Raw genomic sequence first — 70,734 nt, forward strand, 5'->3', positions numbered from 1 at the left:
GGAGCAGGAGATAAAGCTGACAACAAAAAAGATAACGCTGTCAATGTTGCTTTTGGAAACAAATTTTGTATTCCACTTGACTTTGAACTCATAAATTCACATCCTCCCTTCTATCAAGGAGCATTGCGTGACAGGCTGTCATACGACCTGACTTTCAATAGTTATGATCGTGTTATGCTTTCACAAGACCCGGAAGCAAAGTATAAGGTGTCTGGAATTTCTTTAGAGTTTGATGTTGTAAACCATCCTGAACTGGCTAGACTTATAGAAAATCAGTACAGTTCTAAGCTGCCTATCTATTATGAAAGAGTGTTGAATCACAGTACACTTTCAAAAAGCCAGGCTGATCCAATCTGGAACATTAACTTGAATACACCAGCTAGGTCAATGAAGGGAATACTTATGTTGTTTGAGGAACCAAAAGATTCATATGAAAGGCAAATAGAAAAGTTTTACAATCCACTAATCAATAGAGTATATTGCACAATTGAAGGGCAGCCAAACCAAATATTTGCATCTGGCATGCTGCCATACCAACACTATGATGAAGCAAGAAAGTACTTTACTGGAGGAAGATTGAAAGACCCAACATCTGATCTTGTGGCTAAAGATCTACATTTACACGGTGTTGGCGTAGAAGATTTCTTGACAAATAAATATGCGTTATGGCTGGATCTCAGAACAACTGACGACAACAAACTGCATGGAAGTGGAAGGCGAATTAAAAACGGATCAGAAGGAATCACAATACAAATTGAAAAGGAAGTAGGGAGTAGTAGTAAATCAGTTAAGATCTACGTGTTTGTTGTGTCAGATGCGCAGTTAAACATCTCTGAAAGCAGATTACAGGATATTGTTTATTGAACGTGTTAAAATGAAGTATCTAGATTTTCTTCCAAAAGATCCACACTGTTCTTTGATTTGTGGGGCAACAGGTTGCGGCAAAACAAGATATGTTTTGGATTTATTACAGACTGTTTACATAAATCACTTTGAACACATAGTCATATTCTGTCCAACCATAAAGCATAACAGAACATACAAGGAGAGAAAATTCATATGGTCTGATCAAAATATATTTATTGTAAATCCTTCTGATCGTCTAAATGTTTGCTTGGAGCATTATTTCGATCTTTTTCAGAACACGCCAACACTGTTTATTATTGATGACTGTGCAGCAGAACGTGACATTGTTAGAAAGAAAAGTGCACTAGCAAAGCTTGCATTCAGTGGACGACATGCATTAATATCAGTTTGGATATTAACACAAAAATACAATGCAGTTCTGAAAGACTTTAGAGAGCAACTCAAAACAATAACATTGTTCTATTCAAAGGACCGTGACAGTTTTGAAGAGTGTCTTCGAGAAAATGATGTCATTGAAAACAAACATGAGAGAGAAAGAATAAAGAATAATCTGAAATCTTCTAAGCACTCGAAACTGGTTTTAAAAACTGATCAACCAGTTCAGTATGTATGTTTGTAGAAATCCTTGCTAAGTTCTTGTTAAGTTTTTACTCAAGTTCTTGACAAGTTCTTACTCAAGTTCTTGTCAAGTTCTTACTCAAGTTCTTACTAAGTTCTTGTCAAGTTCTTGTCAAGTTCTTACTAAGTTCCTACCTAAGTTCTTACTCAAGTTCCTACCTAAGTTCTTGTTAAGTTCCTACCTAAGTTCTTACTCAAGTTTAATTTCTAGATTTTAATTTTATTCTGCATCAAAATAAAATGAACTGTGATGAATTGCTGATGCAGACTGCTACAGATATTGAAATCTGTGACAGTAGGACTATACCTGATAAAAAAGAAAGATTGTATTCACTTGCTGTTTGTGGAAAAACAAAACACTACCTTGGGCAGCAGTTAACTGTGGAAGAAGTACAACATCTTTCCTCAGAAGATATAGAAAAGTATCATGGACGGTATGAATCAGTGCTTGGTTCTAAGATGGTTAGAAGTATTGGACAGACTGTTATAGGTTTGTACACAAAGATTTTTGGACATTTTACACCTCTCGACTCGGAGGAAGACTTAACACATGATCTAACTCATGACCCTGTTGTTTCCAAGTCCCTCGAATCTCTTGCCTGTGGCCTGTATTATCGATTTGGTGCTTTATTAGTACCATTTGTTGCTGGATTAATTACTTTCAAACACATTAATTTTCAGAATAAAAAAGATGACGGATCAGTTGAAGCAGACAGTGGAGCAGACGAAAATACCAGAAGTGAACACAGTGACAAAGAAACCTGGTAGAGTAGAAGCAGGAAAAAAACTAGCCGAATGGAACAGACAAAAAAAGTTAAATCAAAAGGCAAAGCAGAACATTATGTCTGAGGTTGAGCAGACACCAAACATTCCTGAAGTGACTAAGGTCACACAAACTGATCAAGAATTAAAATCTTCATTTCTATCATACAGAAAAGTAGCTGTAGCAGCTGTTGTTGGAGGAGGTGGATACTTGCTTTGCAAACTTTGGCAAGGCAAATATAAAGTGTCAGAAACACCAAAATCAGAAACACCAAAATCAGAAACACCAAAACCAACAAACAAAGCAGTACAAACAATAACAAAGCCCACAGTAGTACCTGCAGTGGATTCATTTCATATGGAATAATTTTAATATTTTAATTTTGATAACATAAAAATGAGTTCTGAAAAGACAATAGTTAATCTAGTTTATCACGCTGCAGTGATTGGAGGCTTGAGTGTAGGTTACACAATGCTGGGTAAAAGTCTCCTCAGAATGAAACCAGCCGACTTGGGAAAGTTAGACTTCGAAGACGGTGCTAAACTAATTGGTGTTGTGACAGCTTCCTTTGCAACAAAAGACTTTTTGGTGAAGCAAGGAATTATTCCAGAAAATATAAACATGTAAGACAATAAAATGGCTAGCTTGGTTATGATGGTGGGAGGTGCGATTGTAAATGCGCTTGCATTTTCTGGCAGCAACTATTTGTTTTCTAAACTGCAAAATGGTGAAGAGAGGGAAAGGCACAACAAAGCCATGGAACAACTGGCGAAAGCACAGGATGAATACGAGAAGAAACGAATTGCGCAGTTAGACTTTATGAATGATAAACTCAGGCAGCAAGGACATGCAAACAAAACCTTTGCCAATGTTGATGCAGCCATTCAAGAATACTATCTTGTAACTGGAAAGAAAATGAAGACAAGTGCTCCTCCAAAACTGGGTGACTTTTATCAGCCTTCAGAAGAGCAGAAGGTGGGCGAGATTGTTTTCATTGTTATTGGTATGGCTGTTGTTTACTTTATTGCGCGTGCTGTCAAATCTTAATATTCTGTCATTTAAAAAACCATGAGTGATGCTTTGTTATCTAAAATATATTATTCCCCAAAAGGATACTGGAAAGGAAGAACTGCTATTGACAAGCTCAGTGACGCAGCAGGTGTTTCTCAAGATATAGCAAAGAAATGGTTGTCAAAGCAGGCAGTTTGGCAGATCTATTTACCTGCACCAAGAAAAATTACACGACCACACTTTGTTAACATTAAACCGAATGACACTCATCAAATAGACCTGCTGTATTTACCGCATGACACAGTCAGAAGGAAGAAATATAAGTATGCACTGACTGTAGTTGATGTTGCAACAAGATACAAAGATGCTGAACCGTTGACAGAGAAAAGTGCTATAGCTACAGCTGTTGCCCTGCAAGAAATTTACAGACGTGGACCACTAAAGTATCCCAGAATGATTCAGTGCGATGATGGTAAGGAGTTTAAAGGAGCTGTCAACCAGCTTCTGTTAAAACATCATGTTACAGTGAAGAGAGGTATTCCAGGAAACCACAGGTCACAGGCTATTGTTGAGAGCTTTAACAAACAGTTGGCAGAAAAACTGTTTTCATATCAGTACCATCAGGAATTTTTGGACACAGAAAGTAAATTGCGTAACACTGAATGGGTCAAAAGATTACCATCAGTACTTAGAGCAATGAATCTGGAGGTATTTAAAGCTACAGGGTTAAGACCAGTTGATGCAATCAAACAGAAAACAATACCTGTTGCTCCAAAGTCAACAACACCAGTGGCATTACTACCTTTCAATCAGAAAGTCAGATATTTATATGCACCCGGTGAAGCTGAGGGTGACAGCAGGAAGCGTGCAACGGATCCAATCTGGAGTATTGACATTCATGAAATCAAGAGAGTAGTAGAGACAAATCCACCTATATATTACTTGAGAGAACCAGCACCGCAAAGAGCCTTTGTAAAAGAGGAATTACAATTAGTTCCACGTGGTACAAATGTTAAATGATTTTTTTAATTTCAGATTTTATAGTGTTAACAAAAATGGAAGCTCTGAGAAAGAATTCTAAGCAACTTCATTTTTTTAATTTATATTTTTATTTTGAGTTATAAAATCAAACTCACAGCGATGGAAGACTCTGTATTAGAATCTTTATCGACAGTATTTGACACCGTTGAATTACAAGTAACGGATCCTCAAAATGTGCAGTCCAGTGTGCAAGACGCCATTGAACAAATTCCAAACAATTTGTTGATTGAACCTCCAGTAAAAGTGCAGATAGTCAGTTTAATAAAATACAAAACAGTCAGTGATGAGGTGCTAGAAGTTCATGTTTCAACCAGACAACTAGCACTTAATTCTATGGCAGAATTGAATGGAAACTGGGCAGATGAAATGATGAAACGGTTTGAGCAAGCTGCAGAGGATGCAAAGATGAAAGGATCCGGATGGTCAGAAGGTGAAATTCTAAAAATAGAATTGAAGCTAAGTAAATTTGCCCCCATCAGAGGTAGAAGTTACATACCTTTACCTCCTGCTCTTGTCAAAAAACGTGCTGTGCTGAACATAAAGAATGATGATGACAAATGTTTTATGTGGTGTGTTCTGGCAAGACTGTACAGTGTAAAGAAAAATGCAGAAAGAGTGTCTAACTATCATGCATACAGAAATAAACTAAACTTTACTGGTATTGAATTTCCTGTCAGCATTACAAGCATTGACAAATTTGAACAGCAAAACAAACCCATCACCGTAAATGTTTACACGTGGGATGAGGAAGATGAACTGAAACCAGTCAGAATATCAAAGAACTCACCAACGATTGGTGATTGTGATACTAACCATGTTGACATGTTACTAATGACTGATGGTGTAAAATATCATTACACTTTGATTCGTACAATGAGTAGACTGATGGCGAGCACAAGCAATCACAATAGTAAACAAGACTTTTGTAGGCGATGTCTCTTGCGTATTCCATCAATTCATGCAGCACTTATACACAAGCAACATTGTAAGAGCGTTGATGATGCGGTTGTGAAGTTAACAACACCACCGCCAGACAGCAAAGTGTATTTTAAGAATGTATGCAAACTACAGAAAAGTCCTTATGTTGTTTATGCTGACTTTGAATCTATCATTGTGCCATATGAAGGACCTTTACCAAAAGACCTACCTAAAACAGTAACTCTAAGTAATCATCAAGTCTGTTCATATGCATTTATTGTTGTTAGTTCAGATGGTAAACATTCTAAACCGCAATTGTACAGAGGACCTAATGCAGCAAAGAACTTCTTACAGCAAATGAACCAAGTGCGAAATGACTGCTCCAAACAACTGAATCTTTCAGACATTGTTATGAAACCTGAAGACCAAGAACAGTTTAACTCTACCACACAGTGTTGGATATGCGAACAAAGTCTAACACCAAACACAGACAATCCAATAGTAAGAGATCATGATCATGTAAGTGGGCAGTTCCGAGGAGCAGCACACAGCAAATGTAATCTACAATTAAAGTTTGATCCTAAGACTTGGAAGCTTCCAATCTTCTTCCATAACTTGCGCGGTTATGATTCACATCTGATCATGCAGGCAGTAACTGATGAATACAAAGCAAGATGCATTGCGCAGTCTTCAGAAAAGTACATGGCCTTTACTCTGAATAGTTTATACTTCTACGATTCTGCTCAACATCTGATGGGAACACTTGAGTCTTTATCTTCATCACTAACTGCTTTCCCAATCACATGTAAGTACTTTGACAGTGACTTAGTTAGAAAGGGAGTCTATCCATATGAATACATGGATTCGTGGGAGAGGTTTGATGAAGATGAGTTACCGCCAAAGGATGCTTACTTCTCACGGCTGAAGGGTAAGGGTATAAGTGACGAAGACTATGAACACGCTAAGACTGCATGGAATAAATTAGGATGTAATACAATGGGTGATTATCATGATCAATATTTGTTGGCTGATGTTTGTTTACTTGCAGATATATTTGAGAATTACAGAAGAACATGTATGAAGCACTACAATCTAGATCCTTCACATTACATATCTGCACCAGGCATGAGCTGGGATGCATTTCTTAGATTTACAGGAGTAAAGATTGACTTGCTATCAGATCTACCTACACTTCAGATGATTGAAAATGGACTACGTGGAGGAATCAGTATGGCTTCACACAATTACTGCAAAGCCAACAACAAATACTTGGACGACTTTGATCCTATGAAACCTTCTAATTACATCATGTATCTAGATGCAAACAATTTGTATGGTTGGGCAATGTGTCAGACGCTTCCACTTCGGAACTTTAAGATCTATTCAGGGCCATTTTCACAATGTGTTGTGCTGACAATATTAAAAGCAGGCCCAGACAGTCGAAAGGGATGGATACTAGAAGTTGACTTAGACTATCCACTATCACTTCATGATCTACATAATGATTATCCTTTAGCGGCTGAGAGGTTAAAAGTAAACCCAAGAGAACCTCCAAAGCTGGTGCCCAATCTGTTTCACAAAAAGAAGTATGTGTGTCACTACAGACTGTTACAGTTTTACATTAGACATGGATTAATTTTGAAGGCTGTTCATCGTATAATTTTATTTGATCAAGAACAGTTTATGAAACCTTACATCATGAAAAACACAGAACTGAGAACCAAAGCCGCTGATGCATCAGAGAAAGACTTTTTTAAACTGATGAACAACAGTTGCTTTGGTAAGACAATGGAAAACCCACACAAGAGAAAGGATGTTAGACTTGTTACAAGAGAAAATGAGGCCATCAAGCTGACATCCAAACCACAGTATCAAGACTTTAAATACTTTCATGAACAGCTGTATGGTATCTTAATGAAAAAACTTGTAGTCAAGCTTGACAAACCAGTATTCATAGGCTTTACTGTGCTAGAGTTGTCAAAACTGTTGATGCTTGAGTTTTTGTATGATTATTTGAAACCAAGATATCCCAAATCGAGAGTACTTTACACAGACACAGATTCATTCTTACTTGACATTCCAGCGGATGACATTTACAAAGATCTAGAAGCTGAAAGTCCTGCAGTAAAAGGAAAAGATTCTTTTTATGACACTTGCGACTACCCTAAAGAATCACCATTGCACTCAAATGTTAACAAGAAGGTTATTGGAAAGATGAAAGATGAAATGAATGGGAAGATAATTAAGGAGTATGTTGGATTGCGTGCAAAGATGTACAGTGTTGCAAGTGAGAAAGGGGTGGTTAAAAAAGCAAAGGGTGTAAGCAAACAGGTTGTAAAGTCGAGCATATCGCATGATAACTACAAGGAAGCACTGTTTCAGAAGCGAGTGTTTCACCATGACAACCCTAAGATCAGTTCCGCGCTTCATCAGATCAACACAACTATTGTAAACAAGAAATCTTTAGATGCTAATGACACAAAGCGCGTTTATTCATCACCAGAATATTCTTATGCAATTGGGCACTGGAGAACAAATAGTCTGAGTGTGTAATAAGAATTTTTGTCAATCGGGAAAACCCGCTATGACGGGGAAGTGTTTGTGAAAGGGGAGTAGGCTTTGTTGAGTTTCAAAGCAGCCACCAAGTACACTTTTCAAAGCTTGATTCAATAAACAAGTTTTAATATTCATGAACCACGTGATACACCAGAACCAATCGTGGTGGAACAATATTACACAAGTCATTTGCATAAAGTGCACTCGGTGGCCTCCTGAAAAGGCAGCCTAAATATTGAAGCGTAGTGAAGCGAAGCGTTGGAACAGAGTGACCCAAGCCGCCGGTTTACCAGCAAGACCGACCGTTCACGCGTGAACGGTACTATTTTTAGAATCCTAGAATTCTTGAGAATTTCGGAGCTGGCTTGTTTCTGGTACACATACAGGCAAAATTGGTCATCACTGAGTTTGTGTAACACAGGAAGTTGTGAAATACGTCACCCTATGGGAGGGGGAGACGGCAAAATTGTTACCAAAAACATCATAGATCGTAGTGTGCAGGGTCAACTGCAACAAACTCAAACCGAGCCATTCATTCCTTCTTGTATTTGAGCGACTTATATACCAACATTTTTATGTCTTATTTTCAGCACAGGTGTAGGAAAAATCATATACCAAAGTCTTATTTATTTTCTAATTTAACATTTTTTTTACAAATATGACCATGGTCTTTTAAACATACAGTGACATTAAACATTGTTATGTTAAAAAAAAGAAAAAAGAAAGAAAACTTTTGCGCACAAATCAGAAATACAGGCCAAACCGTGAGTTTCTGTGGCAAAGCGCGACAGAGGAAATTGCACTGGTTTTATTTTTAGATCAGTGGGAAATTTTCAAGAACAGACGCTTGCATTTGGATGTGTCCAATGATAGTAGGTTTGGTTGTGATCAATCAGAATAATGTAGGCAGGGATGTCGTTAGGCGTCGGACATCGGACATATAACGATGAAAATCCCCAAATGTCCGATTCACATTGCCGCATGTCAGTCAGATGTCCTATCGTTTTAGCCTGAGCGTGGTCATTGTCCGATATGTACTCCATTCCTTCGGACAGCGCGATATTCGTTAATTTTCATTTCAAGATACAAATCTTCTAAAAGACCGAACGCTCTCGTGTTCAGCTGACACTGAAGTTGCCAGTGCCGTATTGATCTTTTCTTTTGTTGGGAATTCCCGAACCGTCTGGTGCAGCCACAGAGATCTGCAGCGCACTGATCTAAACTGAATAGTGCATGCTACAGGAGTACGGGAGACAACTCCAACTGACTAAATTTGTCGTCTGCTTTTGTTTTCGATACGAGACGAAGCACTGACGGGAAGAAAAAGTAAAAATAGAATCACTTGTAAAGAGTTAACTATTCGTTTAGACAGTCACATTGCATGTATCAGATATAATTCTAACAGTGAAAGAACATATGAAGTAAAGTTTGTAAATGAGAGAGCGTATTGAGCTTAAGAATGTTGCATAAGAGAAAGGGAGAATGTACGTTCTGGGTTACTGATTCCGACAGACCCGGCATTGGTTCAAAACAACCTTACTTTACTGTATTTTTTTTGTATGGATTTATGCAGTATTTTTCTGATTTTGTCGCATGTTTCATTTTAGTAAAAGTTTAGTCCAGAAGCCTATTTTGCGTTAATATTTAGGGTCTGTCGGAATCGGTGAGCCAGAACGTACATTCTCCCTTTCTCTGTGCATGTAGTAGTATGGTACAGTAGTGCATGTAGTAGTATGGTACAGTAGTGCATGTAGTAGTATGGTACGGTAGTGCATGTAGTAGTATGGTACGGTAGTGCATGTAGTAGTATGGTACAGTAGTGCATGTAGTAGTATGGTACAGTAGTGCATGTAGTAGTATGGTACAGTAGTGCATGTAGTAGTATGGTACAGTAGTGCATGTAGTAGTATGGTACAGTAGTGCATGTAGTAGTATGGTACAGTAGTGCATGTAGTAGTATGGTACAGTAGTGCATGTAGTAGTATGGTACAGTAGTGCATGTAGTAGTATGGTACAGTAGTGCATGTAGTAGTATGGTACAGTAGTGCATGTAGTAGTATGGTACAGTAGTGCATGTAGTAGTATGGTACAGTAGTGCATGTAGTAGTATGGTACAGTAGTGCATGTAGTAGTATGGTACAGTAGTGCATGTAGTAGTATGGTACAGTAGTGCATGTAGTAGTATGGTACAGTAGTGCATGTAGTAGTATGGTACAGTAGTGCATGTAGTAGTATGGTACAGTAGTGCATGTAGTAGTATGGTACAGTAGTGCATGTAGTAGTATGGTACAGTAGTGCATGTAGTAGTATGGTACAGTAGTGCAAGATCAAAACAGACTGGTCATTTAGCCACACGGCGTGCTGGACTGTATGATGATGGTACAAATTCTGTCAGTCCTCAGTGTTTCGAACTCACACGGCAGAAATTAATATGTAATGCGCTTAGAGAACGTCAAGCGCTTTATAAATCTCCCCATACAATACAATAAAGTCACGATAGTGCAACGTAAAGGCTTTTCGTGTGTGTGTGTGTGTGTGTTACGTTTGCGTGATCGCATGTCACTGAGAAATGCCAATTATTCTTGTTACCACCTTCTGTGTAAACAGAATAATTTTTGTTCCAAAATTGAGTAAGCGCAACCTATAAATTTGCCATGCGGCATAATCCAAAAATTATGGTATTTCAGTGCGAGATCTCATGACAAGAGAGTTGATGGACATTCTTGCTGTTTTGAAAATGTCAGATTTTAGTTTTAAGCAGCTTGGTAGCCAAGAAAAAAATGTGTTTGTGATCATTATTCGACTCACTGATCGAGTGATCAATTGATTTCTTAACAGTTTCATCATCATTGGAGTTTTACTTTTAGAAACCACTTAAACTTGTGTTTATGCGTGCAACACAAGCACCTTACACACAGTGACACACACACACACACACACACACACACACACACACACTGACAGACACACAAGCAGGCTGTTGCCAAGCTTTTCATTTATTTGGCAAAGAAATTAAAAAGCAAAGCAACTGTACTCTTTAAAAGTACATACAGTATGCCATTTTTAACGATTTATGCCTGTATACAGAGGTATTTCATCAAACATAGTCATGTACAATGTACTGATATTTCGTCAAATCCATGTGCACAATTGTGTCTGTGCTGATTCTATGTATATGTACAAATTGCCATTTTGGTTGTTGATGCAAATAGTGTGAATGATCATCGCCACACAACTCACATTATAAACATCCTTAATATCTTCAACAAAATCGTAATGCAGTCAAAAGAAAAATACAATAAAGGACACTCGGTAACCTCTCTCTCACACATACACACGCATACTGATTAAAAACATCACAACTACCAATGCTCATGACATACAAATGGATGAGCTTATGTTCCTCAATGGATAATATCTTTTGATACCATGACCGAATCACCTGAATAACTATGTTATTCACAGAAAAAAAGGGAAAATAAGAATGGGGTAGAGATTTGATTCCAAAAATAAATCAAAATCAAACATAACAAGAAGAGCAAACGCTCGATCGAGTCACTTTCGCAGTTCTGAATATTATATGAGGCATCAGATGGACAGGAAGAAATTGCTATTCACAACACAATGAGTCACGTTCACATAAAATTTGAGCCCGGTCACTTTTATAGTTTCCGAGAAAAGCCCAACGTTAAGTTGTGTGTTGCCGAACAGAAAAGGCTAGTTATCTCCCTTGTTTTTCTGATAACGTTCGTAAAAGGCTACAGATGTAAATACTTTGATGTAAAGAATAATCCTACAAAGTTTCAATCACATCCGATGAACTTTGTCAAAGATATAAAATGTCTAATTTTTCCTTTGACGCTGACCTGTGACCTTGAAAAAGGTCAAAGGTCAACGAAACCATCGTTAAAGTGTAGAGGTCATTGGAGGTCACGACTAAACAAAATATGAGCCCGATCGCTTTGATAGTTTCCGAGAAAAGTCCAACGTTAAGGTGGTGTCTACGGCCGGCCGGCCGGCCGGCCGGCCGGCCGGACAGACTAACACTGACCGATTACATAGTCACTTTTTCTCAAGTGACTCAAAAATGTTAGGGGAATTAACACAAGCAAAACTAAATTCAAGCGAAATAGAAAAATAAAATAGAAGTGTTAATAAAAACTGGAAACAAAAACGAACACATCCATTGCTATAAAAATATATATCATTTTAGATTACAGAACACTCCTGTATGATTAAATATTGGAACATGCAGCAAACAAAGAAAACAAACAAGACAAAAATTGCTTTCTTTCTTTCTTTATTTGGTGTTTAACGTCGTTTTCAACCATTCAAGGTTATATCACGACGGGGAAAGGGGGGAGATGGGATAGGGGAAAGGGGGGAGATGGGATAGAGCCACTTGTTAATTGTTTCTTGTTCACAAAAGCACTAATCAAAAAATTGCTCCAGGGGCTTGCAACGTAGTACATTATATGACCTTACTGGGAGAATGCAAGTTTCCAGTACAAAGGACTTTACATTTCTTACATACTGCTTGATTAAAATATTTACAAACATTGACTATATTCTATTCAAGAAACACTTAACAAGGGTAAAAGGAGAAACAGAACCGTTAGTCGCCTCTTACGACATGCTGGGTAGCATCGGGTAAATTCTTTCTCGTCCCAACCAATATGGGACTCCCCCTAACCCGCGGGGGGTACAAAAATTGCTGTAAAAGTCAATCACTTACAAATATGCGACATACTTGCTAAAAATATTTGCTTGCGAAGCAAAACAAAAAAACAACAAAAGTACTGCACATCCTTTGCGTCGGCTTTTAAAAATTAACAGAAAAAGTTGTGACCAATACCTGGCAAAACGTTACATAGCAAAGTGCAAAAACACAACTATGATTGGACTAGCAGTTCGAAGTTTCAACAGCACGTTATAAAGCATCAAACATACCCTGTGAACAAGACTATATGTTTGGAATCTTCAGATGATGTTTCACATTTCAAGACTTTCACTCAGATACATTCTTATGCACTCATCTCACTCAATACATGTATCCGGGCTATGTCAAGAACTATGTAGCTGTGGATCCACTAAAGCATGTATTCCATAACTTTCCCCTCCACAAAACCTTTCCGTCATCCTATCTGCTACTTGTCTTTCCTGCGGAGCTACAGTTACAACCACCCAAAGGACCAACCAAAAGACAGGTAGTCACCTTGAAAAGGTGAACTATATATAACTTTTTATAAGGGAAAAAACCCAACCTCAATGAGGATGGTAGTATTTATAAGAAGGTAGTCATTATGGAGAGGCGGTTTCCAGGGCAGGTTTAACTGTACATGGGTGCCCCAAGTAACCAAACTTTCATCATCAAAGTTATAGCAACAGTGCTCGGTTTGGGTGATTAGCATCCTTTATCACACACACACACACACACACACACACACACACACACACACACACACACACACACACACTGAATATGAAAAGGAAATTCTACAGATAATAATCTGTCTTAAAATGGCACCTTAATACAAGCTTCTGTCAAAACTGATTTGTCAGACTTACTGTGTCATTTGTATGGCTGTCATTTGTATTTCCAGGCTGTGTCACTTATGGAATATTTGCATTTGCAAGTTGGCCTTGATTTGCATTTACCAGCTTCTTTTGGAACAATATACACCTGATGTATGACAGCTTCTACTTTAAAAATTAATAATACCATTAAACATGATCATCATACTGCTTCAAAATTAATGCAAGCTTTCTGTATGGCAATGATAATAACTTTATGCACAATGCCATGATACAACAGTGAGGATTGTAAGTTTTCTAAAGAACTGACATTTTTTGGCAGAACTTTTCGCTGAGGAAAAAACAAAAACAAAAATTAACTATTTATGAGCATCTGTTGGATATACTGTACTGTACGTGCAGTATTCTTTTGTGCACAATCTTTCAAATGCTTGAGTAAATAACCGTACAAACGACTGAATAAAAAGGACAACATTTAACTTGTCCTGTTATTGTGTACAGAAGTTAAAAGTATCTAACTTCACAAGTAATCTTTCACAGAAGTTAAACATACCATAATGTAATATCAGGCAATTAATTTGTAAGATTTATTCTTCATCAAATATTTGGAAACAAACACAGCAGTATCTTCTTTGAAAACTGCAGAAATGCTGTAGTTGTTGCTATTTTGACTCGCATCAAAGGTAAACTTACAAAATCATAAATGTATTTGCCAAGGTACATGATTCAATGTACCAGCTGAAAACCACCAACCACAATCCTTGTGCTTGTATCAAATTTGAGCTTCACAAATGAGTCACAAAAGATTGACGCATCATAACAGCTCAATAATAAATTATGATGAATTAAACAAAAAACCAGCTTAAAATCAAATGTCAGCATCAGGAGGCGAGCCTACTTCGTTCGTAACTTTCCTCCTTCATATTTCACATACGAATGCAGTGTCCTCTGCCATTTCAGCAGCTGCACTTTGTCTTCAGGAGTATGATGATTAATAAGGTATATTTGTAGAGCAGTCCGATCTGCATGTATGTAGACACAACCATACAGTACAGGACACCAGTTTTTCAGTCCACAAAGCTCAACAGCTCTCAAATATCAGATCACAGTTTTTCTGATCTTCTCCTTGCATCTTGCAGATCCTTCATTTTTTTTTGATCTGGATGCAGAAGCAGTATAACTGAGCAAAGATCAGCTACAGTATGTTGGCAAAAGATGGTATGGAAGCACTGGACACATTCACAGAAAGAACTTGTTGTTGCGGATGTAGCAGAACAGCACAATGGCGGCCACCATGCCCAGAATCTGAAAACAGAGAAAAGTCATGAGTGACAGTATTCTTCAATTGACAATGTGACAGATCATTAGCTTGCATATCCGTACAGTGTGTGTGTGTGTGTGTGTGTGTGTTTGCGTGTGTGTGGAGTGCTGATAATGTGTGTGTGTGTGTTTGTGTGTGAGCATGTGTGGTGTGCTGATAATGTGTATGTGTGTGTGAGTGATCGTGCATGCGTACGTGTGTGTGTGTGTGCAAAACTAGCCGCACTGGGATGTACAGTGTGCTGTGTGTGTGTGTGTGTGTGCAAAGCTAACAGCCCTTACCTGCACAACCGCCACAGTAATTCCAACAACCCCTAGGATGTACATGTTCTTCACAAACCAGTAGTCTATCTCTCCCATGCAGCCCTGAAAAGAACAATAACATATGTCTTAATCCAGTGGTCTATCTCTGGAACACATTTTTACACACAAAATGCACGTTATGTTTTTCTGGTACCAGCAGTCAACTGTAAATTGCAGTGCTCATAATTGTGAAACAACAGAATAAGCTCCCGTCCAGGTAACTCATTTTTTCAATTATTGCATGCCATCTTATTGACAATGGAGAAGACACACCCATTTTTATCAATTCTAATACCTCGCCCCCCCCCCCCCCCCAAAACAACACACAAAAAAACAAAACAAAAAACCAAACCCAAACCAACACAAGTTACGCGAAGCGATGTCATAACAGAAAATCCCAGATGCTCTTGTACAGTACAGTAAAGTACTGAACATAACATTGCATCCTCTATCCTGAGTAAAATGCACCACGTGAAGAACAAGTCGCCCTACTCAGACTCCGCACTGGACATAACAGACTAAACCATCATATGGCCACAAAGCTGAAGCTAGTTCCCTCCCCCCTATGTCCGTGTGGCAAGAATCAGACAGCAGACCACATCCTGCAGGCTTGTCCATACACCACCTGGACACCACCTGGCCAGAGGAGACAGCGCAACAAAAGAAGCAATACGGCCCCAAAGAGGACTTGGAGAGGACAGCACGTTTCGCCCTGCAGTCCGGACTGACGATCTAACAGCGAACGACAAGAAGAAGAAGACCTCCCCAAATCTGAGAAAATCCGGTCTTAAAAAGGGGGGGGGGGGGGGGGGGGGTGGGGGGGGGGGGGGGGGGTGGTTCTTACAATGGGGGTACATTTACAGAGGTTATGAACACAAAATCTGAGAAAATAGGGTCTTTAAAGGGAGGGAGTCTTAAAAGGGGGGTTCCACTGTATCACTGCTGTGCAGGCCTTGTAAATGAAAAGCATTACGCACGGCTCATTTGTCTGCTAGGATTTCTAATTCTGAGAAGAAAAAAAATGCAAAATTTACCCTATCGAACCAAAATCTAGGTTCCAGCTTGCCGCAACCGTCCTCTGGATGCCTGCAACAAGAGTCAGGAACACGGCGCTCGGACGGCCACGCTCCGATGTTGAACCAGTCGCTGTAGTTGTTCACCCCACAACACTGCAGCTGCAAAACACAAAGGGGTATTCAGATATTATATCATCCTGTGACCCTAATGGAAATTCAAGCCGCTTTCTCACTGGGGAAAGCAAGCTGCCATTTCCAGTAAGGTGCTACAAAATTTTTGTTTTATTTTCTGCATGTGTGTATTCATCAGGGCCTAGCATTAGAAAAAGTGAGTTCAGCTTACAAAGGCGGGGGTCCTCCGAATTTGAAGATTTTTTGGGATATTTTTTGACCTAAAATGACCCCCTCCCCCCCCCAAAGAAGATTGAGCAACTAAATTATGCCTTCACCAACAAGCAAAACACAGACAGTGGCCTGTGATAGCAGCGAAGCCCTTGTTTGCGTAACCTATTTCTTTCTGGCACAACTGACAGTATGCTTTGCCAGAAATAGCAACCTTTCGGAGCCATAGTCCGTATCGGCACATTACTTCTTCTGTCTTGCCTTCCGCCTTCGGAACAAAATCCAGCCATTCCCACTTCCAGGAATACCTGGATTCTTTGTCACTGAATGGCTGACCACGTTCAACAATGTCGCTTCGAGACATTATTTCAAGTCTAGAGCCACAAAACACCGGCACAAAGCATGCTCGCGCGATGCCAGAGGAAGTGCGTGCTCAAGCAAACTGTCAAACCGATTGAGAATTGAACCGAACGGCGCACAAAACAAAAGCTGGGACTGTTTGGGTTTACCGTTTGGGAATAACAGGTTTTTGCATTTCGGCGTACACCAAATCGAGTTCCGCGTACTGGAGATGTTATTTCGGCGTAAAGTACGCCGAACGGCTTACAATGCTAGGCCCTGATTCATGTTTCCAAGCCCTGAGACTTCTGCTGTGTACTTGGGATCATTAACATGCGCATGCATGCAGTTGGGCGAGTTCAGACATATACTGGAATTCCCCCAAAGACAGAATACGGCTACCGGGGTTTATATTTATATTTTCTACAAATGTGTTTTAGCTTAGTACTCACCTCTACCTGCAGCGAGTCCATGACCAGCCACCACTCCTCGGGGTCACGTGACCTGCTTGGTGACCGCTGATTGGACGGCCCCGAGGGATGCGATACTGTTTTGTAGTCCTGCTGGATGCTCGTGAGCAAGTCTTTCTCAATGACCGACCGCAGCTGGAACAAACAGTAACACATGAAGTGCTTATCAACCAAGGGGAACAAGAGAACACTGCATGTATTACTACTCACAACTCCATAATGTCAGGATCGTTTGCTCTTATACTATGGGTTTTGTTGGACTGTTTTCAACCCAATATTTCCTACCCAACAGGGCAGTGCGAGATAAACAAAAAATATGCTCTCTGTGAGGATGATATTTTTTATGTAGTCCTGTGAGGTTACCCTCTTGGAAATTTAGGTAGCTTTCTCTCTGAGGAAAGCGAGATGGCAACAGTTTGGCGCTATCCATTCTTTCCCCTTTCTTTTTCCTGCATGCCTGTATTCATGTTTTCAAGATCTGAGACTTTCGCTGTGAACTTGGATCCTTTACTATGCGCATGCATGCACACGGGGTTGTTCAGACACCCAGAAGAGTCTGCACAAAGTTGACTCAAACCCACACGGATAGCGACAACTGGTTTTGAAGCCGGCGCTTCTACCAACTGAGCTATTTCCCTGCCTGCTATTATTAATTGATCATCCAACTTACCTCATCCTTATGTAGGAATCCTAACGCACCAGCAGTTATCTCCAAAGTGAAGATGAGCAAAACCATGATGAAGTACTGAAACAAAGTTCACAAGTCTTGAAATAAGTCGCACATCTCAAAACTAGAAAATGATTGACAACATATTATGATGCAGTGAGGGCATGTAAAATAATTCTTATACAGTGTGTATGAGAAGTTAGACTCAAGACGTAATATTCAACAGTTTATGTAAAAATGGTGAAAAAGAATGGTGGGTCTTTTATTTTAATTTTATAATTATCCCTTTCAACCCTTTGCTATTCAAAACAAAATTCTTCTCTGCGAATTCTTCGACAGCAAGCAAAATCAAATCTACAAACTCACCCCGATCAGCATGCACTGATTCTCGTAGAAGGCGCCACAACAGCCCAGAAAGCCCACCAATAGGATGATGGCCCCAGCAGTGATGCAGAGTGCAGATGCACTGAGAAAGGCATGTGTTGGCAGGATGGAGATGTGGGGGCTACGGTTAATCTGGAGCCACACTCCTAGCGACAGGACGCCACAACCCAGCAACTGAAAGAATAAAGCATGCATCAATTGTTGAGTGCACAGAGATACTTGTGTGTAGGCAAGTTGGGGACTATGGTTAATTTGGAAACACACTCCTAGCGACAGGACGCCACAACCCAGCAACTGAAAGAATAAACCATTCAAAGGATGCATAAACTGTTGAGTGCGCTGAGAAACATGTGTGTAGACAAGTTGGAAGTGGGGACTTCGGTTAATCTGTAGCCACACTCCTAGCAACAGCACTCCACAACCCAGCAACTGAAAGAATAAACCATTCAAAAGATGCATAAACTGTCTAGGTACGTGGTATCAAACTAGTTTGCCATGGACCTAACTTTCCGCTGCTCATGATGACAAAGCCACCGAGACAAACGTCATTCTAGGAACACTGTTGCGCTTGGTGTTTCCCCTGGAAGAATTTTGACAACTAATATACAAATGAGGGTAGTTGCCCTGTACAGGGATTTCCTCAAGAAATTAAGAAGAAGAAGAACTTACACATCACACTATACTTTCTAGAGTAACGTCTTTCTTGCCATATATATACCAACTACCATCCATTGCAAGACTTATCCCCATATTTCAGGGGAGCCGCTGATGACCTGTGAACGACAGCAACCTTTGTCGTCTCCAATCAATCAATCAATATGAGGCTTATATCGCGCGTATTCCGTGGGTACCGTTCTAAGCGCAGGGATTTATTTTTTATTTTTATTTTTATGCAATTTATTTATGCCGTGTGAGATGGAATTTTTTTTACACAATACATCACGCATTCACATCGGCCAGCAGATCGCAGCCATTTTGGCGCATATCCTACTTTTCACGGCCTATTATTCCAAGTCACACGGGTATTTTGGTGGACATTTTTATCTATGCCTGTACAATTTTGCCAGGAAAGACCCTTTTGTCAATCGTGGGATCTTTAACGTGCACACCCCAATGTAGTGCACCGAAATGGCTGCGATCTGCTGGCCGATGTGAATGCGTGATGTATTGTGTAAAAAAATTCCATCTCACACGGCATAAATAAATCCCTGCGCCTTGAATATGTGCGCGATATAAATTGCATAAAAAAATAAAATTAAAATTTTTTTTTTAAAAATCCCTGCGCTTAGAACTGTACCCACGGAATACGCGCGATATAAGCCTCATATTGATTGATTGATTGATGCTTTTTTAAACTCAACCAAGTGACTGCCGTAATGTTTCATTTTGTCTGTGCAATTGTTCCACAAACTAACCGCTCTTGTTTTTTAATTTTGAAAGGTTAGCAGTCTATCTGTTTCAGATTTCAAGAGACTGCACTGCAATAACAATTTAACACATAATTGCAATGTACACAAGTAAGACTTACCCAGATGAAGACGTTGAAGCCAAAGAAGATGTATTTCACACAGCTGAAGCTTATCTTTTCTCCCATGTTGGCTGGTTTGATGGGATGTCTCGTACAGCTGCACATCACAAATACACACAAAGGTCAATGAAACGTGAAGTATATTTCATTTACTAATATTTTTTTTTAATAATGTTTGTCCCTGAGTCAGCAATGCAGTACTATTACTTGTTTATTTGCTGGGCAAAAGTAAGCAGTTTTTGTCTTGCATCCCCATGACTGATCATGCATGATCAGCAGTGATCTTACATGATCATGTATTTTCGTCGTTACCTCCTCACATAGCCGGTCCAGGATAACCAGGATGCTTCATTTGAAAATCCTCAGAAGATGAAGTATTGCTGCCTACATGGCTGGTTGATCGATTTTAAGAAAAACGGCTGTAAATGTACCTCTAATCTTCCCATTTTGATCACAGATCTGATTCACCTTCCCTGTAAGTTTTAAGTGTTGGTGCACTCAACAACAACAGGAACATACTTGAAATTGCTTGCACAAAAACTACAGATAATTATGCTTTATTTCTGGAACACACCTGCAGACAGACAGAAGCACAGAGCGACCGACAGACACACCGGCAAACAAATGATTTTCATTCCTGTATCTATGCCAGTAAATACATTAGCCTGTATTTCTGTAAAAAAGAGTACTTTTCTTAGACACAGATTTACATCCCCCCCTCTGACTCAACATGACAAACAATGACTCTCATAACAAGTAATATTACCAACAGCTATCATAACATTTCTCATGCATCATGCAGGCATGAGAGAGAGATCTGATGATTCCTTTCCAACATGTGACAATTTAGGTAAAGAACACAGGACCTATTTTAAATATGTAATGGTTAAAGAGCTTACTTCCACCATGAATCAAACTGGAAAAAAACTACATGTACTAAGCAATATATCACAGCTAGTAGATTGACCAACATTTGGAAAAGAAAAAAAAGAGAACAACCAAACAAAACACTTGATTTTTACATTACAAAGAAAAACGTTCAGAACACCATTTACCTGTGAGTTTTCATATTGGACATGCTGCATAAATGATCCATGATTGCAGAATAGTTTTGTTTCTGCACGGTCTTTGCACAGATTTATCAGAAACAAACTAGAGAATTGCTGGTTCTAAAACTCTCAGTCTCACTGACAGGTGCAGAGCTGTGAGTCCGTCAGAGAATGTATGCTTTTGCACTGCTCAATTCAGCCCCAAGTTCCAATATATATACACAATACAATGAACTTCAGTCAATACTGTTTTTAGAGTTTTAGACTGCTAAAATAGTAGTGATGGCACTGGCAGATACTAGTTAAAAGAACAATGAAAAATGTGATGAAAAAATCACAATTGAATGTTATTGCTGTTTTGTAATCTGGGACAAAACACTGCAGGAAAGATTAAATTTAAAAACAATCTTCTTTTCAATTTTGGTTCACAACGCAGTCCATTTTAGTTGCTTGATCATTCAAAAGATCTGAAAAGTAGCAGCCAGGCATTGTGCTGGGAACAGGTTCTCTGTCAAATACAAATGATCTCTTCAGTTCTCTCTCACAATTAGTGAATTGCAACACCTATGAGCTACAACGATAAAGCTCCCCGATGCTTGTCAGATACTGTCAATTTTCACGTCCTTGTCCCGAACTAAGTCCTGCACAAGCCTCCAGCAGAATGCAAAATACAACCTTCTCCGGGAGAGACATTCACTCGACTGGTCAAATCTCTCTCGCTAATCCGCTAAAGTAGTCATCATGGCGTCACTTCATCTCCCGTGTCCACTAAACAATGCTGTCCAAAAACAGTCCACAGCCACGTGCTCACACTGCCCACAGCAAACTCATAAAAAACAGCAGCGACTAATTACTCTGCGTAAATTATGAGACGAATTTGGCATGCTATGTGGCACGATGGTGCCTGATGTGAGTTGATGCAAAGAGCAAACAAACAGTCCGAACAGAGACGGCCTTGTCTACCCTGTGTCCAGTTTAGAACTGTTCCCCATGTCCAGTTTGGGACTGCCCAGTGCATGGCCAGCTCTGACCGGTCAACACCACCTGCTTGACCAGCTTAAACAAGCTGTGGACCGTACCTGAGCAGGTCCGACGGGGAAAAAAGAGGGCAGCGCAGAGTGTGATCAAACTGGTCAATGTTTAACCATTAGCCCTTTTTCTGAGAACGTTTCAATATTTTGTGGATGAACAAATAGATCCCGTCCGTGTGACTCTTTACTTCATAATGATAAAATGATGGCAATGAACGTTTTTGAAACTGTTTATTATGAAATAATTGCATGCCTTGACCTTGTTTGTTCCAAGGTGGGAGGCTATTTTCAAACTGCAAATGAAACCCCTCTTGCTGTGTTTTTCATTGTGAAACTTTAAAAGGTTTTGCCTGCATAAAAACACACACACTCAGGTTCGAACTTAAACTGCAGACACATGGGAATATTTTAAGTTGGATTCGTTTGGTTTGAGGTATTTTTAGCTGATTTTATGTTACAGTATACTAATTTTAGTGACGACAACGACGACAACAACGACAACAACAACTGATGTTTCAAACAGCATGTAAATAGAGAATACTACATGGCTTGCTGTGTCGTACCAGATTTACACAAGTTGTTTTTAAAAATATTGAACTGCGAGCGAAAGCGAGCTGTTCACTATTTGTAAAAGGAACGAGTGTAAATCTGGTACGAAACAGCAAGCCATGTAGTATTCTGTTTATCCTACATACTGTACTTTATACGTGTATTTTACTGAAAATGTCCTGCAGTCTTGGCAGCTTAATTGAAGACGCTTGTTTTGGAACCTCGATCTCTTCTAAAGCCTCGTGCAATCTATTACGTCAAAGCAAATTAACGTCACTCTGAAAGTGCGGTGTGACAAAAAGATTCATCGAGGGTAATTAGCGAGCGCAATTTTTTTTCTACAATGACGTTTGTCTCGGTGACTTTGGCATCATAAGCCGTGGAAAAACAGGTCCCTGCCAGACTTGCTTGACATGACCTCATTTACATGATATACACACATGTGATTTGAACGATTATTTTCTCACGAGTGTCTCTCTCACGTATGTATAATGTAGGATAAAGCCATGTTTCAAACAAGAAATATGTTGCTGCAACTTAAACCACACAATTTCCTACTTTTCCCACTCTGTCACACATAATGATAAACTAGCAACATATGACACAGTCATATATATGGCAGTTTAGAAAGCATGACCACATAAGAGACTACCAGGACCAGAAATGCACAGAGAGAGAGAGAGAGAGAGAGAGAGAGAGAGAGAGAGAGAGAGAGAGAGAGAGAGAGAGAGAGAGAGAGAGAGAGAGAGAGAGAGAGAGAGAGAGAGAGAGAGAGAGAGAGAGAGAGAGAGAAAGAGAGAGAGAGAGAGAGATGCTTTCTTTATTTGGTGTTTAACGTCGTTTTCAACCACGAAGGTTATATCGCGACTGAGAGAGAGAGATGATGATGATGATGATGGAACTTTATTTTTCAAGGATAGAGGTTTAAGGCGACGCTTTTCTTACAACCGGTCCTTACTTCTAATACAAATGTCTAATAAATGATAAACAAGTAAAGCAACATGACAAATAAACAAATTAAACGAACGACCCAGCAAACAATCGACAAGTAAGCACAAAATGACAAAGTAAGCAACATACAAATCAAAAGCGAAACATGCAACATGTTAATTGAGGTGATCGACGGTAAAATTCACACAATACCAACGTTTACACTAATGCTTACAATGATTATATGGTGTAAATGATGATGATGAAGATGATAATGATGATGATGATGATGATGATGATGATGATAATGATGATGTTGATGGAAAATCGCAACATAAATTCCACATAATACATGTAATAAAGAACATATTTTTGAAATTCATAAAGCTTTGCCAATTGTTGACAGCTACTTGCACATGTTATAGCCATCTAGGTAGACATATAATGATTATGCAGAGCTTGTTTAAAACTCTTTAGTGAGGTTAATGATCTTATTACAGACGGAAGAGAGAGAGAGAGAGAGAGAGAGAGAGAGAGAGAGAGAGAGAGAGAGAGAGAGAGAGAGAGAGAGAGAGAGAGAGATTAGCAGACAGACAGGTAAAAAAAAGAGACATACGCAGAAACTTGCTTGAACTGCTGAAAATACTCCAAAGGCACTGGCACTTCATATCCATTTCCCACTCGTCCATTCTCCGACATTATATTCAAGTAAAACAACCTGAGCTTCTGTGACACGGACAGTTTATGAGTATGACTCGTATTGAGGTAACTTAATACCACTTCACTTAACTTTAATTCCTAACAGATTCACAGCTATAGTAGTACTGCTATTTATATTAGATGAGTAGTCTCTGACTGACTGACCACCAACTTGTACAATGTAATAAGACATTGTGAAAGATCAGGATCCTATATGATCATCACACATTTCCCTGTTAGATCTGATGGAAAATTCCCTTCGAGCTCAACACCATTCACCGGTCACAAAAGTTTACAGTAGTCACAGTTTCCATTACGAGCTATCTAGGTCAGAAATCTAATTGAATTTTTCTTAAACAATGGAAGGAAGCTCCATCCAAAACCACCATATAGACAGGTTTTCCAGAACATTATTAGTGTATTACTATTACTTTTCCACAGCTAGACTAACAAACAACAGGATACACGATTTTAAAAGAACCACGTAGTAAGAGGGAGTGTTAGTCATTTGTTTCCCGTATGCCTCAGTGCGTGGGATTGCCAACCACCCCCACCCCCCCTTCCCTCCTCACACACAGAGACACACTTCCCTAATTCTCGTCTGCAATGTAGGAAATGTGGATGTGTGCTGAGTCTTACACTCCACGGTTGCTACTGCTTCAACTAGAAATGTGACGTTTTGATTGTAAGCATGTGTGCTGCGAACAAGCCAACATTGTTGTTCCAAAAAGGCACTGAATAAAGAGCATACGATCTTCGGCGACAAAAAATACACAGAAACTGAGAAAGGCCGAAAAACAATAACTAAGTGTTGGCAGACGTGTATTTCGAGGAAAGAAACAGCAGCAAGTGAACGTTTACCTCTCTACCTGCACAGGACAGATAAACAGAGAAAAGAAACCTGGTGTGCTTTGTATGCATCTTATGAAACTTACCAAATATCTCCAAGACTGCCGATAAATTATGCTTGTTGACAAATTTCGTCTGCCATCTTGAATTACAGGAAGATAAGCATTGCAAGGGAAGTAACCCTCTCCGCAAAGAAAGCGAATTTGCTTACTGATTACCTTTCTTGCTCTTGATTTTTAGTTGCAAACTTGTGCAATTTCAGTACCCGTTGTTCTGCTGAAACCCAGACTGCCTTTATTTTCCTAAGTGTGGGAAATATTCCGGGCAGAAGAATAACTACAACAAAGCCCCACCATAAGCTGTGCTGGTAAAGCAAGAGATAATGAACGAAGTTTTGCCCAGGGAGGATAACCACTGAAACAATATCACCATGCAATCACTCCAAAAGCAAAATAATATTTCCATTTTTTTTTTTAAAGCTAGCGGTCTACTAACAACCCAAAAAAGAACAGCACGCACGAGTTGTTAGAGTTAAAAGCTGACAATAATTCGACCTGCAAACTTCTTCTAAGAAGTAGGCTAGAACTTCCGAAATAACTGACTCGCCACTTTTACTGATGATTCGTTCCCCAACGATAAAGGCACTTCCACAGTAAAAGCCGCGGCACTGAATGTCAATACTATATGACAAACAACAAAAAGGAAGCAACAAAAGGAGGAATATATATTTTGTGTCTAATGAAATCGATCTCAGTATTGCAAATCTTGCGACTCGATTGAAGTTCCTCAATTTTCAGATTTTCTTTTTCTTTTGCAGAGAAGGCTGAATTGTCTGAAAACAAACGAACGAAACAAAGCTAACACAGAAAAATGTAATTTGAGACAGGATATGAGAGTTGCTCAATGTCTTACGAAAAATGTGATGAGGTGTGTAAGTACCTCAAGAGAACTTCCGAAACAGAAAAGTTTCACCCAAAACAAACTTCAAGAACTTTTCAGCTGAGTGGCCGTGATTTCCTCCGACAGCACTGCTGTCGGATCGCAAAGCTTGACCCTAAACAGAACACACCCCGTGTTAATCCAAAGGAACACGTACCTTGTCTAACAAAAGTTTAAACTATTTATTATTAAACCCGTCTTTGTAAATTTTAGCCAAACTAAAGCTGGACTTCCAATTAATGACCCATGGCAAAAACTTACGACGGATCATGGCACCGGTGGTCGGCCATCTTGAACCGCTCTGTTTTTCTTGCAGACTGTGAAGACAGCTCTGGAACCAGCCGGCCAGAGAGCACATTCACGCTGCGATGGTCGGAGAAGGCCTGCCATCAACAGCTGCTACGGAAGGGGGCGTGTTCACAGGCGTATGAACTCATGAGGGTTCATCAAAGTTCATGAACTCGAAGACAAACAAAGGCGCCCGAAATAAAATCTTTTCTGGTGTCTTTCTGGCATTAGAGACTCTTAGCCATTGTTTTTTTTTCTCATGTCGTAATTCAAAACGTCTACACTGTACAAACAACAACAACAACAACAACGACAACAACAACTGAATTTAGATTTATCATTGCGCTGGGAGCGGATTGCATTACAGTGGCGCTTCCCACAGACATGACAGACATAGAAAGAATACTCTTTCTATGCCTGTGGGCCCCCCCCCCCTCCCCCCTACCCCCTCTCAGTTTGAGTCTTACATTTTTAAGACCTTGCCCCCCTCCCCCCCCCTCACCCAGGTGAAGATTTGTGAAAGGGTGAGGGGGGGGGGAGGGGGGGTACTCTGTAACTGGACACACGGCCCGGGTAAAATCATCAGTGTTCGCCTCCAAAAATAATGCTATAGAGGTACATTTGTTATTGTGTGTCGTTTCTTTTTGCTTTGCCGGCAATGGGAAATTGTCATTGCGGGTTGACTCGCACCAAATCATAGTGTGAACCTACTGCAGACACATAATGACTATATTTAAATTATCTTTGTTTATCATTTCAGTGTTCCTCCCAGGGCGTCAGCTATTACAGTTATCCGTTGCGGCTGCCTTACATAATTGACTCAAAAATGGAGCGAGCGAAGGAGAAACAAGTCGCGTAAGGCGAAAATACAACATTTAGTCAAGTAGCTGTCGAACTCACAGAATGAAACTGAACGCAATGCAACGCAGCAAGACCGCATACTCGTAGCATCGTCAGTCACCCGCTCACGGCAAAGACAGTGAAATTGACAAGAAGAGCGGGGTGGTAGTTGCGCTGGGAAGGATAGCACGCTTTTCTGTACCTCTCTTCGTTTTAACTTTCTGAGCGTGTTTTTAATCCAAACATATCATATCTATATGTTTTTGGAATCAGGAACCGACAAGGAATAAGATGAAAGTGTTTTAAAATTGATTTGGAAAATTTAATTTTGATAATAATTTTTATATATTTAATTTTCAGAGCTTGTTTTTAATCCGAATATAACATATTTATATGTTTTTGGAATCGGCAAATGATGGAGAATAAGATAAACGTAAATTTGGATCGTTTTATAAATTTTTATTTTTTTTTTACAATTTTCAGATTTTTAATGACCAAAGTCATTGATTAATTTTTAAGCCACCACGCTGAAATGCAGTACCGAAGTCCGGGCTTCGTCAAACATTACCCGACCAAAATTTCAACCAATTTGGTTGAAAAATGAGGGCGTGACAGTGCCACCTCAACTTTCACGAAAAGCCGGATATGACGTCATCAAAGACATTTATCAAAAAAATGAAAAAAACGTCTGAGGATATCATACCCATGAACTCTCATGTCAAATTTCATAAAGATCGGTCCAGTAGTTTAGTCTGAATCGATCTACACACACACACACACAGACAGACAGACAGATACACACACACACACACACACACTCGCACATACACCACGACCCTCGTCTCGATTCCCCCCTCTACGTTAAAACATTTAGTCAAAACTTGACTAAATGTAAAAATGTGAAACAACTTCACAAAAAAGCCGGCCCGCGAAGAAAAAGAAACAAGTCGCGTAAGGCGAAAATACAACATTTAGTCAAGTAGCTGTCGAACTCACAGAATGAAACTGAACGCAATGCAACGCAGCAAGACCGTATACTCGTAGCATCGTCAGTCCACCGCGCACGGCAAAGGCAGTGAAATTGACAAGAAGAGCGGGGTAGTACTTGCGCTGAGAAGGATAGCACGCTTTTCTGTACCTCTCTTCGGTTTAACTTTCTGAGCGTGTTTTTAATCCAAACATATCATATCTATATGTTTTTGGAATCAGGAACCGACAAGGAATAAGATGAAAGTGTTTTTAAATTGATTTCGACAATTTAATTTTGATAATAATTTTTTTATATTTAATTTTCAGAGCTTGTTTTAATCCAAATATAACATATTTATATGTTCTTGGAATCAGCAAATGATGGAGAATAAGATGAACGTAAATTTGAATCGTTTTATAAAATTTTTTTTTTTTTTTAATTTTCAGATTTTTAATGACCAAAGTCATTAATTAATTTTTAAGCCACCAAGCTGAAATGCAATACCGAAGTCCGGGCTTCGTCGAAGATTACTTGACCAAAATTTCAACCAATTTGGTTGAAAAATGAGAGCGTGACAGTGCCGCCTCAACTTTCACGAAAAGCCGGATATGACGTCATCAAAGACATTTATCCAAAAAAAGAAAAAAACGTTCGGGGATATCAATCCCAGGAACTCTCATGTCAACTTTCATAAAGATCGGTCCAGTAGTTTGGTCTGAATCGCTCTACACACACGCACGCACACACACACATACACCACACCCTCGTCTCGATTCCCCCCTCTACGTTAAAACATTTAGTCAAAACTTGACTAAATGTAAAAACAAGTCGCGTTAGGAGAAATTACTACATTTAGTCAAGCTGTGGAACTCACAGAATGAAACTGAACGTAGTCCGCCGCTAGTGCAAAAGGCAGTGAAAGTGACGAGCCTGTTTGGCGCGGTAGCGATTGCGCTGTGCTTCATAGCACGCTTTACTGTACCTCTCTTTGTTTTAACTTTCTGAGCGTGTTTTTAATCCAAACATATCATATCTATATGTTTTTGGAATCAGGAACCGACAAGGAATAAGATGAAATAGTTTTTAAAACGATTTCGGAAATTTAATTTTGATCATAATTTTTATATTTTTAATTTTCAGAGCTTGTTTTTAATCCAAATATAACATATGTATGTGTTTTTGGAATCAGAAAATGACGAAGAATAAGATGAAGTTGTTTTGGGATCGTTTAATAAAAACATAATTTTAATTACAAGTTTCCGATTTTTAATGACCAAACTCACTCATTAGTTTTTAAGCCACCGAGCTGAAATGCAATACCAAACCCCGGCCTTCGTCGAAGATTGCTTGGCCAAAATTTCAATCAATTTAATTGAAAAATGAGGGTGTGACAGTGCCGCCTCAACTTTAACAAAAAGCCGGATATGACGTCATCAAAGGTATTTATCGAAAAAATGAAAAAAACGTCCGGGGATATCATACCCAGAAACTTTCATGTCAAATTTCATAAAGATCGGCCTAGTAGTTTAGTCTGAATCGCTCTACACAGACAGACAGACAGCATATGAACCTCTGCTGCTATAAGAGGTACCACTAGAGTTTTCCCTCGTCTGTTGTAGGTCTGGTATGGCACCTGTCAAATGTGACGAGCAACCATAGCAGCAAGCCGTATTGTTTACAATAGCGCAGAGCGACTGGCTGTCCCAGCGGCTTTACTAAGGGAAAGAAGGGAGAGATCCTAAACGTTGCGGCCTTAGCCGATGTAGGTGACCTACATATGTACAGTTTTAACCTACTTAGTAGTCAACAAATCTTTTGCGCGTTAACTGGGCAACAAAACCAAAACTGACAACCAACTGTTGAGCCTGTATGGTTTGCAGAACAATAAAACTCCAGGACCCGAAACTGAAAGATTTTGAGTTGTGTTTTTATATTTAGCGCCAGTTTGTATCAGTGGACACTGACCTAGAGCTTATATTTAGTTGTAAGCACCGGTTGCGTATTTTGTTGTACAATCACACGTATTTAAAGCAAAATAAACATATGCAGATTCCTGGTTTTTTTTTTAAACCTGCTATACAAACTGCTGCAGTATTTGGTTACTCGCAAGGCAAATAAGTTATGTATACGCAACTAGCTCGAGTTGACTCAGTTGATTCACTGTTTTCCGGTTGAACCGAAAGTCCCAACAACACGTGACGCCGACACAACCGCCGAGCTGAGCTGTTATTTTTGTGGCATTCAACATATCTGCCAGAGTAATGCCCACCACAATCACCCCCCCCCCCCCCCCCCCCCCTCCGCTGTCCGCCTCCTTGTGAGAATGAAATAGACGATAAATAAAGCCAGGCCGCGCGGCGCTAATATCAGTATCATAAGCTTTTTCATCATAGTTCAGTTGTACACCTTTTTAATGCCTTTTCTCACTGAATACTTTTCGTCCAAAAAGGTTAGAAATGTCTTTTCGGCCCGGCAATATTTTGATCGTAGTTCAATAATTAAAACAGTATTAAAGTGACTGAAAAGGGAAAAAGCGGTATCCATCACACGTCAGTCCTAGTTTCGCTTTCATTTTCCAGCTCATCAGTTTTCTTCCTTTTTTTTTTTAATTCGATGTACTAGAGAGTAAAAAAAGTGCAAGAAAAAACTAACAATGTTATTTAAAAGTATTAATTACTGCTCTAAATAAAACTTAAAAAGCTCACATCCCTTCGAGATTTAAGTTGCTAGGGGAAACGCAAAATGGCGGCGTCCCGTTTCGACATTGAGATGCGAAGCCGCGTACAAAACGGAGGAAAAAGTTAAAACTGCAGCTATCCTGGCCCTTCCCGACTTAAAAATAGTTTGTACAAACGACCTGGTTGCTCCAGCAAAGCAAAACGCTGCGGTGTTTTCATGAGCAAGCGGGCTAGCGATGAGAGCGAGCGTAAACAGCCTGTCAATCATCCCGCTGCGGGCGGTGGAGTCCTAGTTCAGTTTGGAGATCATATGGACAGACAGACAGACAGACAGACACACACACACACACACACACACACACACACACATACACCACGACCCTCGTCTCGATTCCACCCTCTATGTTAAAACATTTAGTCAAAACTTGACTAAATGTAAAAAGTGGTCACTGTTGGTGTACCGCTGATAGTGTCAGGTGAGTGTGTGTGTGTTTGTGTGTGTGTGTGTGTGTGTGTTTGTGTGTGTGCGTGCGTGCGTGTGTGTGTGTGCCACGGTGTGTGTGTGTGCCACTTTGTGTGTGTGTGTGTGTGTGTGTGTGTGTTCGTGCGTGCGTGCGTGCGTGTGCATGCGTGGGCGTGCGTGCGTGCGTGTGCCGCGTCACGTGCGGGGGTGCGTGCGTGCGTGCCGCGCGGGTGTGTGTGTGTGTGTGTGTGAGTCACACGGTCACTGTGGCCAAGGCGGGGGTTGGTGGGGGGGGGGGGGGGGGGGGGGGGGGGAGTAAAGAGTACATTTTGGAGACAAGAGCAAAGACACTGAGAAGAACGCACACAGAGGCCAAAAGCCTGTTGTTTCAGTAGAGATTATACTGACAACAAAGGGGGGCTAACATTTGTGTAAGTCAGTTTTGTCACACCGAAAGAGTCCTCCGTCCTTCCCTGAGTCAGTTTTGTCATTTTGTTTGCCGGATGCATGTTCAGGTGACTCGCCGGCCGTGAACATCTCAGTGTGGTTGCATGTTCAGTATCTGTGGTTGCATGTTCGGTCGAGTGATTATTTTCAGTGTTGAGTCGAGTGTTGGGGGGAAACTGCACTGACAGAATAAAGGAAAAACGTCATCGTCAGTCGGCAGAGATTTTGGTTGTCACTGACCCAGGATCTCAGACACTGTAAGTACAAGTATTTTTGACTGGCAATTTCTTTCGAAAAATTGATATTTAGATTTTCTGTTCATAGCCACTGCATATTTAATACAAGACATAACTTGCATAACGCTTTGTAATGAATTAAGCAGTGTTTTTGTGACAATTAATACCCATATGCCCCAATTTCAAATTTCAGTTAATTTTAAAAAATCGCACGTACGTTATCCATTGTTTAGTTTTTTCTTTTCTTCTGGACTCAGCACTTACTGAACCTTACGAAAACTTCAGTTTAATAATAATAATAATAAATGAGCATTTATATAGCGCAACATCATAACTTTACAATTATGCTCTTTGCGCTTGACACATTTAATATTAAAACACAGTTATACAAGCATTTACATCTACATTCATAGTCAACAACGCTTAATTAAAAGCATACACCATCAAACATACATTACACAAAATTCTTCCACTAACTAAGTAATAAAAACATGAATAAAATAGGTAGTGAAAACAAGGAAATACCAGCTGAATACCCTTAATCAAACAGAACATGTTATCAACAATACTGAAAACTTTAAAGAACATTCTTATCGCTTTTAAAAGGGGTTGACGGCTTCAGCCTTAAAACCTTATTTAAAAAAATATATATTGTGTATACACCCACTTGCAAACGGAATGTGCTTGTTTCCTAGGATCACTGCCTCTGTTATAGCGGGGTGGGAATTCTGTCATATCTAGAACAATCGTGCACTTGGTGAAGAGTTTTTGAAATTTGGCATGGAGTTAGGTATGGTCATAAGGTTTTCAAAAACCATCGCAAACAAATTCAATCTTACGTTTTGTTGCCTGTTTGCGCAAAATTCAATATGGCCGCCGACGGAAGCAGTAAATGTCATATAGCAGCTCCCATTATTACTATAACCTTGTCAAATGTCGGCTATCCCATGTTTTCTAGTGCAAGGAATCCAAATATGAGATCTCTGGTGTTTCACCGCTATTTTCAGAGTCAAAGGTCATTTTTCAAGGTCATTTCAGTTAACAAAGACGATAACTTTGGAATTTATTAACTTCAAAAGATGAAATTGGGTTGTACACCCATGCGTGAGCCCTGTGAGCTCACGGTTCAAGTTCTTGAACTCACGACTAACTATTTAGTTAAACACGAATTATGCTGCTCAGAATTGTCGATGTTATAGATATGGTCGACTGGTCGTAAGTTCTGGACTTAGTCACTGGCACTGTTTGCGCAGCCTTCTTCACACTTGCACAGTGGACCACAGCGAAGACCAGCGCGATGACACTTGCATTTTCCTTTGCAAGCAACCAAGCAGCCACAGTGGAGCAACAGTGAGCACCCTGTGCTGGCGTCAGGCATGCCTTGGTTCTCTCGTTCCATTCCCATCCCCATTCACTTGGGTTTGGGATGTTGGAGGTTTTGGACAGAGACTGTTTCCAGATGAAAGCTGCGATGAGCAATGCTCGCTTTGTGTGCTGGAACAACACATGCTGGGCTGGTGGGTTGGATTCCAGAGGTTTGAGACCAACAGTAAACATCAGCTTTCTTGCTTCCTTGACAGACGTTGATCTACAGTTTTTGCTGTACATCAGCACAGTGACAACGCTCCAGACGTTGCATGTGCAGTGAGTCGAGTGTGAGGATGGTTGGGTCCTGGGTGATGGCGATGAAGGTGTCAGTGACCTCAGGAAAAGTGGCCCATGCATTCCATGCTGTCTTTTTGCCAATTCCGAACATGGCCGATGTTACATCACATCCTGTGTAGGAATGAAAGAAGGGAAGTGCCTGGCAGCGTTGAGGTCCCAGCTGTTGAGCAATGTAATGGACTGGAATGTCTCTGAATGTCTTTCCTGACCCAAATCCAATCCACAGCTCTGACAGTTTCAGCTGATCAAAGTGATGGATGGCAAGAACCACCACATCTGTGTCCACTGTCCTGAGGTAGGCCTTAGTGTGTCCCTGCTCAGCAGTATGGCAGAGGTGAAGCATCATCCGTGTGTCAGCTTCTTCTTGGTGGCAAGGAGATAAGGCTGATATATCTGTTGGTCTGTTAGTGAGCACAAGGTCAACCTTCGTAGTCAGGAGATGATATCTTGCATCAGTGGTATGTCGCACTAGTTGCTCACTGAGGAACTGGAACAGCTCATCCTTGTTGCCAGACTCATTGAGGAACTTCTGCCAGTCAGCTCCCTTTGGAGTAGGTATCTTTGTTGAAACTCTAGTTCGCCTTCCTTCACTTTCACCCCGCTTGGCACGAGTCTGTGATTTGAGACTTGCATCCTGATATGTGTCCCAAACAGCATCCACTCTTGTGGTGTTGTTGGTCATCTGGCTCTGTAAGAAGGGTAGCAAATGCATAAGTGTGTATTCTTCTAACACAGTGACACGCTGGGGCTTGACAATATGGATGATGGCTGGCATATCCAGTACGATCACAGAGGCTTCTTTTGCTGCAGGAGAGCGTCCAGGATCAGGCATTCCAGGCAGGCAGCCAAGAAGAGCAGACTTTGTACCTGACATCAGTCTTCCACGATCACACAAGGAAGGAGGCTCACGCTGAATCTCATGTCTGAAAAAGTTGTCCATTTCACCATCAGGTCGTCCTAGCAAGGATAGAAACAACTTGGTGATGAGCGCCGCATTTTCCCTTGCTGATCCCAACTTGTTAGCACCCTTCTTCAGGTCCACAGGTGGCCGGTTGCTGAAAGTGTACAAATTGGCCCTTGGGATAACATCAAACAATGGTTTGAAGCAAGTTTCAAGTCTATCTCTCACAAACTCTGTAAACATGGCCTTGCCGATGTTTGGAGCTTCCCTCAAGCAGTTGACAATTACTGGGTCCTTCACTTCACCGGTGTCCAGTGTGACGAGCTGGGAGCCTGTCTCTTTGAATGGGTTGACCACTGTTCCCCCTTTTACAAGATAGAGCAGTGCTTTGAGATGTTTCAGGAACTTGTTTTGTTCAGCAACAGAAGACTCTGGGTGCTCTAAATTGACTTCTCTGTTTGAAGCTGAAAGACTTTCATTTTCAAATTTATCAATGACTCTCAGGACCTCTGGTTTTGAGAGTTCAATAACCTCTTTTTTTCTGGCTGACCGTAGAGTCCTTTTGCTCCACTGTCCTCCTTCGGGAATTTGATGCTGTGCTCCTGGCTCTGGTCAAGCGCCATGAGGGAGAACTTCTTGTCACTGCGCTGCACAACGAACTTCCCTTCCTCAAAGGCTTCATGGACACTTGGATGGGTCTCTGGCAGACAAGCCATGTCCTTCGGGAAGACAGGCATCCAGCGGGCATAGTTTGTGTGCCCAAAAGCAAAAAAAAACATGGGCTATGAAGGGGGCCATTTTGAATGGCATATATACCTTTTCAGCTTAACTGGTGAGACTGACATATTCAAGGAGTTCAGAAATAGACTCCCAGTGGTCGAAAACATGGGTATAGAGACTAATTGTTTCTTTTTAAGTTGAGTAGGTTCAGAGTTATTACACTCTGAAATGAAATGACCTTGAAAATGACATATGAATGACCTTTGACGTTAAAATGACCTCCAAACGTCAAATCCATCTTGGATATGGGTTGCTTGCACTAAAACACATGTGAAAAGTTGTATTTCTCAATGTTGTAGTGGTAACAATGGGTGTAATTTAGCAGTCCTTTTTCCGGGTGGCGGCCATATTGGATTTTGCGCAAACAGACCAATCGAGGTCGAGCTCAATTTGTTTGCGATGGTTTTTGAAAACCTTGTGTCCATACCTACCACCATGCCAAATTTCAAAGACTCTTCACAAAGTGCACGATCATTCTGAATTCCTTCTCAGCTATTAGTACAAATAGAGGTTTGCCTTATTTGCCTTATTTGCCTTATTCAGTTTTCAAAATTTGAAAAATAAAATAAAATAAAAGTGAGGTAGATGCACACTTCTGAACTATTCGGAGCATGTTTAGGATCACTGACACACACCGGCACGGTTGGCCTTTTGGTAAGGCGTCCGCCCCGTGATCGGGAGGTCGTGGGTTCGAACCCCGGCCGGGTCATACCTAAGACCTTAAAATTGGCAATCTAGTGGCTGCTCCGCCTGGCGTCTGGCATTATGGGGTTAGTGCTAGGACTGGTTGGTCCGGTGTCAGAATAATGTGACTGGGTGAGACATGAAGCCTGTGCTGCGACTTCTGTCTTGTGCGCAGTGTGGCGCACGTTAAATGTCAAAGCAGCACCGCCCTGATATGGCCCTTTGTGGTCGGCTGGGCGTTAAGCAAACAAACAAACAAAAACAAAAAATCACTGACACAGTACAACTACGATTTTGACTGCCATCTGTTTGCTAAGTTTTGAAATGAAATAAAATGTAATGACACAGATGTATGGCCTGAAAACGACGGTAATACGACTGTCGCCTTTAAGAGACACGGTATTGATTAAAAAACAAACAAAAAAACCAAGACGTCTCTTTACTCTCTCTCGAAGTATATAATTATATCTGCTGAACAAAGTTAAAAAAAAAAAAAAAAAAGACGCCAGAGTGTGAATAATTGCGTTACATAAAAAAAAAACTTTTCTGCATGACATTGTGTCTCAGAAATTACAGAAGTGACAAAGAATTCCGAGAACGGCGTAAGTTTGTCTTGGTGACTTCAGCACACTCGTCACCGCCAGAGGCTGTGCATGTATCGGTATCGTATACCATTAAATTAAGGCTATTGTGGGAGAGAAGAAAAGGTCATGTACATAACAGCTGTGTGGACTTGTCAAAAAATCAAGCGAAAGTTGGAGTAGCCACTTGTGTAAGCCCCACGAACACAAAATAGATAAAGGAGGAAATGGATGTAAACTTGAAAAAGAAGAAAGCGAAAAAAAAAGAAAAAAGGAAGGGAAGGGGGTCTGGGGGTTGGGTGGCGGGGGAGGCGGGGGGGGGGGGGGGGGGGTCTGGAGAGGGAGAGTGAGACTAAAAAATGACGACTGAAGATGACACACTTAGTGCTGTTTGCACCGACGATCGCTGACACTACAACACGGGTGTAATTAAACACTAGTGGTGTTTGCCACACAGACATACTACACACACAGACACATACACGCACGCACGCACGCCCCCACGCACGCACGCACGCACGCAAGCACTGGCCGCACACACGCATACACGCACGCACTCACCGGCGCACACACACACACCCTGATCCCCACACAGTGACACTTGTGTCTACCCCCATCCCATCTAACCCACATACATACACACGGCAAGGGCCTATGACGGCACTCCAAGATCACAATCAACATTTTCACAAGGAGGTCGCCTAACAGCTTCACTCAGAGATCGTCACTTCAAAGGCATTGCTGAACCTTTTCTGTGGCGGAGGGTCCAGCTGCTGTATGCTGAGCTGCGGTGTCCTCACACCCCACAGTGACACCGTGTCCGGCTTTGTCATCCTCCTCATCAACTGTGGACAGATCGTTAAAGGAATATTCGTGCCAAAATAAAATTTTAAAAATTGCGTGAAGCGATATTAACACTTTCAGTCAATCTGCTGACCTTACACTGAACCATAGACACTGAAAATCTGTCATCACCAAGACTACAAGTAGAATGGCTTGGTTAGTCCAAACCCGAAGACCGAGGCGGATTGTGCTGTCTCGGCGATTCATGCGAACCTAGTTCCCAATTTGCATGACTCGGAGAGAGAGAGAGAGAGAGAGAGAGAGAGAGAGAGAGAGAGAGAGAGAGAGAGAGAGAGAGAGAGAGAGAAAGAGAGAGAGAGAGAGAGAGAGAGAGAGAGAGAGAGAGAGAGAGAGAGAGAGAGAGAGAGAGAGAGAGAGAGAGAGAGAGAGTTGAATTGAATCGAATTGAATTGAAATTTATTTTTCGAGGGTGACAGAATAAGAAATGAAGCCTACACATGCTTTTTTTCATCCGGCCCCCGCCCATTGAGGGTTAACACAATAACAAGAAGAAATAGAGAGTCGAGACTGATTCGCGATTTCTTTCTGAATTTGTGCTGATGTTTGACTAAGGAACATTGAATTATGAAAGTTTACATGTACATGAGTGCAGTATATGTATATTCCTTCAAGAGAGTGTCAGTTGAAGCCTTGAGCATGACATCTTCAAACTCAGTGAAAACTGCAGTAGTAAATACACCACTTACGTTTGAAAATAAAACGTAAAATGTAGAGAAGATTGTCCCCATTGTTTGTTTGGCTGTGAAAAAATGGTAATTAAAATTACTTAGTGCTCTCTAGCTCTGTGCAAAGTGAAAATGTTTCGATGAACTAATTTCATTCATTGAACCTTCCACTCAAATCATCAAGCAGTCAGGGCATTGATTGTTGGTATGTGACCAAGTGGAGGGATGGTCTTATTCCATGGCCCGACTTGAAATGATACGGTAAGAGGAGTGTGCCTTTAAAGGTACTGAACTTGTCAAATCCAGGTGCACGGAGCCCCTGGGGCTTTTAGTCATACCTCAGGCAGCTATCCGTTAGAAGAACTACCAAGTTTCATTGACTTGCACCCAAAGAGTCAAGAACTGCGATTTTTTTACGAATTAATTTCGTACTCGGACCCGGCTGGTCTTGACCTATTTTTGGATCTAAATTTAGATCAGGTAGATCACCACATCATGCACAAAAAGACACGTCACTAGCAAACTATGTCAGACGTCATCATGAGTTTGTGTAAAACAAAATGGAGGCCGGAATCACTCAGTTGAATCGAACTCCGACCAAACACCACGTAATAACTAGGTTAATTTATGCACTCGCGTGAACAAGAGACTGTCGAGCTTCACAGATGTGTCGTCGTTGGGTAGTTTTGGGTTTGTTTTACTACCATAGGAGGATTTTTGAACTGTAAATGCACTCAGCTGCAACTGTGACAAAAGCGCAAAACGAAGGCTGTGAGCTGCATGCACTGCCTTTAAACGGCTTCTAAGGATAGACGGGGGATCAGGTGCCCCCCCCCCCCCCACCTCCGTGGCTGCAACGCACGCTGTGATTGTCGAATTAAACTGTTTGTTTTTGACCCGCGACTATTTGTTGCTGCGTGGCTGGACGAGAGAAACATACACCGTTGTTGATCTTTGGTTTCCTGTTTGGCATGTCGTCGGGAGCGGTATTTGGACCCGCTCATACACAAAAATTTTTTTGTTCGAAACAAAATACATAATTACATAGAAGGTAAATGAATAAGAAAACTACAACCCCACACAACCCATGCTCATTTTATACTGCAAGGTTACCGTGCCCAGGGACCGCGGAACGAACTTGAACGAGGGGGGTGGGGTGAGGGGCTAACCCACGGGGGATAACCGGTCAAATGCCGAACAGAAGCCGAATGCCGCTCATGACACGTGTGAAGGCAAGTTTTGTCTGTTTTCTAGGTATTGTTTGATTTATGTCGGGATTTAAGGTAAGCTACTGATTCAGCGATGACTAAATGTGTTTCTCGATGCATAAAAAGTCAGGGAGCGATTGATATTTGCCCGTAAATATCCTTCAAAGCTGAAAATGTCCGCGATCGAGCACCGGAAATGGCTGCTCGATGGGTTTTGCAAGTAGAAATGTGCTTTATTTCACCAAATCAGCTCGTATTTGGTATGGGTACGGGATTCTAGAGGACGAAGGAGTCATAAGAGGTGCAAAGAAGTGCTATTTGGGAGTAGAATAAATCTTCCGAGACAGTAGACAAGAGAAGGTCATATTTGAGAGAGGAGCGCGTAGGCCGATTGTCTTTCCGACAAGCGAATGATACAGCAGATTAATCATTCGTTTTGACCAGAAACCTAGTCTCTAGTTTTTATGAATGAGTTTTTTAATTAAAACAATCACGAGAACTCTCTCGCTTAGCCTAATGGCTGTTCGATGGGTTTCGCAAGTAGAAATGTGCTTTATTTCACCAAATCAGCTCGTATTTGACATCGGTTTGGTATATATATATATTTTTTTTTTCTAATCCTACCGCGAACTGGATAGCAGACGCGGCACGACTGTTGCACCACACTTTGAAGTAATCCCACACTTTGAAGTAAATTACTTCAAAGTGTGGGGATGTGCCCCACACTTTGAAGTAAACCCATTTTTTACTTCAAAGTGTGGGGGGATCTTCCCACACGTTGAAGTAAACTCAGTTTTTACTTCAAAGTGTGGGGGGATCTTCCCACACTTTGAAGTAACTTACTTCAAAGCGTGGGACTTTTGCATTGCCTGTTTGAGCCTGATGATTTTGTCAAAAAAATGGCAGTCTTTTGGATGAGTGAACAGAAAAAGTGAGCGAGCCAAGAAACATAGTGATGTTTGTTATCAGGCTTTAAAGGCATATGTACGCGCTCCCGTGTTTACAAAGTGTAGTTTGCCCATAATCGATGTCAAACGCACCATAAGACCATGTAATGACGATATGTCGCCATGCGCGGACCATATTCATGCATTACAGCTTGTTCTAGCCTCTGAAAAAGTGAGGATGTCAACAAAGACGCGGAGTTATTTCCCTTGCGTCAACGCTACCTCTGTTGGCAAATCTATAAATAGGACGATCTAGATCAAAATAAAAATTCAAATATCTCAACATTTAAGGGGTCCTAGACCACAATATCTTGCAGGGAACTTAATTTAGCATGTCTCCAGCTGTGGGTAAAGCAATTAGCGTGTATAGTCATCGAGTACATATGGCTTTAAGCAATGTCCCATTGTTGAGTGTGACGAAAACTCGTGGTGACGATTATAAAACATGTTGGGTCACGCATGGTCCAATCTTACATGGTCCAACCTTACATGGTCCAACATTACATGGTCCAACCTTACATGGTCCAATCTTACATGGTCCATATATATTATTGGACCATGTAAGATTGGACCATGTAAGATTGGACCATGTAAGATTGGACCATGTAAGGTTGGACCATGTAAGGTTGCACCATGTAAGGTTGGACCATGTAAGGTTGGACCATGTAATATTGGACCATGTAAGATTGGACCATGTAAGGTTGGACCATGTAAGATTGGACCATGTAAGGTTGGACATGGTAAGGTTAGACCATGTAAGGTTGGACCATGTAAGGTTGTCCATGTAAGGTTGGACCATGCAAGGTTGGACCATGCAAGGTTGGACCATGTAAGATTGGACCATGTAAGGTTGGACCATGTAAGATTGGACCATGTAAGATTGGACCATGCAAGGTTGGACCATGCAAGGTTGGACCATGTAAGATTGGACCATGTAAGGTTGGACCATGTAAGATTGGACCATGTAAGATTGGACCATGCACGATTGGACCATGTAAGGTTGGACCATGTAAGATTGGACCATGTAAGGTTGGACCATGTAAGGTTGGACCATGTAAGGTTGGACCATGTAAGGTTGGACCATGCGTGACCCAACATGTTTTAAAATCGTCACCACGAGTTTTCGTCATACTCAACAATGGGACATTGCTTAAAGCCTGATAACAAACATCCCTATGTTTCTTGGCTCGCTCACTTTTTCTGTTCACTCATCCAAAAGACTTTGCCATTTTTTTTGACAAAATCATCAGGCTCAAACAGGCGATGCAAAAGTCCCACGCTTTGAAGTAAGTTACTTCAAAGTGTGGGAAGATCCCCCCACACTTTGAAGTAAAAACTGAGTTTACTTCAAAGTGTGGGAAGATCCCCCCACACTTTGAAGTAAAAAATGGGTTTACTTCAAAGTGTGGGGCACATCCCCACACTTTGAAGTAATTTACTTCAAAGTGTGGGATTACTTCAATCAATCAATCAATGAGGCTTATATCGCGCATATTCCGTGGGTACAGTTCTAGGCGCTCTGCAGTGATGCCGTGTGAGATGAAATTTTATACGGCCTGTAATTGCAGCCATTTTGGCGCATATTTACCTTTCACGGCCTATTATTCCAAGTCACACGGGTATAGGTAGACAATTATTAACTGTGCCTAAGCAATTTTTGCCAGGAAAGACCCTTTTGTCAATCGTGGGATCTTTAACGTGCACACCCAATGTAGTGTACACGGGGGGGGGGGGGGGGGGGGGAAGTTCGGACACCGAAGAGAGTCTGCACACAAATTTGACTCTGAAATAAATTTCCGCCGAACCTGGGATCGAACTCACGCTGACAGCGGCCAACTGAATACAAATCCAGCGCGCTACCAACTGAGCTATATCCCCTTCAAAGTGTGGTGCAACAGTCGTGCCGCGTCTGCTATCCAGTTCGCGGTAGGATTAGAAAATATATATATATATACCAAACCGATGTCAAATACGAGCTGATTTGGTGAAATAAAGCACATTTCTACTTGCGAAACCCATCGAACAGCCATTAGGCTAAGCGAGAGAGTTCTCGTGATTGTTTTAATTAAAAAACTCATTCATAAAAACTAGAGACTAGGTTTCTGGTCAAAACGAATGATTAATCTGCTGTATCATTCGCTTGTCGGAAAGACAATCGGCCTACGCGCTCCTCTCTCAAATATGACCTTCTCTTGTCTACTGTCTCGGAAGATTTATTCTACTCCCAAATAGCACTTCTTAGCACCTCTTATGACTCCTTCGTCCTCTAGAATCCCGTACCCACACCAAATACGAGCTGATTTGGTGAAATAAAGCACATTTCTACTTGCAAAACCCATCGAACAGCCATTTCCGGTGCTCGATCGCGGACATTTTCAGCTTTGAAGGATATTTACGGGCAAATATCAATCGCTCCCTGACTTTTTATGCATCGAGAAACAAATTTAGTCATCGCTGAATCAGTAGCTTACCTTAAATCCCGACATAAATCAAACAATACCTAGAAAACAGACAAAACTTGCCTTCACACGTGTCATGAGCGGCATTCGGCTTCTGTTCGGCATTTGACCGGTTATCCCCCGTGTAACCGCTAAAGTAGAAATGCAGAGAGAGAGAGAGAGAGAGAGAGAGAGAGAGAGAGAGAGAGAGGGACAAGACAAGACAAGACAAGACAAGACAAAATCTTTATTATCGAGGGTAATAGATAAGCAAGAATATAAGAGAGAGAGAGACGACTACATCAAAACGGACAAACAAACAATCGAACAAACAAACAACAACCGTAGAAGATTGATTTTCTAAATCAGTATATAATCTGCTGTCCGGCTCATCATGTTTACCGGCGGCTCATCCTTGAACTGTTTCTCAAGACAGTTCTTTTGTTTCACTGCTTGAGTAACTGTTTGATCACTTTTCCTGATCCCAGTATCTGTTTAACTACTTCCCCTAAGATCACCAGTCTCCATGATAGCCGGGTTCCCACGTCAGACCTCGTCAGTGAGTTCAGTCATTGGTTTTATGAAGATGCCTAGAAGAAGCGAACGAGAAGAAGAATAATAAGAAGAAGATGCCTTTGGTTTTTAGTCAGACTGCTTGATAACAGTTTGTTTTTTTCTCACAGGAGCATTGCACTGTTTTCGGGAGGAAACACACACACACACACACACACACACACACACACACACACACACACACGCGCGCGCGCGCGCACCCACACACATAATAGGCATTCAGTCAGTGTCACACGGACGGCCAGGCTCAGAGAATAGGCCTACTCTCTCGTGCGGCCCTCTCGGCAGCGACTTGCACACATTTGCCTACGAACTGAATGTGTTGTAGAACTTGACTCAGCTGTAATTAACCAACAGACAGACCAAGTAGGCAAACAAACATCCCTTTGCATCTTCCTTCTCCTTTGACTTTAGCAGCCGAAACATTCCACATATTAATTGGCGAAGGACGCGAAACTGAAAGTAGCTTGGGAAGGTCACCCAAGAACGATAATACAGGCACTAACATTTTGCGAAGCGTCCTGAGTGACGTCCCTTCAGTGCTAATCTTCATTTGTCGGCTGCTGCGAAGCCCAAACAATGAAAAATCTTCAGGACCAACAGCATAATGTCTTTTTATCCGCACTGTGAACGATGCAGCCATAATCTACACGGAGAAATATGTGACAGGTATTGAGGCAGATACACTCGCTTTCAATTGATACCGGGTTTGTCAATATTTGCTCGGGGCTAAGAGCAGAGCGACTTGAAAACGTGTAGGGAGTAGAGCCCCACACTGACACACTTGCAAACTTTGTCGAAAGAGGAGGAGGCGACGGTTGCGAGCAAAGTTGTCGTGTTGTGTGCTGAATTAGAAAGTGACTAGTGCAAAGTTTGTGTGTTTGCTGTGCAGTGGTGTCGAAATAAGGAGTGTGAAAGGGCTCGAGTACCACCAAAAAGACGTGGCGGTCACCATTTTATTCAGTGGGTGATATCTTAGGTCTTTAGAACATGAATTCTTGTATCAATCAGTGAGTCCCATTCAGTGTCAAATAGTTTGTGCAAAGATATCGATTTTCTACTTTGTTTTCTCTATCGTGAAATGTTTACTTTTAATTTTATTGAGTTTATAAGTTCTGCATGATGGCTCCATAAATTGCAGCTGTTTCCATGCCAGTGAGTGATTGTCATCTATCTATCTATATATACGACTTGTGTCTGTCTGTCTGTGTGTGTGTGTGTGTGTGTGTGTGTGTGTGTGTGTGTGTGTGTGTGTGTGTGTTCGCGATGCACGGCCAAAGATCTCGATGGATCTGCTTCAAATTTGGTGGGCATATTCAGGGGAACCCCCCTCTTAAGACCTAAAGAAATTTGAGAAAATCAGGTCTCAAAAAGGAGGGAGTCTTAAAATAGAGGTAAATTTATAGAGGTAAGGAATAGAAAGTCTAAGAAAACAGGGTATTTAAAGAGAAGGAGTCTTAAAGTGGGGGATCTTAAAAGTGTGTGTGTGTGTGTGGGGGGGGTGTCTATGTAAAGAAGTGTATAACATCATGGCTGGTTGAAAGTGCACATGTTTTAGAATCCTTAATTTTGTTTGCTAATGTATTGTAGAGAACCAGGAGGCTCACAGACATATAACCTAACGGCATGTGTAAGTTGCAGAACATTACAAATCATAAAAACTATGATTGAAAGGCGAATTTGTTTATATGAATAAAACACACACAAAAGGTTAGTTATAGAGGAAGATTTAATCTTAGACAAATGGAAAAATTGAGTTTGATAGTGAACATAGTACGTTTTGTCTATGATCAATGTTTCAGTAACTTTCCGTTATTTGTTTACACTCGATTTTGGGACGTTGGGAGTCAATCGCTAATGGATTAATTCCTTTACACTTTTACAGTATATAATCTTCGATCATTACAGCAATTCTTGAAAAAAGTGGACTAAAATTAAGCAAAGAAATAGGATAAAAAAGAAAGAAAAGACTCATCACCTGACAACAGTAATGCACACATAACACACAGGCACAGAGAGAGACAAGACAAATAAAAGAGAGAGAAGGATAGAGAGAAGAATTTTTATTTATTTATTTATTTGTGAGTATTTCTACGCACATACCCTCCCAGAGGGAGGCTCATGGCGTTTACAATATGCCGTGTGAGATGGAATTTTTTACACAATATATCACGCATTCACATCGGCCAGTAAATCTCAAGCGTGTTAGGCGAGTATATACTTTCACGGCCTATTATTCCAAGTCACACGGGTATTTGGTGGACATTTTTATATATGTCTATACAATTTTGCCAGGAAAGACCCTCTTGTCAATCGTGGGATCTTTAACGTGCACACCCCAATGTAGTGTACACGGGACCTCGGTTTTTCGTCTCATCCGAAAGACTAGCACTTGAACCCACCACCTAGGTTAGGAAAGGGGGGAGAAAATAGCGGCCTGACCCAGGGTCGAACACGCAACCTCTCGATTCCGAGCGCAAGTGCGTTACCACTCGGCCACCCAGACCCGGTGGAGAGGGAGAGATTTGCAGGTGTCTACCACTTAAAGTTTGGCAGCTTTCTAGCTATCATTCCCGTGAAAGAGGGGGCAACTTGATCTGTTGCCAACCTTATGGGCTTAGCATCGGTCTTTTCTTTTTAATCTTTTTGTGTTTGTTCTTTCTTTCTTAGCAGATTATGCAGAGAAACTTTTTTCACTCATTTTCATACTGCCCTTTTTCTTTCTCAAACATTTTTGTTTGTTTTTGAAACCAATTTCCGCCTAAGCAGCTCAGATCAGGTTGAAAATGTTGTTCCGTATTGGCCTTTTTTCGCAGATAATTCAGAGAAACTGTTTTCACTCACGTTCATACTGCCCTTTTCTTTCCCAAACAGGTTTTTCAAAACAGTTTTGCCGCCAAACCAGCACAGATGAAGTGGAAAATGTTGTTCCGTATCGGCCTGACTCTGGTGATAGTCACAGCCATACTCCTCTTCTACCTCAATAACAGGATCGACACGGAAACTAACAGAGACAAGCTGCGTTCAGGGCTGGTCGGCTCCAACTATCTTGCCTTCCGAGAAGCACAAGTCCACCACGAGGATCAATTCTACGTCAACACCGGGGTGCAAAAACTGGAGTCAAACATTGTGGCCGACACACAAGTGAAGAGGAATCAAAACAATGTTGTGGATGCTGAAATGGACGTGAACGGAGAGGAGAAAGGTGATGGCAGAGAGGGGCACGCTGTGGTGAAGAGCCCTGGGAAAGATGACAGCATTCTTGAAAAGAAGGAGGACTCTGTGAAACCCGTGCCTGCTAACCAAGGGAGGCAAGAGGCCAAGGGATCTGAGGCCGCCTGGGGGTTACAGCCCCTTCATCGCAGGTAAAGTTTGCTTTTTGTTTGATAAGCGGAGATTTGGAGGAGGGGTGACAATACGTGTGAAAAGGAACTCTCCCATCAAACTCCCCACAAAGATCTAAAATAAGAAAAGGGCTGAGGGGGTGACGGTAGATTGAGAAACAGTGAAGCCCTACTTTTAAGGAATTAAAATTAGAATTAAATTATTTTAGAATCTACAGCATTCTCTATTGATGTTTTTGTGTGTGACTATTATTAGTACATGTACATGTATTTCTACCGACACAATTTTGGGGTTGAATTCATGATTTGCTTCTTATTTCCGGTCATTTAAAAACGATCTGTTGTTATTTCAGGGTGGGCAAAGAGACTGGTTCACACACGCACAAAATCCACATGGCAGTGGTAGCTTGTGGCGACAGGGCTGAAGAGGTCATAGTTCTCCTCAAGTCTGCTGTTGTCATGACAACCACTACCCCCTTGGTGCTCCACATTTTCGCAGAGAGGGAATTGCATACATTTTTTAAACAACAGGTGGGCACGAAAGAATCTTGTTTTATTGCTGCAACATTGTTTTATTGCTGTGTATGTTGGGTGTGCTTGGCTGGAGTGAATTGAGTGAAAACCGCAATTGTTAAAATATGAATTCCAAAACTTCGGAATAAAATATTCTGTAAGATGAAAATGCCGTGTTGTCAAGGTTTGCAATAAGGTTGTGGAGTTTTGCTGAAATGTATGAAAGAAGAGCAAATCGCGATATAAAGTATCAGCTTGAGTGTGTGCCCCTATTGCATGTTTTTTCTTGTATTACTGTAACATGAACTACTTGAATAACATTTTTTTAAAGGGCAGCTGTCGGAACGGATGGTTAGAGTGTTTGCAAATGATAGGACTGGCATATACTTGCACAATGATGTTGAGTGCTAATGCTATTGATTTTTACTCAGTTGTGTCTGCATACATGCAACAGGCGGGGTTATTGATTGGAAAGACTTGTAGCTACATTTATAATGAACCCCCTGCTGAGCAAACAGCAAATATTGCTTTCAGGCAGTGTATGAATTTGAAAATGCTGTTGTTTAAGTTTGATGTTTTTTAAAACCATATTCAGCTCTTTTTGTAGCAAGCAACCTTACATTGATTGTAAAACTCAATTTCAGTCAGTATAATTGTAATGTTTGCGCATGGAATTGAATATGTTTTGAAGGCTATTTAAGGGGCGCAGTGGCCGAGTGGATAAGGCGCCAGCCTCCCTAGTGGAAGGTTGTGGGTTCGAATCCTGGCCGCGGCAGGTGGGTAGAGGGTGAAGATTTTTTCCAATCTCCCAGGTCAGCGCATGTGCAGACTTGCTAGTGCCTTATCCTCTTTTGTGTGTACATTTGAGCACAAGACCAAGCGCGCACGGAACAGATCCTGTAATCCATGTCAGAGTTCAGTGGGTTATAGAAACAGGAAAATACCAAGCATGCATCCCCCGAAAACGGCGTATGGCTGCCTAAATGGCGGGGTAAAAACAGTCATACATGTAAACAGCAAAAACACGAGTGTACGTGGGAGTTTTAGCCCATGGACGCAGAAGAAGAAGAAGAAGGCTGTTTGAAAGCTCGGATGCTATTGACATAACACACCAACTGGTTTCTTGATTTCAGTTAAATTTTTGGCCACCAGAAGTGTTGGAGAGAGTGGAATACAGGATCTATGACATCTCATTTCCAGCATCGGAAAACCAAGCCGAGTGGAAGAAGTTATTTAAACTCTGCGCTTCTCAGCGTCTCTTCCTTCCTGTAAGTTTTCTTCCTTGAGTGAGGTATATTCTTTAATCATAATTTGTTATACATGTTCAATAATTTTCAAATAGAGTTCTGTGTGATTTATTGTATATTAAAACTGCTCCTGTTTGGAGGGATGTTAAATATGCTCAGGGGAAAAGAACTTTGCTGAGCCCCGCTTTGTGAAGTGTTTAAGCTTCTGCGTAGCCGTCTGGATTGATATATGAATGTGAATCTAGGGCTGAAAAATACTGGCTGTTAGTGCATGTCAGAGAGTGTCTGTAAATGTTGGTCTATGGATCAGGGGCTCACATCCATGAGAGGTGGCATAGGACAAATGTCCTGGACAATGCAAAAGTGATAGGACATTTGTCCAGAACAAAAATAAATCAATAGGACATTTTTTTTTTCGCAATAAAACGTAAATTTAATTAAGTCGACCAGCTTTGAAACAAAGCCATGCGCAGGGGTGGGGGATAACGTCTTTCTTCGGCGCCGAAGTTTCACTTTCTAGAGCGACGGTTTCATCTGGCTCTGGCTGCTCGGAGGCCGGAGGGAGCTCAGTTTCAGTGGTACTAGCTGCTGATAAGGGCAGAGATTTGAAGTACAAACGCTTCTGGCCTTTTTCTGGCACCAATTTTTGTTTCAATATTTAAAATAAACACAACAAAAACTCGTGTAGGGAGGCAACTGTCGACCGGCTTGGAGCATTCAGAGTTGCGACCCTTGGAAGCTCTTCGATCTCTATAAAAAGCACATGAAGTCTCCCCAAGTTTTGTCTGCTTGGAGAGACACATCGCTTCGCAAAACATCGATAAAATAGCAAATCAAACTACTGTAAATTGGAAAGTACTGACAATGTCCGGATCAAATGAAAGCATAATCGGACAATGACCACTTTGTGACACAAACAATAGGACATATATGTCCTCTTGCATGAAAAATGTATAGGACATTTGGAAAAAATATCCGTATAATTATGTCCAATGTCCGACGCGGATGGGAGCCCCTGATGGATATAGCATTAGTGTTCATTCAAAGTATAATGAACACATAATAGTGTCAGTATGCACTGGAGTTTGTAACACAATGACGGGCGCTGTGGCCGGGTGGTGAGACGTCGGCCTCTTAATCGGAAGGTCGAGGGTTCGAATCCCGGCCGCGGCCACCTGGTGGGTTAAGTGTGGAGATTTTTTCGATCTCCCAGGTCAACTTATGTGCAGACCTGCTAGTGGCTTATCCCCCTTCGTGTGTACACGCAAGCACAAGACCAAGTGCGCACGGAAAAGATCCTGTAATCCATGTCAGAGTTCGGTGGGTTATAGAAACACGAAAATACCCAGCATGCTTCCTCCGAAAGCGGCGTATGGCTGCCTAAATGGCGGGGTAAAAACGGTCATACACGTAAATTTCCACTCGTGCAAAAAACACGAGTGTACGTGGGAGTTTCAGCCCACGAACGCAGAAGAAGAAGAAGAGAAGTAACACAATTCTTTGTTTGTTACAGTGTAACCCCCTTTTTAAGGCCTTGAGGAATCTGAGAAATTGAAGTCCTAAAAAGGAGGGGGTCTTAAAATGGAGGTTAATTTACAGACATTGTGTACAGAAAATCTAAAAAAATAGTCTTAAAATTATTGGGGGAGGGGCCGGTTTGATATGGCGCTCACTGTTCCGTGTCTTTTGCAGTCCCTCCTGACAGATATTGATGCCCTGATCTACGTGGACACAGACATCCTGTTCGTCAGCCCTCTGGATGACCTGTGGTCATTTTTCTCTCGCTTCTCTGCCACTCAGCTGGTGGCGCTGGCGCCAGAACATGAAGACCCCAACGTGGGCTGGTACAACCGCTTTGCCAGACATCCCTATGTCCCTCCCATGGGTAGGTATAGTGCTCTGAATGAATTTTTTTTCTTGAATGTCTTTGTAAACTGTGACACAACCGTTGAACGCTGGAGAAGAAGGAGTCTTTGAAAATAGTTGAAGGTGCATTCCTACTTGTGCTATTCAGCCGTCATGCCAGCCACCACAGGTCTTTCCAGGTTATTACATGGGATAAGAACATCCCTCAACTTGACCACATACCAAAATTCAACATCGTGGTTACTTTCTTTGTAGAATGTGATTTTTTTTGTAGAGTGTGATTTTGTTGTTGAATTGATTTCATAACTGACACCAATTTCAACATGCAACATTAATTAGTAGGTAATACATTCTCACTTTAACACAGAATGCTGCCTGGCTGTTGATTTTTGGTAAGCGTTCAAGTGGATGGATGCTCTCATGCTGTGTAAAAGCCTGGACAAAAACGTGATGGTAATGATTATTACACGGGAAGGACTGTGTGTTTAAATAAAAATTGCCCATAACATTTTGTTTCTGCAACAAGATACATGTACGCAACATAATTGAAACTCATTCGCAAAAGTAAACAAACACTGACAAGAACAATGATGAAATCAAGCGCAAGATTAATTTGATTTTACAATGCGGTTGGTTATCAATTACACCTGGTGGCGTTAAGTTTTATTGGTGTTGCAAAAACTCATTAATAGTCGATTTAGAACTAGTATTCGGCTGTGACAGGTTCTTCTAAGTTCTATAATGAAAATTTTTAAGACTATATAGCTATCTGCTTTTACGAGTAACAAACACCAAATTAATTCCCCATCAATTAAAGACACCTTCCTTTCCAAATTCCAGTTAATAAAACAAAACACACATAAAACAAAACACACAAAAACATACTTTATTTTCCGGAAACGCTACTGAGCAAGTCGTGCAAGGCACACAACATAACTTTTGCCATGCATTTGTGTTGAAATTGAAATTGAAACTTGTGACGATGCGGTCACTCATGTGTTTGTGTATGTGTGTGCATATGTGTGTGTGCGTGCGTGCGTGTGTGTGTGCGTGCGTGCATGCATGTGTGTGCGTGCGTGCATGCGTGGGTGCGTGCGTGCATGGGTGTGTGTTGCAATAAGATCCCTTGAACTGTTTCGCGAAAAAATAAGATAAAAATAAAGTAATAAATTACTCCTGGTGGCGTAAAAGTTTATTGGTGTTTGGAAAACTGATTAATATTCGATTATGAAAATGTATTAAGTTATGAAAGGTAATTTAAATGCATATAACAAAACATTTAAAAGCAACCCCCTTTCGCAGTTAATGAGGAAATTATGTAGACCTTTGATCAGCAAAACAGAACAAAGAGAACAGCAGCAGAGGCTGTGAGGAAAAAAGAAATTTGAACAAAGAAAAATTCAAAGACAAGAAAAAAATTGTTCTATTTGATTGATGTTAGACTTGCATGTATGTTAATTTAACAAGGCGGACTTCAATACTGCTGTTTGATGGATGAAAAACAAAGTTAAATGAAGAAGTAATTCCAAGATAAAGGAAAACAGTTTCATATTTTTTCACAGTTTCATCATGTTGTCATTGAGCTTTAATTGTTCTTGTTTTCTATTCTGCCACCAGGTGTGAATTCGGGCGTAATGCTGATGAACTTAACTCGCCTGCGAACATCGACATGGTTGCCCTCCATCTTGAAATATTTCAGGGAGTACCGTCTGAAGATTACCTGGGGTGACCAGGACCTCATTAACATATACTTCCATGATTATCCAGGTGAGAATAAGGATTCTGAATTCCTTGCATGCAGACCTATATATTCACCAACATGATTTGATGTGTTGTGTGTTTCAGATATGAGTGAAAATATTATGATACTCATATCAAAATAAGAATCTCATGCTTACAACTACTCACCACTGTGTTTATTAAAGTGGAACTGAATCTATATCTCTTTCTGTCTGTTCCTGTCTTTCTCTCTCTCTCTCTCGCAATCCCACCTCCCTGCAAGAGTACATGATTCACCATTATTATTTTGACATTATTTCAAACTTGTTATATTAAAATCGTCCGCCAAATTTCATTTGCTTTTAAGAGTACGCTCATAAGCCTAGCTTGTTGTGCTCCATGTTCCTTATTTCATGTATGCGGCAATATTCCAATGAAATTGACCGAATAAACTTGTTTAAACCAAGAGTACATGATGATGCAAATGAGATATATACAATTTTCTAGAGTACATTTTGATGCAAGTGAGATATACAATGCGCATGAGTACATGATGATGCAAGTGAAATATATGCAATCCACAAGAGTACATGATGATGCAAGTGAAATATATGCAATCCACAAGAGTACATGATGATGCAAGTGAAATGTATGTAATCCACAAGAGTACATGATGATGCAAGTGAAATATATGCAATCCACAAGAGTACATGATGATGCAAGTGAAATATATGCAATCCACAAGAGTACATGATGATTCAAGTAGGAATGTTGTTACAGATGAATTGTACCAGTACTCCTGTGAGTGGAACTACAGACCTGACCACTGCATGTACATGAGTGTATGTAAGCCTGCAGAAGAAAAGGGGGCCTACGTGCTTCATGGCTGTCGGCGAGTCATGCATAATGACAAGCAGCCTGCCTTCAAGGCTGTCTACAAAGCTTTTAAAGATGTGAGTATTTCATTTGCTCAAACGGGACCTTTCAGTATAATAGTTTTAATCAATGACAATCTATACGCACCCTTCCACCTGTCCTCAACCCAGCCAGAGCCCTACTTATCTTCTTAATCTGAATTAGACAGGTAGCTGTGACGTTGTTTGTGCAGGTGATTTTTAATATTTTTTTTTTTTAGATAGCAATGCTGTGTATGTGTGTGTGTGTGTGTGTGTGTGTGTGTGTGTGTGTGTGTGTGTGTGTGTGTGTTAGATTCTTGAACCATGTGATGGAGCTAAAATTAAGGGTTGTGAATTTTGTCTGACATCGTAACTAGTTGCTGAAGATGATAACAAGACAGCAGGAAGATAGAAACAAAACAAAGCAAAAAACACGACATATTTTTCAATTTGTCAACGCTTTGAAATATTGTCTTTAATCTAAACTTTAAAGGTACTGAACTTGTCAAATCTAGGTGCACGGAGCCCCTGGGGCATTTAGTCATACCTCAGGCAGCTATCCGTTAGAAGAACTACCAAGTTTCATTGACTTGCACCCAAAGAGTCAAGAACTGCGATTTTTTTACGAATTAATTTCGTACTCGGACCCGGCTGGTCTTGACCTATTTTTGGATCTAAATTTAGATCAGGAAGATCACCACATCATGCACAAAAAGACACGTCACTAAGCAAACTATGTCAGACGTCATCATGAGTTTGTGTAAAACAAAATGGAGGCCGGAATCACTCAGTTGAATCGAACTCCGACCAAACACCAACGTAATAACTAGGTTAATTTATGCACTGGCGTGAACAAGAAACTGTCTAGCTTCACAGATGTCGTCGTTGGGTAGTTTTGGGTTTGTTTTACTACCATAGGAGGATTTTTGAACTGTAAATGCACTCAGCTGCAACAAAAACGCAAAACGAAGGCTGTGAGCTGCACTGTGCCTTTAAAAAAAACCACTGGTTTTTTTAACCTCCCCGTGAAAACATATCTGGCTGTATACTGAAGTCTGTGTACATTTCAACGCACAGTGATCAGTATAGGAATGCTCGTGGTTCGCTAATGTAAGCATAGGCTTGAGTACAGGTCCAAATGTCATCTTCATACATGTTTATGTTACAATGTTGCAAGTGAATGAAAGTTCTAAACCAACTTCTTGCTGTGCCGAAACGGATGTCTTCTGGTTGTTTCAGTATCGGTTTGGTGAGGACCTTGAGCTTGTTCTGCTGAGGAAGATGAAGATAAACTTGGAGGAAGTGAAGACCACACAGTGCGGCAAGGTCCCTCACATTTTCCTCAAGCAGCTGGAGAAGTTCATCTCCGAGGGTCAAGGTCGTAACCATGGCCACCAAAACAGACAGGGAGTCCCGGCGAGGTGACACTGGATGGACTATACGTTTTGATGAAAAGGGGAAATATTTATGAGGGTATATATATGTATGTCAAAAAGTGAAGGATGCCAGGATTCTATTGAATGAGGTCAAGTCTGGAATTTTCGATGGTGAAGCAAAGGGAGGGAAGTGCACAGAACACAAGCAGGGGAGGGAGTGAGAGTTATGTGAAACCAGTCGGTTGGTTTGGTTCTGCATGAGGCGATTAGATTACGAGTGCTTTTACACTTTACGATACTGCTAAAGAAATCTTTTTTCACTTTGTTCTTTTTGCTAGGAGGGTATGTTGAGATGTCAGAGTGCAGCTTTTGTCTCGACATTTCTCAATGCTGTTTGATTTATATTCTTACATACATATTTATTAATTTATCTGTAAGAGAGAATTATTTTTCTGGTGTGATGCATTCCAAACCATCGAGGAAAATGTGTGAACATTTGAGCAAGTGCACATCTATCTTCACAGACTGACAGAAACCATGCAAGTGTACATAAAGAATGACAGTTACCCATGTGGAACGCATAGAGACAGGGAAACAGACTTTGGCAAGCAGGAGAAAGTGATTTTCATAGTTGTGACATTCATGTAGTTTATTTTGGCCCACTTTGTATGGCTTTGACAGTTTTCAGTGATTTTGGGAAGGAAACGACTGGTTTATGCAATATTCTGAAAAGGCTTGCGTTTTCCTCGAGCACTGAATCTCTTGGTATGAAGGCAGCAGTGTAGAGACTAGGTTATGATGTGAGCTTCTTCTATGCAAACAAAACATTGACATGAGGACAAATGTTGTCAACTGCTTTTTGTGTGATACCTTTTTTAGCATTTAGATTTTGAGGCTGACTTTTGCACTGAGCTTTTGTATGTGAGAATATGTTTGTTTTTTCTTCATGTGAAGGTAGCACTGATTTTTGTAGTCACAGTTCTTTTTTCAAACTTTTAGTTTTGCGTAGAGAAAGAAAAAATCTCCCACCTTTTGTAGATCTGTTCCATACTTTCTTCTTTTTCTTCTTCTTTTTCTTGTCGTGATGGTTCCATGCTTTCATAAACTGACAGGGGGCCTGGTAGCTCAGTTGGACTTGTGATCCGCTGGTCATGGGTTCCAATCCGGACCCGGACAGACTCGGGTAAACTTTATGAGCAGACTCAGAGACGGTATCCATGTCCCACCCCCTGTCACCACTTAGGCACGTAAAAAAACTCGATCATCCTGTCAGAAGTTCAGGTGGTTGATTATGACACCTAAAACATGCACACCCACATGGGTACGCGACACTGTTGCTGCTAGCTTTCCACTGGGAGGAAGCGACCTGAATTTTCCAGCGATGGGACAAAATAGGATTGAATAGAAATTAATCTGGTCCTCGATCCGTGCTTTGGGTGAAGTTATAATGTCAGATATCTTAGTGAGCACCACCGTTAATGAAATGGTTTTGTGTGCATGTTTTGTTTGCACGGGATAATTATCTCTGGGTGCCTGTTTCCTTTTCTGACAGGAACTTTTGTGTCAGACTCGGTGTCTGTATTTTTTACGTCATGTGTGTGAACTGTATTTCAGACTGAGATTTCTTCATATTTGGGGATGGAGTGTTCTGTTGAAAGACATAATAATTATATATATCTTATTTATTTTTCTACTTTGCTGTTGTGGTAGAGGATTTAGCTTTGTATGATATATTGCGTGATTCGAGCTTTTCTGTTTTCCTCTTCTTCTTCTACCACTGCATTTGATGAGAGGGTCACATACATAGACCCGCTGATGTGATACATTTTGTAAAATTTTATTAGGTTTTGATTCTATAACACAGTTTTGGTTGATGTTGCCATAGTCTGTTTAGCTTCCGTGTGTCTGCTGTTGTTTGTTGTTGTTGTTATTGTTCTGTGTTTTTGTGTGTGTGTGGTTTTTTTTTAGCACAATTTCCGTTTCAGTGAAACAGATTTTTGATGACTCTTTTTAAAGGTGGTCGTCTACATTTTTGCTTTTTTTTCAATAATCTTATGGTTAGATTTCGCTAAAAAGTTATGTCAGATGATGAATGAACCATGGGGAAAAAAGTTATAGAAAAAAAATATATGTAAAAAAAGATGTTATTGACTCACATGCGAAGCAAAAGTGAGTCTATGTACTCACCCGAGTCGTCCGTCCGTCCGTCCGTCCGTCCGTCCGTCCGTCCGTCCGTCCGTCCGTCCGGACGTCCGTCCGGAAAACTTTAACGTTGGATATTTCTTGGACACTATTCAGTCTATCAGTACCAAATTTGGCAAGATGGTGTATGATGACAAGGCCCCAAAAAACATACATAGCATCTTGACCTTGCTTCAAGGTCAAGGTCGCAGGGGCCATAAATGTTGCCTAAAAAACAGCTATTTTTCACATTTTTCATATTTTCTCTGAAGTTTTTGAGATTCAATACCTCACCTATATATGATATATAGGGCAAAGTAAGCCCCATCTTTTGATACCAGTTTGGTTTACCTTGCTTCAAGGTCAAGGTCACAGGAGCTCTTCAAAGTTGGATTGTATACATATTTTGAAGTGACCTTGACCCTGAACTATGGAAGATAACTGTTTCAAAGTTAAAAATTATGTGGGGCACATGTTATGCTTTCATCATGAGACACATTTGGTCACATATGATCAAGGTCAAGGTCACTTTGACCCTTATGAAATGTGACCAAAATAAGGTAGTGAACCACTAAAAGTGACCATATCTCATGGTAGAAAGAGCCAATAAGCACCATTGTACTTCCTATGTCTTGAATTAACAGCTTTGTCTTGGATGACCTTGGATGACCTTGACCTTGGGTCAAGGTCACATGTATTTTGGTAGGAAAAATGTGTAAAGCATGCGAGTCGTATGGGCTTTGCCCTTCTTGTTTTTGGGTAGCGTGACTCACGCTTCCAATATTTTGTTTTCTGTTTGCTGAGAACATGTGCTTTGCCTAAAAATACTGACCAATCAAATTCATGTCACTATGCTTATAGCCACGCCCAAACAAGTGCAGCAACAGTTTGACACTGGAGCGCTGTCCACGCTTTTTTTTAAACGCACGAAATGCATGGGATTTGAGAGGAGTTTTGCGCTTGGCATTTTCCAAATAAGGATATCCTACTATGAGTACTACGCTGGAATACTACAATGAATTTTCAAACGGCTACACTGGCTTCGTCTTTCCTGATCGAAAGGGGGTGTATTGTTGATAATTGTAGATAATAGACTCTGCATTTTAATGGTCAAAAGACGATTTCGGTATAAAAATGTAGACAAGGACCTTTAATCTATTCACTTTGTTGTGACCAGAAGACCACCTCTAGATTGTTGGTAATTTAACTTGAATCAATGACCCCCTTTCTTAGTTATTACTTTCCATTTTTTCCCCCAGTGAATTTTAAGTACTGCATGTGCTTGAATATTTCGTGATTCTGTATGAATCCCTGATGACTGTCAAAAAAAAACCTGACTGCAAAAATGACATGTTTTGTTTGGTCAACACACACACAGGGAAGACACCCTTCTTCTCATCTGCAAGATAGTTCGTACGTGCAGCCAAGAAACCAGAAGATACTGTTTTTTATTTCATACAAATGTGCTAGATAAATGAACTCTGCTGTCAGAAAAATAATCTGAAACTGTGTAAAGGAAAAGACTGCTAATAGTTGTGGAGTGTACTCTCGGTTAATATTCACAGGGATAATAGTTTTAAAAACGGTGACTGTAATCCAAATGGCAAGCTTATGTGGATGACCTTTTTCAATCAAGCCACCATATTGGCAACCGAGGATGAGAACACAAAAAAATCTTGTTAGCTGAGCTGCATGAGTAGCTAATGAAAAAATATTCTGGTCACTGATGACAATCATAATTATAAAAAATTCTGGTTATTTGGTAAATTAAAAAAAGGAAACATGTTTCAGTAAAATAAAAATTGTTTTGGTTTACTGATCATTGTATATATTACAGGAGATTTGCTTAAAGGGTAGTAAAAGCCATGGTCTAGCATTGTCTACATGTGAGAAAAAGTAACTCAACACAGAGTTCACATGAATCAGAAATTCTACCATCTTGCAGGTTTTAATTTGAAAATACACCCCAAAATAGTTTAAACAAAAAGAGAACACAACACTAACCAGGTTTGGTATATTCTTAATCAATATTTAGACAGCTTGTCGCTGCCTTCCTTAGGATGGTAAACAGTATTGGGGGAAAAAATGTGTCAAGTGCATGGTTGCATTGGACAATTTTCGATTTTAAAATAGACTTATTATTTAAGGTAATTGTAATGCTTTGGTTTGACTGGTAAACATACCCGGGTACAAATCTTGTCCTCATGCAACTTTAAACAACGAACATTTGTACGAATTGGTTTAATTACAGTGTGGTACTTGATGTGTACTTATGGAGTAGATCAAGACAACTGTTTCACTTGCAATCATTCTGCATCTTTGACTGAAGCGTAAAGTACTCTACATTTTAATCTTCGATTCATTCTACGTATTTGTCAGTTCTTGATGCCAGTTACAAAACTACTTGTTATTGGGCAGTGGATGTGTTCAGAAACTTTGCTCTGTTTTGGGGCTCAAAATTAATTTATTGTAGAACACCGTGCTAGGTGTTTCTGTTTGTGTTGCCTGCATTTTTGTGATAAACTGCTGTCGTGTCAAAAATGGCAAAAATGTACTTTGCTTTTGAAGGACTTGCTCTGTATTATCTATATGCAACATTACGTATTCAACCAATGTCTCATACTTTGATAGATATATTTCTTGACCATGTGTGCAATGTAGACAGTGTTATATGGCTTAAAAAATATTTTGCCTACAAGAAAACTGACAGATGTACTTGATGCTAACCACAGATGTTCCTATATTGTTCAATGTTCAAGGTGTTTACCTTTAGCTTTTGGTGTGCACAAAACAGCGGACACTTTGCGTTCATTCAGAAACAAACAAGTGTGAATGTTTCTCATGTCTTAGTGTATTCTTACAACAGTTTTTTAACGTCCCTTTATGCATCTTTTTATCAATGAAATGTGTTCCAAAATATTGTGTACAATTCATGTGTGTTCATTCCAGTTTGATTTTAGTCAAAGTAGTTTAAACTACATTTAAAACCAGTCTGCAGACCTGGGAACCCATGCGATTTCGCCGTATTTTGTATGCATGATTGTCTAGAATATGAGTAGTATGGTCAGTAGATAAAAAATACGAACAATTCCTAAGACTACTTTTCTTCACAAGCTCATCCTGAGGCTAATCCAGTATTTTGACACATGATTACAGTTTTTGTCAGTAAACAATGAAACAAGCTTTTGCTTTAAATGTATTGTTAAACTTATTTAATGGTGTAACGGACAGTTGTGAAACATGTTTGAATCATGGATGTTCAAATGCTGTGTGGAGTACGCTAATTTTTCAGAAAAAGTTTGCTTGAGAATACTCCAAGTGCAAACTCGGGGTTCCCAGGTCTGAGTCAGGATATTTAAGAGCTTGAAGTCTTCATGAAAATTAAATCTTGTCACAGTTCAGTGACTTTGCTTTTTTGATTTTTAGACAGTGTTTTGAGATCAAAATAATTGATTTGCGTTTCATGTGATCATTTTCTTTTCGTGAAATTGTGTGTGTGTGTGTGTGTGTGTGTGTGTGTGTGTGTGTGTGTGTGTGTGCGTGTGTGAGAAGTAATAATACATTTTCAGAGAATAAAGAAGTAAAAAAGTAATTGCACGAAACGTTCGCATGCATGTGCCAGCCAGGCTGCCCTGAAATAGCTTGTAAAGGGAAGCAACCAGTACATGATATTGTTCTTTTGCTTGTAGTTATTTCCCTTAGACCAGTAACCCACACCCACCTGGCCATTAATTTACCATCTTGTTTTGCACGTTTAACTGATGCCTTGAATCGAGCACAGCAAGATTTAATATTGGGTATCGACACTTTACCTGTATTGAGGCTACTATCGCGATGATGTATTCAGATTTATTCCTAACAATGGCATTAATACTGGTAACTAATTTCATAACCTAGAAACTAAATGCAAGCATTGTTACTGGCAGCTATGCAACTTCCACACTGCAACTAATGCCATCCTTGTTTACAATTCATCCGATATTTTGTTCGACTATCAAACTTTTAATATCCCTCGCACACTAACACGAGACCCTTAAAATGTTTCGAAAATGTATTCATATTGGGAGATTTTTAATATTCCCTTTAAAGGCTGACATAGTCCTATTTAATTAGTTTAATTACTTCCAGGGCTTTTCCCATCGTTGCGGGGATGTATAAATTAAGCTTCCTGCAAAGTTTTAGGTTTGAAGTCCTTACCAATTACGAGAAATAATTAATTCTTTATTGCTATGTTTAGCAACAGTTCTCCAGGACTTGGGCTATTTTTAGACCGTCAACCGTACAGCTTCGTCAATCCACGCGTGAAGGAAATCGCTCACCTTCCACGTGCAAAACGTAGTGATCTTGACACGCCAGATTAGCGCGGTAGCGTATTGTGCTAAGCAGGAAAGCGCGCTTTTCTGTATTTTTGTTAACTTCGCAATTTCCGGAAAACATCCACTTTCACTTTGAGACTGTTTACATTCGACACTATCAAAACCACTTTGCAATACTGAAATGATTTTTTGACTCACATGCGAAGCAAAAGTGAGTCTATGTACTCACCCGAGTCGTCCGCCCGTCCGTCCGTCCGGACGTCCGGACGTCCGGACGTCCGTCCGTCCGGAAAACTTTAACGTTGGATATTTCTTGGACACTATTCAGTCTATCAGTACCAAATTTGGCAAGATGGTGTATGATGACAAGGCCCCAAAAAACATACATAGCATCTTGACCTTGCTTCAAGGTCAAGGTCGCAGGGGCCATAAATGTTGCCTAAAAAACAGCTATTTTTCACATTTTTCCCATTTTCTCTGAAGTTTTTGAGATTCAATACCTCACATATATATGATATATAGGGCAAAGTAAGCCCCATCTTTTGATACCAGTTTGGTTTACCTTGCTTCAAGGTCAAGGTCACAGGAGCTCTTCAAAGTTGGATTGTATACATATTTTGAAGTGACCTTGACCCTGAACTATGGAAGATAACTGTTTCAAACTTAAAAATTATGTGGGGCACATGTTATGCTTTCATCATGAGACACATTTGGTCACATATGATCAAGGTCAAGGTCACTTTGACCCTTATGAAATGTGACCAAAATAAGGTAGTGAACCACTAAAAGTGACCATATCTCATGGTAGAAAGAGCCAATGAGCACCATTGTACTTCCTATGTCTTGAATTAACAGCTTTGTGTTGCATGACCTTGGATGACCTTGACTTTGGGTCAAGGTCACATGTATTTTGGTAGGAAAATGTGTAAAGCAGTTCTTAGTGTATGATGTCATTGCTGTAAAGGTCAAGGTCAAGCATGTGAGTCGTATGGGCTTTGCCCTTCTTGTTTTGTGTTCGAAAGCTACAGCCAATCGTTATTATATCCCCTTAGGTACAGTTTTATAACATTATTGGCACATGTAAACAATAGGAATTAATTAATGAACGCTACGAAAAGGGCAGCCTTTAAGCTTTTGGTGTGCACATACGAAAGACAATTTGCGGTCTTTCAGAGGCAAGCTTTTTGTAAAAACTCCACAAGTGCGAATCTTTCTTATGTCTTATATCGCTGAACTTTTTGTTAGAGTCCTTTTATATGTGTCTTTTATTAAACAGATTCACACCTGTGGAGTTTTGTTTTTTATAACAAAAAGCTTGCCTCTGAATGACCGCAAATTGTCCGCCGCCGTATGTGCACACCAAAAGCTAAAGGCTCTATCCCATCTCCCCCCTTTCCCAGTCGCGATATAACCTTCGTGGTTGAAAACGACGTTAAACACCAAATAAAGAAAGAACGATGAAAACCATGCAGTGACAGTTGTACCCAATGCATGGTTAGACAGCAAGGCTGATGAAAAATGTTTTATTCTGAAGCTGTACAAACACAGCAAACACTGAAGCAAACAAAAAACTAGTCGCGTAAGGCGAAAATACAACATTTAGGCAAGCTCAGTCGAACTCACAAAATGAAACTGAATGCATTGCATTTTTTCCGCAAGACCGTACACTCGTAGCATCGTCTGTCCACCGCTCGTGGCAAAAGCAGTGAAATTAACAATCCAGAAAAGCGCGGTAGCGGTTGCGCTGAGGAGGATAGCACGCTTTTCTATATCTCTATTCTTTTTAACTTTCTGAACGTGTTTTTAATCCAAACATATCATATCTATATGTTTTTGGAATCAGGAACGGACAAGGAATACGATGAAATTGTTTTTAAATCGATTTTGGACATTTAATTTTAATCATAATTTTTATATTTTTAATTTTCAGAGCTTGTTTTTAATCCGAATATAACATATTTATATGTTTTTGGAATCAGAAAATGATGAAGAATAAGATAAACGTAGTTTTGGATCGTTTTATAAAAAAATAATTTTAATTACAATTTTCAGATTTGTAATGACCAAAGTCATTAATTAATTTTTTAGCCACCAAGCTGATATGCAATACCGAAGTTCGGCCTTCGTCGAAGATTGCTTTACAAAAATTTCAATCAATTTGATTAAAAAATGAGGGTGTGACAGTGCCGCCTCAACTTTTACAAAAAGCCGGATATGACGTCATCAAAGACATTAAATTTTATCGAAAAAATGAAAAAACGTCTGGGGATATTATACCCAGGAACTCTCATGTAAAATTTCATAAAGATCAGTCGGTCCAGTAGTTTACTCTCAATCGCTCTACACACACACACGTGCACCACGACCCTTGTCTCGATTCCCCCTCTATGTTAAAACATTTAGTCAAAACTTGACTAAATGTAAAAACACACACACACAAAAAACACCCAGACAACACACACACAGACACAGACACACACAGACACACACACACACACACACACACGCGCGCACACACACACTGACACACACACACATACACACACACTGACACGCACACCGTGGCACACACACACACACACACACACCGTGGTACACACACACGCACAGACATACATACACCCACCCCCCCCCCCCCCACACACACACAGAGTTGTTGGCTGCAGCCAATCCGACCTAAAACATGATCACGGATGTGAAAATCATTGGTTCTAGCTGCAAAGTTGAAAGCCTTTGCAATAATACATGACACAACGAAATTCTACTTGTAACTTGCTGTAAGAATGTTGTGAATCAGCTTTGGCAGGTCTCACACGTGTGCACGTGTGTAATTAGGAAGTGACGAGTAGGGCTTGGCAAGGACTGAGAATCGTAACAGTGATCACATTCTGCAGTGAATACAAACAGGAAGTCTTGCAGTGATTGACGTTATTGTTGACACTGTGACACCTTCATTTCTGTACCATGCACAACCATGCTATAGTTTTGCACTCCTATGGAAAAGTTGTGAATGAATTTTGCACTGTCATTGCACACATGTAGGGAGTAAAAGGTCTGGCACCGCTGGGAGCTGTCCGAACTTTCACAGCATTCTTTGAATTAGAACGGGAAGTCTTATGATTATACATTATTTGATACTGTCATTCTCCCATTTCCATCTTGTATTAATACTGTTTTGTCATTGCACAAACGTTAAGAATTCAATTTGCCATTCTCAACCGTGCAACCTATATTTGTAGTATTGTGATATTTATAAATAGGTGTGTATGTGTGTGTGTGTGTGTGTGTGTGTGTGTGTGATTGTGAGTAAGGCCGGAGTTTTAGTATTGAGACCAGCAGACACAAGTTCATTGGGCCTAAAAAAAAAAAAAAATAGGTGTGGTTACGGCAACCCGACCTACCCTATTTTTAGGGGCCGACCCTATAACTAATTTTATTACATTTGTCAAAAAAAAAACACAAAAAAAAACAACAACAACCCCAAAACCGAGTGCAGAAAACGCAATGAAAGCGAAAGCGCTCGAGTCGCACACTTATTTCCCTGTCAAGTAGGTTTAATTTGTGCACACACAAAAAAAAGTAAAAAAAAGAAAAAGTGATTGCCTACCTTCCTACCCTATTTTTTGGGGCTATGTTACCTTAACCACACCTATTTTTTTTGTTGGCCTAATGTATTTTTGATTTTTACGTTTAAATGTTTTTACTTAGAAGTACTGCCTATTTCAGCTCCTGTGATATCTCTGACGATAAGATGTGTACGTGTCTTGTCGGGGGTTGTGTGTGTGTGTGTGTGTGTGTGTGTGTGTGTGTGTGTGTGTGTGTGTGTGTGTGTGTGTGTGTGTGTGTGTGTGTGTGTGTGTGTGTGTGTGTGTGTGTGTGTGATTTAAGAATGTTTGTCTCACATGCTGTCAATTTATTATTTAGATTCCCGCAGTGGGGCACTGCGGTTATGAAATTAAAGGCCCCTCCTGTTTTTGGAACCGCAGGAGCTTTCTAGTTTGCTGTTAGGTAGATTTTTGGTTCCTCTTTCCTGTCATGCTCTCTCTTTCTTCATGAATTCTTTTCTTTTTTCTGCCTTCTTGCTCATTCACCTGTATTTTTTCCAAAAATCTCTTCTCTTGCCGCTTGTCTCGCGATTCATGTATAGTTTAATCTGTTAGTGTTCTGATGTAAGTCCAGCAGTAGATAGGTTAAGCCTATTTTAACATACTGGAAACTGGTAATCTTCCAGTAGGTATTAATTTAGTTTTACTAAAGCCTGCTGGGACACAAGTAATGGGTTAGTGTATTTGTAAACAGGAATCGCTTGACAAGTGGCCCCCTTCTTCCCCCCTTCCTCGTCCTGATATGGCTCTGCGTAGTCGGCTGGACGTTAAGCAACAAATAAACAAACAAACAAACAAAATATTATTTAGATTTTAAAAGTTAGTTCTAGCGCCAAAACGTTTTAAAGTAAATCCGGCTGGCCACCAAAAAAAAAAAAAAAAATCTTTGAAAAATGCTCGCTCTTTATGGAGGGCACCTAGGGTGTTCTCTAACGGTACGTATTTAAACGAAAGGGTGTTTGTACTGTGTGTAAAAGCCTGATAGTGTCTGTGACCAGAAACTGGTGGTTTACGGGAGTCGTATATAGTGAGGCTTTAAGGTCAACTTATGTGCAGACCTGCTAGTGCCTTATCCCCCTGCGTGTCAGTGTACACGCAAACACAAGACCAAGTGCGCACGGAAAAGATCTTGCTACTCATGTCAGAGTTTGATGGGTTATAGAAACACGAAAATGCCCAGCATGCTTCCCCCTAAATGGTGAGATAAAAATGGTCATATACGTAGAAACCCCCTCGTTAAAAAAAACAAAACCACTACTGTATGTACGTGGGAGTTTCAGCCCATGAGCGCAGAAGAAGAAGAAGAAGAGGATGGACCAAGAGCTGGCAACACTCACAACATGCTGTGAATACAACGGGAAGTGGAAATGACATGTTATATTGGGATCGTTATTTATTACTCAATTTCTGTTCTGTAGTTCTTTCCTTTTATCTGGGCGTTTTAACCGCGTCTCAGTCACGTGAGCACAGGTATTTGTTTGTTTGTTAGTGATTGGCTGTTTGAGAATTATTATGCATACATTTGCATATATTTGCATGAGGACAGGTGTTTTTTCATTGGCTATTCGAACATTGATATGCATAGATTTAATATGGTGGCACCCGGAACCAGCCCAAAACGTGAGCAGACTGCCAAATTACGTTTATTTTGTAACAGCAATACGCGTGCGAAAGAGACAATGGCACTCCGACGTATACGTAGACAACCAGAGGTACACTCAGATATACGGGCAGACTCTATATATAGAGAGAGAGGCGATCCCTTCTGGGAAGAACAATCATATATGCTGTTTTCAAGTTATATTTTTTTGGAGGGGGGGGGGGGGGAGGAGGGGGGAGGGGATCACCCTGCATGTACATGATTATGTATTTAAGAAGCTTTACAAGAAGCAAATTAAGTCTTACTGAATAGACGTTTTATGTAAACAACTGTCAGGATCGTCTATTGAAAAACAGTTTTCTCTCAGGCTGATCAAGCTGTGTCTGGTGTAATATGACTGAAATCTTATTAACTGAATTCCGGTTAAAAATCATTTGAAAAATAATCGGCGCAGTTTTATCAAATGGAAGTGGACAAAATGAACTAAGCGAACAAAAGTCATATAAGTGGTCCTGCTACAGCGGTACCTGCGATAAAAGGACACCCTTGGGACCAGCCGAAAGTGTCCCGTCATTGCAGGTGGCCTGTCACAGCAGGTATACAAGAAAGACAATTTAGATTATACGAGATTTATTTATACATTATTAAGATTATTCGAATAGATGATCAAATAGAACATTAAATTGCGTAGAAAACTCTCAATCTCTCTCTACCTTAAAAATAAAATAAAAATCGCAAGTGATTGTGATACAATGCGTTGATCGTTAACAAAAAGTCTGTCTGTCTGACTGTTTGTCTGACTCTGTCTGCCTGTATGTGTGTGTATGTGTGTGTGTGTGTGTGTGTGTGTGTGTGTGTGTGTGTGTGCGTGTGTGAGTGTGTGTGTGTGTGTGTGTCTGTCTCACTCTGGCTGGCTGTCTGTCTGTCTGTCTCACTCTGGCTGTCTGCCTCTGTCTGCCTGTCTGTCTGTCTGCCTGCCTGTCTGTCTGTCTGTCTGCCTGTCTGTCTGCATGTCTGTCTCTTTCTCTCTCTCTCTTACTCTCCGGGCGAGGGCTGGAAGAAAAAAAAGCTCACTAGTATGCTTATACCACAGCCCTCCTAAAAAATAAGATGTGTCTTACCTTATAATTGTCTTCTCTTCCTCTCTCCTCTCTTCCCCTCTTCCCCCACCTCTCTCTCTCTCTCTCTCTCTCTCTCTCTCTCTCCCTCTCTCTCTCTCTCTCTTCTCTCTCTCTCTCTCTCTCTCTCTCTCTCTCTCTCTCTCTCTCTCTCATAATAATACAATTAAATGCCTTTCTTTTGTATTTAGGTCAAGATTAAAGACAAAGGGATCACAGAATATGCCCTTTACTGGGAGGTGTCCTCTCATTGGAGGGGGCTCACATTACAGGAACGCCAGTAATACTAAAACTTCTTCTTCTTCTTCTTCTGCGTTCGTGGGCTGAAACTCCCGCGTACACTCGTGTTTTTTTAAACGAGTGGAATTTTACGTGTATGACCGTTTTTTCCCCCCGCCATTTAGGCAGCATACTAAAAAAATGTAATAATCTGATAATGTTGACGCATCCTGTTATTTTTGGAAGTATCCTCATGTTCCCATATCACGAACCAACAAGGATGACAACTCCCAACAGCTGGAGGAATAAATTAGAGTTGCGCACCCTTGAGATGAAGAGGTACTTGTGGGTATCTCACGACTCCTCCTCACGACAGTAATAACAACGTTTCGACCTTCGAGAGGCCGGTTTGATGATGTTCAATTAATGAGATTGCACTTTTGTTCTGCTCAAGGCTAAACAGTTATATTGCTTCGCCCTTTTAAACTTTTGTTTTTAACCGCAATGTAGGACACGTTCCTTGTTTCATTGCGTGGGCAAAAAAGAGTTCTGTATCCTGTATTGTGTATGCTTTTAGATCTGTAAGAAGAGAACAAATCCTGCTAACATGCTAAGTTTGGCTCAGAAAACGCATCAATCACCAAGAGTAAAGTGCTGTTCACATAGCCGATTTACAAGCAACTTTTAGCCAGCTTTGAGCGATTTTTGTTAAAATAAAGTTGGTTGAGAATTATTGTTGCGAATGGTTATCTGGAGCGTGAGCTAGAGGATATTATGAGTGGAGGAATGCCTGCTATTCGATATTAATGATGTGCATGGCAAACTTTAAAAAACACACCAAAAAACCACCCTCATTGCTGCCCATATGAAGAGCGCAACGGTCAGTTGAGGATTTGTCCACCTTAAGCATGTGAGGCATAACCAGGCTAGCCAATGGTGAGCGCGCACGCAGACAGTTAATTATAGCCTCCAACCATACAGCGCGTCGCGATAAACCATTTGAGAATCGGCAAAGAATCGCTTCCAAAGTAGAGCAGCGCTCAAGTAAGTTTTCGAGTCGCTGGTAAATCGGCACTTAATCGTCGAAACCTTTCACATGGCTAACTTTTGGCGCCGCTTTGGTCTCAGCAACTTCTGAGCGACCTCAAGCCAACTAGAGTTTGGTGGAAAGTTGCTTGATAAGTTGGTTATGTGAAGAACACTTAAGTAATGACTACCTACCGGGTCCAGGACGCATGTACTGGTCCTAATTCAATACCATGTAGGTATCATTCTGTCTGTGTACTTTTGGAATCTACACCGTCGATTTTCACAGAAACTGGGCAGGTCTCCCAAGAACCCTCGGGGTTTGAGTGCATTTTACTTTGCTACTGACATCTCCGTTTAAGTCTTCAATCGTGATATAAGTAGCTAAAACCATACCGGGTGATAACATTATTCTTTTCATGTTCAAGGTTTCGTTAACTAAAAGGGCCGAATAAAAAGAGACTTGAGTAGCCTACTTTAGTTCTTTATCTGACTCTGCATAGATACGCATACGCGGAAGTGTGTGTCTCGAAACTTCAATCGTTCGATCTAGTGACACAGTTTTGACGGGGCTACTGGGTGCACACAGTCATGCAGTTCTTGTCATACGTTTCTAAGAACGGAATCCCGATTGATACTTTAGTACTTATCTTCACCGCCTCAACCAGCAGACACTTAATTAAAGGGCTTTGAAAAATAGTGGTAAAATACGACAGTTCAGTTTATTAAGTAGCCTCTGCCCTTAAAACAAACAGACGTTTTCAAGAGCAACACACCAGGTGACCTGTGATTTAGGATCAACATATTCTTATCTGCGTCCAGATCTGTCCAAGGACAGCGTTTGGTGCAGCGCTAAACGAAGAAACGTGGAACGTTCGTTTGTCAAGGGATGACCCCATTCTGCTGGTGTCACGAGCTGTCCAGCTGCAACGTTTTTGCACCGTGGCGAAAGGTTAAAGGCACAGTAAGCCTCCCGTAAACCATCACAGATACTGTCAGGCTTTTTACACACAGTACAAACACCCTTTCGTTTAAACACTCACCGCTTGAGAACATCTTTGGTGTCCCCCGTAAAGAGCGAGCAATTTGCAAAGAATTTATTTTTGCGTGGTTTATCTTACCCCTGAGCCATCGTGAACCCGTGTGATCCAGTTTCCTTTTTTTCACAATGTAGTCGTCAGTTTGTGATTTCCAATGCGACTCGCTGTAAGCTTATCTGCAATAGCACGTTATTATGTACCTCTGAATCTAAACGCACCAAACGGCTGTGATTCACACGAACTCTAGCGATGGCTTTTGACTGTTCAGAGGAACTGGCGATAGGCATTACCGTCGTCTGCTACGAGAACCACGACCTTGCGTGACCCTGCTTCCGGGCTTTTCTTTTTTCAAACTTTCAAAACTTCGAATTGTACTGATCTTGTCTTGATGAAAAAAGAATTCTTTTATAAGAATGTTTGTGTAACAAGCTGTCAATTTATTATCTATATTTTAAAAGTTAGGTCTAGCGCCAAAACGCACCGTCCGATTTTGTTATCAGACAATCCGCAAAATTAATTCTTTGAAAATTGCTCGCTCTTTACGTAGGGCAACTAGGATGTTCAAAAGCGGTGAGTGTGCAAACGAAAGGGTGTTTGTACTGTGTGTAAAAGCCTGACAGTATCTGTGATGGTTTACGGGAGGCGTACTGTGCCTTTTAGTGGGTTAATAATAATAATAACTGGACATTTTGGAACCTATGGCCCTTTACTAAAGAACATATACAGAATAGAATAATTAAATGACGGGCGCTGTGGCGGGGTGGTAAGACGTCGGCCTCTTAATCGGGAGGTCGAGGGTTCGAATCCAGGCTGCGGCCGCCTGGTGGGTTAAGTGTGGAGATTTTTCCGATCTCCCAGGTCAACTTATGTGCAGACCTGCTAGTAGCTTATTCCCCTTCGTGTGTACACGCAAGCACAAGACCAAGTGCGCACGGAAAAGATCCTGTAATCCATGTCAAAGTTCGGTGGGTTATAGAAACACGAAAATATCCAGCATACTTCCTCCGAAAGCGGCGTATGGCTGCCTAAATGATGGGGTAAAAACGGTCATACACGTAAAATTCCACTCGCGCAAAACACGAGTGTACGTGGGAGTTTCAGCCCACGAACGCAGAAGAAGAAGAAGAACAATTAAATGTACAACCTACATTAAACAATTAACCATACGGACAAAAATCACCACATGTACTGTTCACACAATATGTATGCTATACACACCATACGTACTATATACACACATACCCAGCGAACTCTTTCTCTGGGTTATTCTCCAGAGCTGGGTACCATTTTATCTTTGGTTTAAACTGTTTTATTTAACGTTTGTGCATTATTTACAAAAAACGTATAATGAGTAAACAACAACAAGCATAATGCTTATAGTGGTGTTCACTATTTCTAGAAAATTACATATAATATAAATGGTGGCTATTGTACAGTTTAGATGAAAAGCTTGCAAACATGAAAAGAAAATTGAATGAAAATTGTACATCAAGACAAAAATCCGTTTGGGAATACATATATAATATTTATGGTGTTTGCGAGTAAGAGATAGGGAGGGAGAGAGGGAGGGGGAGAGAGGGGGAGAGTGAGAGAGAGGGAGAGTTAGAGAGAGAGAGAGAGAGAAAGAGGGAGAGAGAGAGAGAGAGAGAGAGAGAGAGAGAGAGAGAGAGAGAGAAAGAAAAAGAGAGAGAGAGACGAGTAGACGTGTCGATTTTG

General features: G+C 40.7%; 2 protein-coding genes across 5 annotated transcripts; one reads left to right on the forward strand and one right to left on the reverse strand.

Moving 5' to 3' along the window:
• Nucleotides 1–10,749: 10,749 nt before the first annotated feature.
• On the reverse strand, nt 10,750–26,121 carry LOC138970822 (tetraspanin-4-like). 3 transcript variants are annotated; one of them, XM_070343356.1, is made up of 8 exons: nt 25,986–26,121; nt 19,679–19,775; nt 18,133–18,324; nt 17,770–17,844; nt 17,082–17,234; nt 15,967–16,107; nt 14,912–14,995; nt 10,750–14,614 (listed from the first exon to the last, which is right to left on the reverse strand). In XM_070343356.1, exons 1-8 carry the CDS (start codon nt 26,012–26,014, stop codon nt 14,549–14,551), a joined length of 837 nt encoding a protein of 278 aa, XP_070199457.1. In that variant the 5' UTR covers nt 26,015–26,121; the 3' UTR covers nt 10,750–14,548. The 3 variants fall into 3 exon arrangements, with proteins under 3 accessions (XP_070199457.1, XP_070199458.1, XP_070199456.1); XM_070343357.1 differs by lacking the exon at nt 25,986–26,121 and adding an exon at nt 24,872–24,950; XM_070343355.1 differs by lacking the exon at nt 25,986–26,121 and adding an exon at nt 23,854–24,415.
• A 17,213-nt stretch (nt 26,122–43,334) lies between these two features.
• Nucleotides 43,335–59,563, forward strand: LOC138970823 (glucoside xylosyltransferase 1-like). Of its 2 annotated transcripts, none has more exons than XM_070343359.1 (8): nt 43,335–43,621; nt 45,827–46,317; nt 46,650–46,827; nt 47,943–48,077; nt 49,749–49,941; nt 51,540–51,689; nt 52,422–52,594; nt 53,777–59,563. In XM_070343359.1, the coding sequence occupies exons 2-8, from the start codon at nt 45,863–45,865 to the stop codon at nt 53,960–53,962; spliced, it is 1,470 nt and encodes a 489-aa protein (XP_070199460.1). In that variant the 5' UTR covers nt 43,335–43,621; nt 45,827–45,862; the 3' UTR covers nt 53,963–59,563. The 2 variants fall into 2 exon arrangements, with proteins under 2 accessions (XP_070199460.1, XP_070199461.1); XM_070343360.1 differs by lacking the exon at nt 43,335–43,621 and adding an exon at nt 43,756–43,915.
• The last annotated feature ends 11,171 nt before the right edge of the window (nt 59,564–70,734 follow it).

The sequence above is a fragment of the Littorina saxatilis genome, linkage group LG7, assembly GCF_037325665.1.
Source record: "Littorina saxatilis isolate snail1 linkage group LG7, US_GU_Lsax_2.0, whole genome shotgun sequence".
NCBI lineage: Eukaryota > Metazoa > Mollusca > Gastropoda > Littorinimorpha > Littorinidae > Littorina > Littorina saxatilis.

Bases quoted from the DNA above. Each gene is read 5' to 3' on its own strand.
- LOC138970822 (XM_070343355.1), bottom strand. From the start codon at position 23,936: ATGTCGGAGAATGGACGAGTGGGAAATGGATATGAAGTGCCAGTGCCT. The intron at 17,235-17,769 runs GTAAGTTGGATG...TGTTTGTTCCAG, and splicing joins GATTCCTACATAAGGATGAG to CTGCGGTCGGTCATTGAGAA. The intron at 14,615-14,911 runs GTAAGGGCTGTT...CTCTGTTTTCAG, and splicing joins TTACTGTGGCGGTTGTGCAG to ATTCTGGGCATGGTGGCCGC.
- LOC138970823 (XM_070343359.1), top strand. From the start codon at position 45,863: ATGAAGTGGAAAATGTTGTTCCGTATCGGCCTGACTCTGGTGATAGTC. The intron at 48,078-49,748 runs GTAAGTTTTCTT...TGTCTTTTGCAG, and splicing joins CTCAGCGTCTCTTCCTTCCT to TCCCTCCTGACAGATATTGA. The intron at 52,595-53,776 runs GTGAGTATTTCA...TGGTTGTTTCAG, and splicing joins TCTACAAAGCTTTTAAAGAT to TATCGGTTTGGTGAGGACCT.